The 72089-nt window shown below is 45.2% G+C and overlaps 1 protein-coding gene across 1 annotated transcript; it reads left to right on the forward strand.

The window, feature by feature from the left end:
* Nucleotides 1-19443: 19443 nt before the first annotated feature.
* Nucleotides 19444-59955, forward strand: slc38a3 (solute carrier family 38 member 3). Its single transcript, NM_001030377.1, is given in 16 exon segments — nt 19444-19660; nt 41969-42075; nt 44946-45024; nt 45173-45288; nt 49028-49101; nt 49798-49890; nt 49977-50058; nt 52586-52668; nt 54098-54156; nt 54397-54573; nt 54709-54788; nt 55228-55328; nt 56453-56577; nt 56901-57045; nt 57196-57299; nt 57412-59955. Coding segments are annotated over 15 exon segments (1506 nt in total). The 5' UTR covers nt 19444-19660; nt 41969-41992; the 3' UTR covers nt 57517-59955.
* Nucleotides 59956-72089: the final 12134 nt, after the last annotated feature.

Here is a 72089-nt window from a genome sequence, read left to right on the forward strand (position 1 = left end):
AAATCTTGATGAAACACAGATGATTCACACGTCAAAACTCAACAAGTTTTGTGGCCCTCCACCACTTTATCTAAAGCTTATGTGATTCTGTTACACCCAGGAAGTTAAATCCCCTCTAAAACACATACCCCATAAGAACATCAACCCTCACTGAGCAATGGCAAATGACATGCCCCACACATAAAGCAAAAAGCATATTATCAACTTCAAAATACCATAGAATATTAAATATACAGAATACAACACAGTGATTACATATATCCATGGCTACAATTTAAAGGCAAACAAATATGTAAAAAAAACTCCAAACATTACATAGAAAAGGTAAGACTTCTTCAATCTAAACATAGCAGAATACTTCTTATTTTAGATTAATGCCCCAATACAATAGTTTCAAGATGGTATATCCTATATACCTCTCTCTCAGATAATATTTTCTCTATATCTCCTCACCTAATATTGGTTCTGGTTTTATCCATAACCTGAAAAATGACTTCGGCTATATCCCCATGTTCCTCCGCATGTAAATGCTTTTCTATGGCAAATTTAAAGTCTAAACTGCTAAAAGGTGCTCCAAGTATTTAACCCTTGCATGGCGCGTGGTTTTGCCCACATATTGTGCCCCACACTGGCATGTGGCCACACACCCCACCCCTTTAGATAAACAATTAAAATGTTGTGGGATTTGATAATTCCTCCCCATGTGGATACTGCAAAATTCCTTGGAGACAAAGAGGATGCCACAAGCCTTACATCTACCATGTCCACATTTATAGGTGCCCTTGTACCATAACCAAGCCTTTATTCTGTTGCACTGAACTATAGAGATTCCTAGACACCCAAGATACTATATTCCTACCTTTGCAGAACACAACCACTGGTGTTATATCCAAAACCCCTGCCAAAAATTGATCCTATAACAAAACTCTCCATGTGTTCAAGTAATGCATTATAGAATAGGTGCCAGAGTTTCTGAAGAGACTGTTCATCCCCATCCCATATACTAATGCAATAATTTATATACCTATAAAAACACACAATATTAGATCTATGGGGGTTAGAATCTTCAAAGATATGGCACCATTCCCACCAACCCATGAAGAGGTTGGTATATTTGTGGTCAAAGGATGCCCCCATGGTCTTTCTCTTGAGCTGGAGACATCTATTTTATTGAGTATATACTAACATGTTGGTTATTTCACATGTACAAAACTGCTTGAAAAATCCAGTGTGGCAAGTAGTTTTTAAAGATTTATTCTGTAATTGGATAAAATGGCATTCATGTCATCAGCTGTTAATGAACTCCATTTGTGCAGGTACAATGCTGTGCCTTATGGATCTGTGCATGTGTTAGTGATTTAATGGTCAAAAAAGGTTGATGACCAATGAGTTGATTGCATTGCTTTCAATGTGTCGTTACTATACATATATATTTTGCTTTGTTTTTCTATTTCAAATAGCGTAGCCATCGCATCATGTAATTTTACTATAAATGCATCATAATACATGCAGGCTGTCACTTTTTATAGGTGTTTCTTCCAGCCACTCATTAGTTATAGTCTTGAATTTTGCAACTCTGCAGGCAAACACTATGGGTGTTAAGAATAATCCACTGCTATGGAACCATTTCATTCCTAAAATCTTCTTATCTTCCTTGTAAAGCCAGGCTCTTGTCAATCTAATCCATGGATTATAGAGTAATGTGGCACCCATTCGTGGCTGGAGGGTAACGGGGCACACAGCATGCCAGGGGGATATGTGTGGTAAGAGTGCAAAGAATTCCTGCTGATACTGCTTCGCCTACACCCATATTTATACACTGTGTTTACACCTGATGAAATGAAATATTCAGTATTTTTGAATGAATTAGATGACCATGACCACTGATATATCCACTGTAACATGATTCAATACATCAATAGAACTGTATTTGAACCAACACTGTTTCATATGGGTTATTTCCATCACAGTATAGCATACTTTCCATTTTTTTTTTATTACATGAACATTGGACAATACAAATTGCCCCAATATCCTAGATGTGCCAGACATGCCCAGGCAGTCAAGCAGTGCAGTCCATGTTTAGGCATGTATAGCCATCATAACTATTTGTATGCTGTGCTTAATTATGTTCACTATTCGCACAAGCATGGATGCTTGACTGACATTACCCTAAGGTTTAGTCTAGTAAACAATCCCCACCACCTAATAAAGCGAAGATCTCATAACATTTAGGAAACTTCATGGAGAAGTTCTTTGGTCACGAGTTTATATTAATAAATACAAATCTTCAAAACAAATTCTATGAAGGCATTGATAAAATGTGCAAAGTAATATTATTGTAATAGTAAATTTGCTAGTGGTGTTTGAAATGATTGAGGCCTTTGCGCTGACTTTCACAAGCGTGTAAGACAGTGCTGTCCAACTGGCGGCCCGCGGGCCGCATGCGGCCCTCGACCCCCCTCTGTGTGGCCCCCCCACCTGTCTGGCTGCTTTGATGGCTTACCTTTGTGTAAGCATTAAATGGTATCAGTTCAGTACTGAGATTAATTGGCCCCCTGCATGGTTATCACCTCAGATTCAGGCTATAATCCCTCTGTATTGTTTAAAAATGTAATCCCCTGTGTTGTTCACACCTTTTAATCTCTGCATTGTTCACCCTCTGCAGTGTTCACACCTCAGGCTCAGGCTATAATCACCCACATTGTTCACCTCTTCACACCTCAGGCATTTTATGTACTGCCTGGCCTATGCTGCCTGTGTATAGGCAGCATAGGGTAGGCAGAGTATGGCACATAGGCAGCATAGGGCAGGCAGAGTATGGCACACACAGGCAGGGTAGGGCAGGCAGAGTATGGCACACACAGGCAGCACTCTGCCTGTCCTATTTTGCCTGTGGGTGCCATACTCTGCCTGTCCTATGCTGCCTGTGTGTGCCATACTCTGCCTGCCCTACCCTGCCTGTGTGTGCCATACTCTACCTGCCCTATGCTGCCTGTGTGTGCCATACTCTGCCTGTCCTATGCTGCCTGTGGGAGGTGAACCTGGCAGGGGTTTGTTCTGGGAGTTTGTTAGCAGTTGGAAATAGCCATTAAATGGTCCCTAAGGTGTGTAATTATATGCTGGGGGTTGCTGTGCTATCCACAGAGGAGGTGGAGGCATATGGATTTAAGGGTATGTCTTAATATGACATATTATAATTCTTTAACATATGAATGATGGTTGATATCCCTGCAGCGACCATTGTGATAAAATGGGTGTGGTTTGAAGTGGGGGAGTGGCCAAAACTGGCTTCCATTAGCAGCCCTCCACCATGTATGCGAGAGAAATTCCGGCCCTCGGCACCGCAGAAGTTGGACAGCACTGGTGTAAGACATTGAGAGAAAAAAGTAAAACTTGATGATATAAATGACCTTAAATGAAAACTATTAAATGTAAAATGTTGTACTGTAAAAGTTTAATCTTCACTGACCACCTTTCAACATGCAGCTTTGTGTCTGGGTCATTTTAAAAGACAGCTGTAGTAAAATGGGAGTACATGCCAATATATTTGACTTGTCAACCAAAATCTGACTCCGACTTCTGCATGTAGAACAACAGATTGCTCAAAGGGGGACAGTGAAGAGTAACCAGTAATGGTACAAAATATTGAACTGATTATATTTAGAAAATATTCTTTTTCCATGAGATTAATCTCATATTACATATTCAATTTGTTCCCTTGTCTTTAAAATGACTTAATGGATCACAATTTATTTGTTAATAAATACATATATAAATGTATTTTTGTGCATTACAAGCTTCCTCTTGATTTTCTTCCCCACCCCGTTATATATACATATATATCAGCTGTAAAGGTGGCCATACATGGCATCTGATGGGCTTACTCAACCATTACCTGGTGGAATATCAGCCAGATGTTGATGAGCCAGGTTAAAAAATCCCATTAGGACAAGGAGCACATTGGCTAGTTATTATTGCATTCCATTAATGTGATATGATCATTTGGCCCTCAGGTGAAGTGGGCAAGCGTGGAAGGATGGTGGCCAAACAAGCAGATCTTTCAGTGTATAGCTAGCTTAAGTTAGTGGCACTTTGGTGGTTCATGTTTTTTGCTAGGGCTCCTTAGCTAATAACAAAGTTACAGATATATAAAAACAAAAATCTCACCATGCCTACCTATATAAGGTCTATAGCGTGTAATTGCTCTCCTGTCACTAAAGCAAAACCCCCAACAACCAACTTCTATCATATGACAGTAATCATAATAACCACTCAGACAACATAATTAGTTTTTGGAAAAAAGGGGGAGGTCATGTTTATTAAAAATTTTGACCGAATAAAATGCGGGCCCCAAATCATTCCCATTTAAGGGAGAACACAATTTGCACTGTTGCAAATGGGCAGGCCCACCACCAGTTGTCATAGTAGACATATATGGGCTTCTCCTGTAGGGATTCCTGCCTGGAAGCAGAACGAGTGCCAGTGAGCCCCTCAGTGGTTGCCCCTCCAAAAACACATTTGGGCTTCTCCTGTAGGGATAGCTCCAGCCTGGAAGCAGAACCAGTGCCAGTGAGCCCCTCAGTGGTTGCCCCTCCGTTAAAAATGGGCTTTGCTTGGTTTATCCCCAAGGCCAGAAAGCAGAATCTGTGCCAGGTGGATTCCCAGCGGTTGCCCCCACACAGTTCCAGGGCCTGCCAACCACCATATGGGGCCCGCATTGCTGCCTCTCTCCTGTGGCTAAGCAAGTATTTCATGCTTATATCAACCTAGAAAAACTTAGGGAGGGAGGGTGGGATAAAAAACACAAGTTAGTTATGATCTCTTTCTGTGTGCCACCACTTTACGTACCCTTGATACACCAAATCCCTCCCCCAGATTTTTCCCCGCCTCCTAAACAGCCTATTGTTAAAAAAACCTCCCAGGCTAGTCTGATTGGTTTAGTGCCTTTCCAGAGGCCTAATGTTTCCTAATCAACAAAGTTAACCTCCAAGACTAGTCTGATTGTTTCAGTGCTCCCCCAGGGGCCTATTGTTTTCTAATTAACAAAATTAACCACCAGACTAGTTTCCCTATTTTAGTGCCTTACCAGCACCCTATTCTTTTCTAATCAACAAAAAGCCCCCCACAGAGACTGGTTACTTCTGGCAGCTTACCCACACAGCCTTTATGGGGCTTCTTTTGCAGACACTGCACTCAGCCTCTTATTTCCCATCACCCATTGTGCATCAGTTAATAAACCCCCCCAGACTGATTTAATCCGGCCTATTACCCACACAGCCCTTATGGGTTTCTTTTGTATTCACTGCCTCTTCTTAGTTGGATGTTAAACAGTTTTTTCTAAAACATATTCTTTATAGGTTTTCCAACTTGTTGTAATAACCCTGAGAAAAGCAAAAGAACGACAAATGTAGGACTTCTTAACAAATGGAAAACTGTATTGCTTATTTTCAGTAAAGCAATTTGAAAAAAAACTAAACTAAAATCACTTAATAAATTTTTCATCCTAAATCTCGACACAAGCTTGGCTTTCAAGTGTATATAGAGGAAGATTCTTCTCAAATCTCATCCTAGTTGGCCTGCCCCCCCCCCCCCCAGCAACTATTCCAAGCCCCCCAGGCTTAAAATAATTTGACTTAGAAGACATGGACAACAGGTGACTTTTTTTTACCAGAAAATAGGACAACTAGGTTTAATAATGTGTGCTTTTATTTGGTTGCTCATTGCTAACTCATGTGTGCCACTATAGGTGTGCGATGTGTCTTCCCATTACCTATTTGATAATCATTTTATAACTGGATGATATACATTTCATTAAGAGGATATCAGAGCTTTGCTTTCCTTGTTGATTTTTTTTATTATTAGACCAATGAGTGCTATTAAAAAATACAATTCCAGGCACTGGTTCCCTACACCCCCTCCATAACTGCCGAGATCAAAATGCTGCATATGCAAATTCTCTATGTGCTTAGGCAAAAAAAAAAAAACTTAATTAAAAAATATTTAACCTCAAGGACCTTCTCCCCTGCCATGAAGGGTAAGAGGTAGCGGTGGGGCAACACTATTACTGGGACCACCTCTGCAACTATTTCAAGGAAAAACATGTTTACTTTCTCTTTATTCTACATGCTAAGAAACAATGGTTAATTTGTAACCACTGATACGGAGTATGAAGAGAAGTGAGAGCAAGTACAAGGGGCAGGTGAGGTATCTGAACTCTTCATTGGGAAATATGCATCAATATTTCAGAAAAATGGCCACTGAATTAATCAACTGAATGCCTTGTGATAAGTTGTTGAATGTGCTCTCTAGTCAGCCATCCTCTACGTCAGTGCTGTCTAACTTATTACATGTAGTAGGCCGATTTGAACACGTTCAAATGTCGATTAAATTAAAATTATGCCATACAATGGAGTCTATGGAGCCTTTAAGCACAAATCCTTTGGAAGGGCCACATCCGACCCATGGGCCCACAGCCCTGGTCAACCCTGCTCTAGGTCAATATTAAAACATAACCAAAAGGAGGAACATGATATACATATAATTTTCCAATATGTTAACATAGCTTGTGTAAGTATCCTTACACTAGTTCCCATTTCCTTGACTTCGCTGAGTTTTCATGGAATGAGGGGTTTCATTTGGTCTCAGTACTCAGAGAGAATGAGCTCAGAAATGAGCTTTCAGCGTGTACTGCTCTCTATGCTGTGCACTTCTGCCAATAATCTGGCTGACTGGCCTGTAGGCTGATGCAAGGAATAAATGTAATTTGGCTATACAGGTATGGGACCTGTTATTCAGAATGCTTGGGACCTGGGGGTTTTCTGAATAAGGGGTCTTTCTGTAATTTGGATCTCTATATCATAAGTTTACTAAATAATCATATACATATTAATTAAAACCAAAATGCTTCTTTTGCCTCCAAAATGGATAAATTAAATCTCAGTTGGGATCAAGTACAAGGTACTGTTTTATTATTACAGAGCTTTTTCCTGTGAAACCTAGTATGTACATTCTGATAAACCCAGGTTCACAGATAAAGGCAAGCACAGACCATCAGGGTTAAGAGCTCATTAATGAGTACTTGGGGCAGTGATCAGTGCTAAAACAGCATAGAGTAACTCTGCTCATCACATTTTGATCCCCCTGCCAACTGAAACTGCCATACTTTTTGCAGTTTGCCAGTTGCACCTGCCTTGAAGCAAAGGGAGCCTCATTAAGTTGATAAGCACCAAATGCATGCATCTTAACACATCAGGCACCAGAAGCTGCAGGTTTAAATATTGTGACACAGGCCACAATGTTGTAATGCTGGGTCATAACATTGCATTGTGGGTAAAGAAAAACTAGCAACACCATCTTTTTTTTTTGTACTTTAATTTCAGTAAATAAACCCTATTTAAGGGCCTCTTGGCCAACTTTACCCCCGATGGCAGGTGGTAAGCTTCATTTCAGCTTGGATTGTGTAAATAGACTGCTCATATGCAGTTTGCAACTCAACTGCCAATATAAGGAAAAACAAAGCCATCAGGGAACCCAAACATCAACAAGAAATAGAGAGTCAATTGACACTTCCACCACACAGTTCATGGTTCAAACCATGAACACCTCCCGGGACAGGGACTGCACTTGTGGTAGCGGTGTCTGCAGGCGGTACACAAAATTGACAGCCTAGGGCTATATAAGCCAGTTACACTGGGCTAGCTGCCATCACCTACATCTCTGAGCTTTTTAACAAAATAACATTGTGCCATTTGCACGGGGCCCCAAAAGCTGCAACCCTAGGCACCAAGACGCAGTATAAAAATATAACACTGTTGCCAGAAATAAGCTGGCCACCCCAAACCTTACCAGATGGATGGTAATGACATCACTCTGCCCAACAACCAGCTAAAAAGCAATGGCACTGACCAGAAAGCAGTATAGAAAACTTAGCAATGTAATAAATGGTCTTACTTGTCTAGTAACCCATAGCAACCAATCAGCAGGTTGAAAAAAAACATCTTGGTGGTTGCTGTGGGTCACTAGAAATAGGCAAACGATAGACCTTTTATTACATTACCCTCTAGGATTGGAAGATTAAGGGAAGCCAATGGTATGATTGGAGACTACCTTTGATTAGAAGGGCAACCTCATAGCAGCTGGGAAGTGGAGCCGAACTAAACAGCTACTGAAAGTGAGAAGGCAGGGCCTGGGTAGCCAATCACAGCACTTCCCACAGGGTAATATAAACTGCAGTTCCCTGTCAGGTCTGCTGAGGTGTTGATTGGTTGGCATGCAAGGTGCTGAAAGAAGCAGGCTCTTGGGCTCAGCGTGGGAAAGCAGCCAGCAGGAAGTGGAGCAGATGGGTAAAAGTAGCACAAAAGACAACCTTCCTTCTATTTTAGAACAGTATGATGTGAGGGAAAATACTTGTTCTTGACACTTTATGGCCCCTTTAAATATCTCAGACAGTAACAAAACCTTTTCCATTCCATAACATTGTTCCTTTCATTAACTAAGGTGACTCAGTCTGCATACCAAAATATTGTTATTTAAAGGAAACACTCTTTATTCTCCCTTTACATTGGCTTTTGTGTTCTCATAACCTTTCTTTTTTGTGTTTTTCCATGTAGGAGCTGCCACGCTACATTCCTTGACTGCTTCCTGCAATACATACCGGTATCATCATTACAGTCTTTCCTCTTTCTCTAAGGTTCTTCCATTCTCACTGTGTAACCATGTCTGCTGGCGCGTGGCACAGCTACTCCATTCTTATACAACTGATTCCAAATATTAATGTTTTGTCTTCTGAAATTGTTAAGTTTAGACACCAAAAAAATCTGCATAAAAAAGTAGAGTTCACGTAAACTGGCGCCACAAAATTCACAGCTTACAAAAATGAATGCTGAGGTTTGGATATTAATAAATTAATACTGAAAAATTTTCTACAACAAGCAGGATGAAGGTTTTATACAACAAAATGGCCTATGGAGTGATGAGTGTTGGGTCCTGCTATGGGTACTGATTACTTATGTGTGTAACACCAGCTATGGAGAGATAACTGAGGCACACTGTTTTCTAGCACACGCTGCTGCCTCACAGGGCATCTCCTTGCCTCAGATGGCACTTTACCAGAGGAAGCAAAAAAAGAGTCTAAATTCTGTTCGTTTCTGTCTAGCAATGTGCCCCCCTGCAGGTCCAGAGTGAGATGCAAAATAGGCCCTGGCATTTGACAGAGGCCCAAACAGAACCCAGCAGCAGGCCTGGACTGGCAAACTATGGACTCTGGCAAATGCCAGAGGGGCTGCTGTAAGATGCCATATAGACAGTCACTATTTATTGGACCCCCAAGTCCAACAGTCAGAGGCCCACAAAGGCAGAGAGGCATAGGCTCACAAATTTTACACCAGCACTGGTGTAATGTCAACTGAGCAACAAGTCCCACACAACCTTCTGGCCAGATCCTTGGTACTTGTGCTGCTGTAACAACTCTCACTTTAACCCCAACCTCTCTCTTATATATTCCTCTCACTTTATCCCCAACTTGTCCCTCATGTGTCCTTCTCACTTTAACCCCCACTTGTCCCTTATATATTCCTCTCACTTTAACCCCAACTTGTCCCTCGTGTGTCCCTCTCAGCTCTCAGACATAACTTCTTCCTAGTGTTTTCCTCTCTCTGTACCCCCGTCTTCTGCCCCATGTAACCCTCTCAGCTCTCTCTGTACCCCCGTCTTCTGCCCCATGTAACCCTCTCAGCTCTCTCTGTGCCCCCGTCTTCTGCCCCATGTAACCCTCTCAGCTCTCTCTGTACCCCCGTCTTCTGCCCCATGTAACCCTCTCAGCTCTCTCTGTACCCCCATCTTCTGCCCCATGTAACCCTCTCAGCTCTCTCTGTACCCCCGTCTTCTGCCCTATGTAACCCTCTCAGCTCTCTCTGTACCCGTCTTCTGCCCCATGTAACCCTCTCAGCTCTCTCTGTGCCCCCATCTTCTGCCCCATGTAACCCTCTCAGCTCTCCCAGTGCCCCCATCTTCTGCCCCATGTAACCCTCTCAGCTCTCTCTGTACCCCCGTTTTCTGCCCCATGTAACCCTCTCAGCTCTCTCTGTACCCCCGTCTTCTGCCCCATGTAACCCTCTCAGCTCTCTCTGTGCCCCCATCTTCTGCCCCATGTAACCCTCTCAGCTCTCTCTGTACCCCAGTCTTCTGCCCCATGTAACCCTCTCAGCTCTCTCTGTACCCCCGTCTTCTGCCCCATGTAACCCTCTCAGCTCTCCCTGTACCCCCATCTTCTGCCCCATGTAACCCTCTCAGCTCTCCCTGTACCCCCATCTTCTGCCCCATGTAACCCTCTCAGCTCTCTCTGTACCCCCATCTTCTGCCCCATGTAACCCTCTCAGCTCTCTCTGTACCCCCGTCTTCTGCCCCATGTAACCCTCTCAGCTCTCTCTGTACCCCCGTCTTCTGCCCCATGTAACCCTCTCAGCTCTCTCTGTGCCCCCATCTTCTGCCCCATGTAACCCTCTCAGCTCTCTCTGTACCCCAGTCTTCTGCCCCATGTAACCCTCTCAGCTCTCTCTGTACCCCCGTCTTCTGCCCCATGTATCCCTCTCAGCTCTCCCTGTACCCCCATCTTCTGCCCCATGTAACCCTCTCAGCTCTCCCTGTACCCCCATCTTCTGCCCCATGTAACCCTCTCAGCTCTCTCTGTGCCCCCATCTTCTGCCCCATGTAACCCTCTCAGCTCTCTCTGTACCCCCATCTTCTGCCCCATGTAACCCTCTCAGCTCTCCCTGTACCCCCATCTTCTGCCCCATGTAACCCTCTCAGCTCTCCCTGTGCCCCCGTCTTCTGCCCCATGTAACCCTCTCAGCTCTCTCTGTACCCCCGTCTTCTGCCCCATGTAACCCTCTCAGCTCTCTCTGTGCCCCCATCTTCTGCCCCATGTAACCCTCTCAGCTCTCCCTGTACCCCCATCTTCTGCCCCATGTAACCCTCTCAGCTCTCCCTGTACCCCCATCTTCTGCCCATGTAACCCTCTCAGCTCTCTCTGTACCCCCATCTTCTGCCCCATGTAACCCTCTCAGCTCTCTCTGTACCCCCCGTCTTCTGCCCCATGTAACCCTCTCAGCTCTCTCTGTACCCCCATCTTCTGCCCCATGTAACCCTCTCAGCTCTCTCTGTACCCCCGTCTTCTGCCCCATGTAACCCTCTCAGCTCTCTCTGTACCCCCATCTTCTGCCCCATGTAACCCTCTCAGCTCTCCCTGTGCCCCCATCTTCTGCCCCATGTAACCCTCTCAGCTCTCTCTGTGCCCCCATCTTCTGCCCCATGTAACCCTCTCAGCTCTCTCTGTACCCCAGTCTTCTGCCCCATGTAACCCTCTCAGCTCTCTCTGTACCCCCGTCTTCTGCCCCATGTAACCCTCTCAGCTCTCCCTGTACCCCCATCTTCTGCCCCATGTAACCCTCTCAGCTCTCCCTGTACCCCCATCTTCTGCCCCATGTAACCCTCTCAGCTCTCTCTGTACCCCCATCTTCTGCCCCATGTAACCCTCTCAGCTCTCTCTGTACCCCCGTCTTCTGCCCCATGTAACCCTCTCAGCTCTCTCTGTACCCCCGTCTTCTGCCCCATGTAACCCTCTCAGCTCTCTCTGTGCCCCCATCTTCTGCCCCATGTAACCCTCTCAGCTCTCTCTGTACCCCAGTCTTCTGCCCCATGTAACCCTCTCAGCTCTCTCTGTACCCCCGTCTTCTGCCCCATGTATCCCTCTCAGCTCTCCCTGTACCCCCATCTTCTGCCCCATGTAACCCTCTCAGCTCTCCCTGTACCCCCATCTTCTGCCCCATGTAACCCTCTCAGCTCTCTCTGTGCCCCCATCTTCTGCCCCATGTAACCCTCTCAGCTCTCTCTGTACCCCCATCTTCTGCCCCATGTAACCCTCTCAGCTCTCCCTGTACCCCCATCTTCTGCCCCATGTAACCCTCTCAGCTCTCCCTGTGCCCCCGTCTTCTGCCCCATGTAACCCTCTCAGCTCTCTCTGTACCCCCGTCTTCTGCCCCATGTAACCCTCTCAGCTCTCTCTGTGCCCCCATCTTCTGCCCCATGTAACCCTCTCAGCTCTCCCTGTACCCCCATCTTCTGCCCCATGTAACCCTCTCAGCTCTCCCTGTACCCCCATCTTCTGCCCCATGTAACCCTCTCAGCTCTCTCTGTACCCCCATCTTCTGCCCCATGTAACCCTCTCAGCTCTCTCTGTACCCCCGTCTTCTGCCCCATGTAACCCTCTCAGCTCTCTCTGTACCCCCATCTTCTGCCCCATGTAACCCTCTCAGCTCTCTCTGTACCCCCGTCTTCTGCCCCATGTAACCCTCTCAGCTCTCTCTGTACCCCCATCTTCTGCCCCATGTAACCCTCTCAGCTCTCCCTGTGCCCCCATCTTCTGCCCCATGTAACCCTCTCAGCTCTCCCTGTACCCCCATCTTCTGCCCCATGTAACCCTCTCAGCTCTCCCTGTACCCCCATCTTCTGCCCCATGTAACCCTCTCAGCTCTCTCTGTACCCCTGTCTTCTGCCCCATGTAACTCTCTCAGCTCTCTCTGTACCCCCATCTTATGCCTCATGTAACCCTCTCAGCTCTCTCTGTACCCCCGTCTTCTGCCCCATGTAACCCTCTCAGCTCTCCCTGTACCCCCATCTTCTGCCCCATGTAACCCTCTCAGCTCTCCCTGTACCCCCATCTTCTGCCCCATGTAACCCTCTCAGCTCTCTCTGTACCCCCATCTTCTGCCCCATGTAACCCTCTCAGCTCTCTCTGTACCCCCGTCTTCTGCCCCATGTAACCCTCTCAGCTCTCTCTGTACCCCCGTCTTCTGCCCCATGTAACCCTCTCAGCTCTCTCTGTGCCCCCATCTTCTGCCCCATGTAACCCTCTCAGCTCTCTCTGTACCCCAGTCTTCTGCCCCATGTAACCCTCTCAGCTCTCTCTGTACCCCCGTCTTCTGCCCCATGTATCCCTCTCAGCTCTCCCTGTACCCCCATCTTCTGCCCCATGTAACCCTCTCAGCTCTCCCTGTACCCCCATCTTCTGCCCCATGTAACCCTCTCAGCTCTCTCTGTGCCCCCATCTTCTGCCCCATGTAACCCTCTCAGCTCTCTCTGTACCCCCATCTTCTGCCCCATGTAACCCTCTCAGCTCTCCCTGTACCCCCATCTTCTGCCCCATGTAACCCTCTCAGCTCTCCCTGTGCCCCAGTCTTCTGCCCCATGTAACCCTCTCAGCTCTCTCTGTACCCCCGTCTTCTGCCCCATGTAACCCTCTCAGCTCTCTCTGTGCCCCCATCTTCTGCCCCATGTAACCCTCTCAGCTCTCCCTGTACCCCCATCTTCTGCCCCATGTAACCCTCTCAGCTCTCCCTGTACCCCCATCTTCTGCCCCATGTAACCCTCTCAGCTCTCTCTGTACCCCCATCTTCTGCCCCATGTAACCCTCTCAGCTCTCTCTGTACCCCCGTCTTCTGCCCCATGTAACCCTCTCAGCTCTCTCTGTACCCCCGTCTTCTGCCCCATGTAACCCTCTCAGCTCTCCCTGTACCCCCGTCTTCTGCCCCATGTAACCCTCTCAGCTCTCTCTGTACCCCCGTCTTCTGCCCCATGTAACCCTCTCAGCTCTCTCTGTGCCCCAGTCTTCTGCCCCATGTAACCCTCTCAGCTCTCTCTGTACCCCAGTCTTCTGCCCCATGTAACCCTCTCAGCTCTCTCTGTACCCCCGTCTTCTGCCCCATGTATCCCTCTCAGCTCTCCCTGTACCCCCATCTTCTGCCCCATGTAACCCTCTCAGCTCTCCCTGTACCCCCATCTTCTGCCCCATGTATCCCTCTCAGCTCTCCCTGTGCCCCCGTCTTCTGCCCCATGTAACCCTCTCAGCTCTCTCTGTGCCCCCATCTTCTGCCCCATGTAACCCTCTCAGCTCTCTCTGTACCCCCATCTTCTGCCCCATGTAACCCTCTCAGCTCTCCCTGTACCCCCATCTTCTGCCCCATGTAACCCTCTCAGCTCTCCCTGTGCCCCCGTCTTCTGCCCCATGTAACCCTCTCAGCTCTCTCTGTACCCCCGTCTTCTGCCCCATGTAACCCTCTCAGCTCTCTCTGTGCCCCCATCTTCTGCCCCATGTAACCCTCTCAGCTCTCCCTGTACCCCCATCTTCTGCCCCATGTAACCCTCTCAGCTCTCCCTGTACCCCCATCTTCTGCCCCATGTAACCCTCTCAGCTCTCTCTGTACCCCCATCTTCTGCCCCATGTAACCCTCTCAGCTCTCTCTGTACCCCCGTCTTCTGCCCCATGTAACCCTCTCAGCTCTCTCTGTACCCCCATCTTCTGCCCCATGTAACCCTCTAAGCTCTCTCTGTACCCCCGTCTTCTGCCCCATGTAACCCTCTCAGCTCTCTCTGTACCCCCGTCTTCTGCCCCATGTAACCCTCTCAGCTCTCTCTGTTCCCCCGTCTTCTGCCCCATGTAACCCTCTCAGCTTTCTCTGTGCCCCCGTCTTCTGCCCCATGTATCCCTCTCAGCTCTCCCTGTACCCCCATCTTCTGCCCCATGTAACCCTCTCAGCTCTCTCTGTACCCCCATCTTCTGCCCCATGTAACCCTCTCAGCTCTCTCTGTACCCCCGTCTTCTGCCCCATGTAACCCTCTCAGCTCTCTCTGTACCCCCGTCTTCTGCCCCATGTAACCCTCTCAGCTCTCTCTGTACCCCCGTCTTCTGCCCCATGTAACCCTCTCAGCTCTCTCTGTGCCCCCATCTTCTGCCCCATGTAACCCTCTCAGCTCTCTCTGTACCCCCGTCTTCTGCCCCATGTAACCCTCTCAGCTCTCTCTGTTCCCCCGTCTTCTGCCCCATGTAACCCTCTCAGCTCTCTCTGTACCCCCGTCTTCTGCCCCATGTAACCCTCTCAGCTCTCTCTGTTCCCCCGTCTTCTGCCCCATGTAACCCTCTCAGCTTTCTCTGTGCCCCCGTCTTCTGCCCCATGTATCCCTCTCAGCTCTCCCTGTACCCCCATCTTCTGCCCCATGTAACCCTCTCAGCTCTCTCTGTACCCCCATCTTCTGCCCCATGTAACCCTCTCAGCTCTCTCTGTACCCCCGTCTTCTGCCCCATGTAACCCTCTCAGCTCTCTCTGTACCCCCGTCTTCTGCCCCATGTAACCCTCTCAGCTCTCTCTGTACCCCCGTCTTCTGCCCCATGTAACCCTCTCAGCTCTCTCTGTGCCCCCATCTTCTGCCCCATGTAACCCTCTCAGCTCTCCCTGTACCCCCATCTTCTGCCCCATGTAACCCTCTCAGCTCTCCCTGTACCCCCATCTTCTGCCCCATGTAACCCTCTCAGCTCTCTCTGTGCCCCCATCTTCTGCCCCATGTAACCCTCTCAGCTCTCTCTGTGCCCCCATCTTCTGCCCCATGTAACCCTCTCAGCTCTCCCTGTACCCCCATCTTCTGCCCCATGTAACCCTCTCAGCTCTCCCTGTGCCCCCGTCTTCTGCCCCATGTAACCCTCTCAGCTCTCTCTGTACCCCCGTCTTCTGCCCCATGTAACCCTCTCAGCTCTCTCTGTGCCCCCATCTTCTGCCCCATGTAACCCTCTCAGCTCTCCCTGTACCCCCATCTTCTGCCCCATGTAACCCTCTCAGCTCTCCCTGTACCCCCATCTTCTGCCCCATGTAACCCTCTCAGCTCTCTCTGTACCCCCATCTTCTGCCCCATGTAACCCTCTCAGCTCTCTCTGTACCCCCATCTTCTGCCCCATGTAACCTTCTCAGCTCTCTCTGTACCCCCATCTTCTGCCCCATGTAACCCTCTCAGCTCTCTCTGTACCCCCGTCTTCTGCCCCATGTAACCCTCTCAGCTCTCTCTGTACCCCCGTCTTCTGCCCCATGTAACCCTCTCAGCTCTCTCTGTTCCCCCGTCTTCTGCCCCATGTAACCCTCTCAGCTTTCTCTGTGCCCCCGTCTTCTGCCCCATGTATCCCTCTCAGCTCTCCCTGTACCCCCATCTTCTGCCCCATGTAACCCTCTCAGCTCTCTCTGTACCCCCATCTTCTGCCCCATGTAACCCTCTCAGCTCTCTCTGTACCCCCGTCTTCTGCCCCATGTAACCCTCTCAGCTCTCTCTGTACCCCCGTCTTCTGCCCCATGTAACCCTCTCAGCTCTCTCTGTACCCCCGTCTTCTGCCCCATGTAATCCTCTCAGCTCTCTCTGTGCCCCCATCTTCTGCCCCATGTAACCCTCTCAGCTCTCTCTGTACCCCAGTCTTCTGCCCCATGTAACCCTCTCAGCTCTCTCTGTACCCCCGTCTTCTTCCCCATGTATCCCTCTCAGCTCTCCCTGTACCCCCATCTTCTGCCCCATGTAACCCTCTCAGCTCTCCCTGTACCCCCATCTTCTGCCCCATGTAACCCTCTCAGCTCTCTCTGTGCCCCCATCTTCTGCCCCATGTAACCCTCTCAGCTCTCCCTGTACCCCCATCTTCTGCCCCATGTAACCCTCTCAGCTCTCCCTGTACCCCCATCTTCTGCCCCATGTAACCCTCTCAGCTCTCCCTGTGCCCCCGTCTTCTGCCCCATGTAACCCTCTCAGCTCTCTCTGTACCCCCGTCTTCTGCCCCATGTAACCCTCTCAGCTCTCTCTGTGCCCCCATCTTCTGCCCCATGTAACCCTCTCAGCTCTCCCTGTACCCCCATCTTCTGCCCCATGTAACCCTCTCAGCTCTCCCTGTACCCCCATCTTCTGCCCCATGTAACCCTCTCAGCTCTCTCTGTACCCCCATCTTCTGCCCCATGTAACCCTCTCAGCTCTCTCTGTACCCCCGTCTTCTGCCCCATGTAACCCTCTCAGCTCTCTCTGTACCCCCATCTTCTGCCCCATGTAACCCTCTCAGCTCTCTCTGTACCCCCGTCTTCTGCCCCATGTAACCCTCTCAGCTCTCTCTGTACCCCCGTCTTCTGCCCCATGTAACCCTCTCAGCTCTCTCTGTGCCCCCATCTTCTGCCCCATGTAACCCTCTCAGCTCTCTCTGTACCCCAGTCTTCTGCCCCATGTAACCCTCTCAGCTCTCTCTGTACCCCCATCTTCTGCCCCATGTAACCCTCTCAGCTCTCCCTGTACCCCCATCTTCTGCCCCATGTAACCCTCTCAGCTCTCTCTGTACCCCCATCTTCTGCCCCATGTAACCCTCTCAGCTCTCCCTGTACCCCCATCTTCTGCCCCATGTAACCCTCTCAGCTCTCCCTGTACCCCCATCTTCTGCCCCATGTAACCCTCTCAGCTCTCCCTGTGCCCCCGTCTTCTGCCCCATGTAACCCTCTCAGCTCTCTCTGTACCCCCATCTTCTGCCCCATGTAACCCTCTCAGCTCTCCCTCTACCCCCATCTTCTGCCCCATGTAACCCTCTCAGCTCTCCCTGTGCCCCCGTCTTCTGCCCCATGTAACCCTCTCAGCTCTCTCTGTGCCCCCATCTTCTGCCCCATGTAACCCTCTCAGCTCTCCCTGTACCCCCATCTTCTGCCCCATGTAACCCTCTCAGCTCTCCCTGTACCCCCATCTTCTGCCCCATGTAACCCTCTCAGCTCTCTCTGTACCCCCATCTTCTGCCCCATGTAACCCTCTCAGCTCTCTCTGTACCCCCGTCTTCTGCCCCATGTAACCCTCTCAGCTCTCTCTGTACCCCCATCTTCTGCCCCATGTAACCCTCTCAGCTCTCTCTGTACCCCCATCTTCTGCCCCATGTAACCCTCTCAGCTCTCTCTGTACCCCCGTCTTCTGCCCCATGTAACCCTCTCAGCTCTCTCTGTTCCCCCGTCTTCTGCCTCATGTAACCCTCTCAGCTCTCTCTGTACCCCCATCTTCTGCCCCATGTAACCCTCTCAGCTCTCTCTGTACCCCCATCTTCTGCCCCATGTAACCCTCTCAGCTCTCTCTGTACCCCCATCTTCTGCCCCATGTAACCCTCTCAGCTCTCCCTGTACCCCCATCTTCTGCCCCATGTAACCCTCTCAGCTCTCCCTGTGCCCCCGTCTTCTGCCCCATGTAACCCTCTCAGCTCTCTCTGTGCCCCCATCTTCTGCCCCATGTAACCCTCTCAGCTCTCCCTGTACCCCCATCTTCTGCCCCATGTAACCCTCTCAGCTCTCCCTGTACCCCCATCTTCTGCCCCATGTAACCCTCTCAGCTCTCTCTGTACCCCCATCTTCTGCCCCATGTAACCCTCTCAGCTCTCTCTGTACCCCCGTCTTCTGCCCCATGTAACCCTCTCAGCTCTCTCTGTACCCCCGTCTTCTGCCCCATGTAACCCTCTCAGCTCTCTCTGTAACCCCATCTTCTGCCCCATGTAACCCTCTCAGCTCTCTCTGTACCCCCGTCTTCTGCCCCATGTAACCCTCTCAGCTCTCTCTGTTCCCCCGTCTTCTGCCTCATGTAACCCTCTCAGCTCTCTCTGTACCCCCGTCTTCTGCCCCATGTAACCCTCTCAGCTCTCTCTGTACCCCTGTCTTCTGCCCCATGTAACCCTCTCAGCTCTCTCTGTACCCCCGTCTTCTGCCCCATGTAACCCTCTCAGCTCTCTCTGTACCCCTGTCTTCTGCCCCATGTAACCCTCTCAGCTCTCTCTGTACCCCCATCTTCTGCCCCATGTAACCCTCTCAGCTCTCCCTGTACCCCCGTCTTCTGCCCCATGTATCCCTCTCAGCTCTCCCTGTACCCCCATCTTCTGCCCCATGTAACCCTCTCAGCTCTCCCTGTACCCCCATCTTCTGCCCCATGTAACCCTCTCAGCTCTCTCTGTACCCCCATCTTCTGCCCCATGTATCCCTCTCAGCTCTCTCTGTACCCCCGTCTTCTGCCCCATGTAACCCTCTCAGCTCTCTCTGTTCCCCCGTCTTCTGCCCCATGTAACCCTCTCAGCTCTCTCTGTACCCCCATCTTCTGCCTCATGTAACCCTCTCAGCTCTCTCTGTGCCCCCGTCTTCTGCCCCATGTATCCCTCTCAGCTCTCCCTGTACCCCCATCTTCTGCCCCATGTAACCCTCTCAGCTCTCCCTGTACCCCCATCTTCTGCCCCATGTAACCCTCTCAGCTCTCCCTGTACCCCCATCTTCTGCCCCATGTAACCCTCTCAGCTCTCTCTGTACCCCCATCTTCTGCCCCATGTAACCCTCTCAGCTCTCTCTGTACCCCTGTCTTCTGCCCCATGTAACTCTCTCAGCTCTCTCTGTACCCCCATCTTCTGCCCCATGTAACCCTCTCAGCTCTCTCTGTACCCCCATCTTATGCCTCATGTAACCCTCTTACTTTAGCCCCTTGTCCTGCGCTCCGACACTTCCCCCATCAGGGGCACCCATTACCGCTCCTCTGAGGGCGGGACCAGTAATAAGAGCCGCTTTTAAGAGCTCAGACCTAAAACCCCATAGAGTGAGAGAAAGGATAAAGCCAGAGGCAGGGAATGAAGAAAGGCAGCAAGTAGTGACACCCCGCATCCTGCCGGATCATTAGAGCCAGTGCCCGCCTTACTTACATATCTCTCCCTTAGCCAAGTGCCGACCCGCCTTCCCCCAGTGGCACCACCTGTCTCCCTGTGACCGCACCGTGCTGAGGGGCAGCTCCGCCTGAGGAACCAACACGGACTCACGTAAGTCCCGAACCGAGGGGGGTGCGAGGAATGATCCATGTGCTGCGTCCCTCTTCCCCAAGTTCCCCCAGTATCTTCCCCAAGTTCCCCCAGTATCTTCCCCTAGTGCTGCCTCCCGCTTCCCCAAGTGCTTCATGCCTCTTCCCCATTTGCTGCCTTCCGTATCCCCATTTGCTGCCTCCCGTATCCCCATGTGCTTCATTCCGCTTCCCCATGTGCTCGGGGTTTCTATACAAGCGCTAAGTGTGCGCCTCAAGGTGTTACACAATAAGAACAAGTTCCCTGTTGCTTCTTACTACCTAAGGTTCTTCCGGAGCAGTGATGCTAATACCCCGGAGTGTGTCTGGGCACAGGGCTAGCACTCTAGTAATGGGTTACTCTACCTGGGAGTACTGGGGCTGGTCTGATACCTTCATACCCGCCGGTATATGGCCGCCTCTGTGTCCCATTGCTGGGTCTGCCCCTCGAACCCGGATGGTACTCGGATATTCTGTGCTGTTACGGCTAGTGTGTCAGTGGGTGCAGGGGTAAGGGAGACTCACTGTCAGCCACTTCCTATACAGTATAAATAATAAACTTCTTATGGTACATGTAGTAAACTAGTTGCATTTTATATAATAAACTAGTTACTTACAGTGTATGTAGTAAACTAGTTACACCATATATAATAAACTAGTTAAGGTATATACAATAAAGTAGTTACTGTATATGTAATGCACTAGAAATGAGATACAGTATTTATAATACAGAATACATAGGAGGGATAATACATTAAGTATAATACAGGGTGCACAGTATGTATAATGTATGTTTATCAACCTAGATTTCCATAGAGAAGCGCAGACCCTTTAGATCAGATTGTATGGATCTGTCCCTTCACAGCTGTTTGGGCACTAAATTTTAGATCGTAAGCTTTATTGAGCAGGGCCTCTGTACTGGTTATCACTATTCTTGTATGTTATCTGTATGTTTGATGTATATACCCATCTGTTGTACAGTTGGAGCTTTATTCTATGTGTGTGTGCCACTGGCTAGTACCCCAAAGGGTCCTTGTTTTGGTTTAACTGGGGCTCATGTCATATGTCAGATCTTTCCTTTTGTCTGTGTGTTACTTTGCCTTGGGAACATATGGGATTAAATCTTTGAATTAGGATCATTGACCAATACAAGAGATTTTGTCAATTTGCACCGCTGATTTGGCCCATTTGTATGCACAATGCATTTTTAATTATACCGGCATCAAAACCTTTGGGATCTGTGGGTCCCAAAGCTCCCTGGGATTTAACCTAAATCGTCTGGCAGTGAGGATTTCCAGCAGCTGGCATACTCCAGCCGGCACTGTCTGGCAAAGGCTGCAAGGAGTTTACCAACAGGGTGTGATCTGCCGTACTCATAGCGATAAAATCCACGGTACATAATGGCTGGCTGGATAATCCTGACCTGTAAACATTACAAATGTATTGCATTTAAATTAAAGAGGCATTACACCTTAAAATGCATTCATAAATAACTTTAAAAGCATTTTAATAATGCAGATTGGATAGTAACTTAGAATTGCTTTGTTTTTCATTATGCAAAGACCATTTATTGGATGGAGTAGCCCTTTAAATCTGTAATTGATATGTAATTAACATAAGTCACTGCATCTTTATGGTTTTTATCTGCTAAGCTTATTTTATAAGTGAAAGTGGTGGGGAGGCAGGAAAAATATTTAATGACAGAAATAGTTGCCCGTCGGCTTTTCCTTTTCATGTCAGTCCATTTTTATTTGCTTCAGATTAAAAAAAATGAGGGGAAGTCATGTAAGGAATGCACAGGGCAATAGGCTCACAAATTAATCCCTCAGCGATTAGAAAAGTGGGGGCAGTGCCAAGGTTGTCATCTCCTTTAAAATCTATATTACTTTACTGCTAGTAGTAAAAAGATTCCACAAATTAATATACCAGATTTTAGTACATAATACAGTGTAAATACATGCATTGTACATACAGAATTGAATATATTTCTGGTTTAACTCAAAAGGCAGTCCTTTTAGTGGTGTCCCCAGCTGTCAGCGGATTTGGGAGTTGTAGTTCCGCTGGAGAGCTGCAGGATTGTCTTACTGCATTCCCTACCCAGATCAGGGATGAATGGGTGAGGTTCAATACAGATCCTTTACTTTCCAGCTACATAAGCTGATACCCCTCAAAGAGCAGAGAGGCAGTTGCCCCTATTTGTAGGTACATTGTGCTTAGTTTGATTCCTTTTCCTTCTTTTCCTTATGTAGTTATTAAATGCCTCATTATTGCCATGCTATATAATAAACTCTGATCCTAAGTTCTTTTAGGAGGCCAAAATATGAACTGACAAGGACCCTGCAAAGCTTTACATGTAATTACAATAAGTGGGTAGAGAAAGTAGGGTAACAAGCTGACAGTTAAGCCAGACATGCACTGTTAGATCTGGTCATTTGGCACGGTTGCCAAATGAGCAGATCTTTCCCCTGATATGCCCACCCAAGGTGGGCAATATCTGGCTAATCCGATCATTTGGCCCTATCACATTACAATGAGGGGAAAACAAGCAGTCAGAGCAATTCGGTCCTCAGTCTGGGAAACCCAACCTGCCCAAACAAAATCTGGCCGATAACAGTGCTGCCCAACCCGAGCCCATCAGTTATATGATTGGTCATAATTCACCGCCCCAGCAGAGCTTGTGACAGGAGCCAATAAAACCTGCTTGTATGTTATGGAGTATAGGGTAAACTCAAAGAGGCTACATGCAATCTCCTTGCAGATAGAGTTTAGGTTAGAATAGAACCCAGGCACTGTACAGCAGCTGTGCTTTCCACTGAGCTGCTATTATTGGACTACAATTCCCAGTATCCACCAACAGACTGTAGCTGCCAGACTTATTGGGAAGGGTAGAGCAACTATTGCTGAAGGGCCACAAAGTCCTACATAGATAAACAATGGAGCTCTGCATAGGATGTTTGGTCCCAGAGCAGTACTACTGATAAAGACTTGGCCAAGTCATTGAATTCCCATCAGTATATTTCTGTGCTGCTAGCGGGTTGCTATGGCATCTGTAATGGGTGCGCTGCTCTCATAAGATAAACACTATTAGGCCCTCATCTGCCTAACGTTAACGATTATATTTATCATCATTGTTTCATTTAACTTCCATTTGTCTGAATTTGTGTGCAGTGCTTTTAGGCTGTCCAGTCTTGGGCTGGGATATTACAGGTGTGCACCATTTGTGACACCATATTAATACATACAGTTAGTGCAGGATGACTTTCCTTTGCATTTATAGAAACATAAGGCAATGGTAAATCTCATTATAAATGTTTTTCATTGTGGAGCACCTGCGCCTAGTACTAGCTGTTCTTTTCTACTGCAGGAGTGGTGGGTACGTGGACTGGACTGACAGTGGGATTGGTTAACAATTAACAGGGTAAAATCCCAATATTTGATATAAACTGCCATGTTGCTTGACTTGCATATGGTAAAAAAAAAAAAACATTCTCCTAAGAACATTAGAGAATCAGTTTGTCAACTGTATTCCACATGGTTAGAAAGTGGAAAGAAATGAGAATTATGAATATGTTCTGGTTAGGAGGCTTACAATTTATTGGATTGACGGCCTACTGTAAAAACCCATACTACTATGGTCAGTATGATGAACTGGCTGTGGGTCAATTTGCTTTCCAGCGAGAATTGTTATGGGTCTCCCCTTAAAAGTTGGCCAGATATTAGGTGCTAATTGGGTTATTCCTTATTAAATCTGAAGATTTTCACCTTTGTTTGAAGCTAAAACAATAACTTGTTCAACTATTGTCTGGACAACGTCAGGCCACGAGACCAGCCCTCAGCAGATGCCATCTGTCTGCCCAATAGCACAAAGGCTGAAGGTTTGTATAAGTCAGTGCCAACTTGGTCATGCTGAGGACACCCTTATAGGAATAATGCTGATTACACTGTTGTCCAAACAGATGAATATTGTGCAGTCTTCGGGATAGTTTCTCAAATAATCAGAACTTAATGGAAGGCAATGAAAAATGGCAGCTTCTTTCACTTTACCATCTGATGAAACTTCATGTAACCACCAACCCACCAAGGGCATCAGCAGATGTAATTTTCCAGACAGACCACCTTTGATCTGTTATGAAATTCTTATTGCTGGATAATCTAAGCAATCCAAGTCATTGTTTATTTCTGACTGAAGTTGTTGTTTGCCTCATAATGAATGGCCTGTAGTAAACTCGTAGTAAAAACCTCTGTTTAGCTAACCAGAGTCCTTGCTTGCTGCACCTTGCGTACAAGAACTATAAATGGTTACTGATGACTTTAAGCATGTGACTTTTTGGGGGTTTTTTTGTTACGTTGCCAGTATATGATCATTTTTAAATCTAATCTCAATATTGTCTCACAGACAACAGGGAAGCTTAGGCCCTGATGTGAATGGTGTGTAATCTCTGTAAAGAACAGAAGTATATGTTGTTGCTAAACAGATAATAGATAAAAATAATAAAATCAATACTGGCACTCCACAATCAATATTTTCTTGCAGCTAGAGCACCCCTAAAATACAGGCTGACTTACTGAGCACAGAGAGCTAGGTTGTTCCCATGGAGGGTGAAACCTTTCACATCAGTTAGAGTTCTGAATGGGGGATGCCAGTACATTTAACCTTCTGTGCGAGTTGGCTAATTTTTTATGAGAATACATTGTTTTTCCCTTGTTAGTTGGAGGGTGCCTGTAGGAAGCAATTGACCAGGTCGGATTAAAGCAGAGAAGCAATCCTATACATACTAAAACAGTCATCATGTGTATGAGATTACCTTAAATACAAAATTATTATAGCGGAATTAACAGATCAGCACATGAAGTATAGATCTGTGCTTGTAAGTCTTTCTGATTAGGGAAGAGCCCATGTGACAGTAATTGTTATGTCATGGGGTTCCATAGATATCTGACCCTCCAGCCTGTCTAGCCAGTTGCCTTGTGACTCTGTGAAGTAGAAAGTGGATGGTGGTGACTGCACCTTTCTTGTGATATCTTGTTAGTTTGCTGCAATTTGTGGTCATTCAGTTCCAACTAGTTGGATCAGTGCTGTTGCCATGTCGTTGGTACTTGATAGCTTTAAGTTAGTGGGGCTGACCCCTTGGGGGGGGGGGGGGGGGCTGCTGCAGTGGTATGGGGTTAAGCTTTCATGCTAGTAAGGGGAAGATTTGGGGTCAATTCTTCTTTGCTCTCCTAGATACACCTGAAAGCCCAGCTTGAAGATCAGTTAGGATAACATATGGGTTAAAAAAATATTTGCTATCCTAGATATTCTTGGAACTATGGCTAAATGACTTATACACCTATGTTTACCTATATCTGTAACCTTTTTATGCAATAAAGGGGGCCTTGACCAGTGGTTGAGTCCAGGAACTGTATAACAGCGCTCACAGCGAAAGTGACATTGCATGCATGATTGTGTGTGACATCACTTCCGTCACATGTGACGTCACTTCCTTTGGAAATGAAGTCACTTCTGCTCACCACTTGTAATCTGGCAGCTGGGAGGTTTTTCATGTTTAAAAAAATGTTATCAAGCGTTGCACCCTAATGCTGTGCCCTAGGCACAGGCCCTCAGATGCACAGTGGTGGTTGGGCCTTCAAGGCGGGCTTGAACTGAAAAAGTCCAACAGCCATTTCTTTAGGTTGAGAAGTTTGGTGGAAGATTTTTCTGAGCATCTCAGACAGAGTTTAGGTATCAGAAAAACCCTCAGTATAAATGCTTGTGAATTAGCAACCCCCTTTCATGGTACTGCATATAGTATCTATACTGAATGCATGAAAGGCATTAATATCCGTGGTGGGTACAGTAATATTAATCCTATTGCAAGTTACAAAGTGGTTCTGTTAATTTTGCCGTACAAAGGGAGGCTTATGCTGAGGGCCTTTGAAATGTTTAATTTATTTTAAATCCAAATCCATAAGAATGGCTAAATCGGAACAGTATGTGACTCCTGCAGAGCTGTATAGGGCTCTAGTTGCTTCCTGGGGGGCTATAGTTTTTGTTGCATAGCACCAGTGCAAAAGTATATTACTTGTACATTCTATACTGGCATGGGATCTGTCAAATCATTATATATATATGAACAGCTGTCTGGGAGGGTTATGCACTGCCCCATGCCGAGCAATGGGAAGCATCTCCTGATATATTCTGAGAAATAAATACTAATGATCTCTCTGGTACTATAGGGATGTGTTCCTTTTAGAACCATAACATTGTTAATTATTATTTCAAGATCATTAGAACTGACCCTGACATGCAAAGGCAACAATTATGGTACCTTGGGCTCCAGCATAAATAGGGCTTTATTTTGTGTACGGGACCACCCTCTGTTTATATGCAGTTGGACACAAGTTAAATATACAGAAGAGAAGGCAATATGTTAAAACATAAATATGGCTCCAAGGGAAGTCCTGCGTTTCTGGCTGTGAAGGAATGATGGGCCTTAACTCCACGCACTGAGTGAAACACTCTTAAATAAATTAAATGATTTGCTTAGTGGGCTGAAGGTTAGCAGGCGATTACCTAATGCTCTAATGCTCATTATTATTGCCCACAAAAGGGATTAACTAGAGATAAGTGCCGATTAAGCTTTACTTCTCTACGAACATATGATTTGTGCCCAAGTCTGTACCTAGTACTGGACTGGCACCTGATGTAGGTGATCAGCCTGTAACAAAATATGACCCTACAGACCCTTTGTGACTGTAAATGTAAATGTGTAGTTTTAGGGCAGGAACGAGCCACCTGTGGTTCTTCATACATTCTTGACCTATGCCTTAAGCCAAGATGCTGGGAGTTTAGCCTAAAAAGCTGTGACCTCTTACGTGCCTACATTGTCACAGTGACGCCAAGTAAATAGAGAAAAGCAGACACTTGTTAAAGGACTGAGAAGGGGCTTTAACAAGTGTTGCCCCTTGTCCTGGATCCAGTTTCCTGGTAATTCATTGCTTATAAATGTTGCAGCGATTATGTCTGGGGTATCAGGGGGTGCTGCCCTTACCTTCCATCTGCAGATGCCATCTGCACACCACTATTTGCCCTATCGGGTATCTGTGGCTTCTGTCTCACCAAACAGGCAATGACTCTCATATAGGGGAAAGAGTCATCTGTGTGACACTAGACTTCAAGGTTGAACAGACAGATACCGTACAACATATACATGCATGGCCACTTTTCTATCTTTCTCTTCTGCATAGAAGGACTGTACATTCTTTGGCTGACCATTTAAGTTTTCATCAGGACAGATAATCCTTGATCTACAAGGGTGCAGTATTGTCCCCATTTACAAGCCCAGATAACCGGGCAGTATGGTCGAAATGACAAATAGAAGTGTTTTATAATATTAAGGCCTAAGGTGAACATGCTCTTCCCTTTTGGCATGAACCATCTAAGTTTTGTATATAACAATAAACGTGCCACAGTTTATAACCTTACAGGCTTCAAATGTTCCTTTGTTGCACACAGTAGCAATTTCTGATATGTATATTGCTGGTTACACATTAAACCATTTCACTCCATTTATTGCCCCACAGCCATATATAGGAATGTAGCAGATACGTATCAGGAATTCTATTTAGCCTTCTCTATCAGTGTGGGGACCAGAACTTGGCCCATCTCTTGTATAACAGTGCAGGACAGGAGAGAAAACTTATAACAGGAATGTCCAGCTTGTAGCCCTTAAAATGGGGAGTGATAATACATGATTAGCTGAAGAGGAGGTGCAGGTCTGACAGCAACACATTAGGCCTCCTTTACTAATAGCAGGCAGAAATGCAAATATCCCAGAAATCCAGTGTTATTGGACAAATGTTTGCTCCCACACTTAAGGTGGCCATACACATCCAGACTTCCGACAAACGTTCAGATATCATACATTTACATGCAAATATCTAAAACTAACATCGTAGAAAACTAACCCATAACAACCAATCAACAAGTAGCATTTACTGGTTAACTGTGTAAAAGGAAACATCTTATAGGTTGCTATGGGTTACTGCTCCCGGGCAAACCTAGTGCCTTTTATTATGGGGGGTGGGGTATGCCTTGCACCATGACTATTAGGGAAATGGCTAAAGAAATAGTGCTGGTAGACACTAAAGTGACAAAGTGTCACAGCGTCTGGCTATCAGAAACAAGCAGAGTTGGATGGAAATGTGTGTGAGGGCTACTGGGGCTGCATTCCCAGGGGCCCCCACACCCCTTCTGATGTCCTGTCACCTGCCTGCTCATTCACTGCCAGCCCTCCAAGCATATGTACCTTATACTTACTTTAAATGCAATTGGGGGAGGAGGGCCACGGGGGAGCAACAGGGGCAGGCAGGCAGGGATCAGGTCTGGGTCGGTGGGGACCACCGGGTTTTTCCCTATCCAGCCGGCTCAGTCCGACCCTGGAAATGAGGCTGATGGTTCTTAGTGACGTATAGACCAATCCCATTGCCCAGTTCCCTTTTGTACCTGCTGAAGATTCTGAAAGTGCTTTTCAGCTTCAGTGGAGCAGGACACCTGCTCTTTCTTAAGTTTAGTTCCAGCATTAGGCTGGTGTGGGCCTGCCAGCTGGCGTCGGGTCCGGCACCACTTCTCTGTACAGGTAGTTCTGCTGCACAGCTTTCTAATCCCATCACTCCCCAGCCTCATAGCAGGTGCACTGGTACAGAGCTCTCTCTGTGAAGACTGCGCCATTTGTGGAAAATTTTTATGTATTCCTATAGTCACTGAACTCCGCTCACCCCACGTAACTGGTTTATTAAGAACATGGGAGTTTCTCCAAGGCCGGCCTTTGTATTAGCAGTACCTGGTGCAAACCAGATCTTGTGCTGCCACATTTGTCATGTACTGTCAGACTGTGTAACCTGTGGCCCTTATGCTGTTGGTGTTGGACTGGGGGAGTTGGGCTTCAGTAACTGAAGGGCTACGGATTTACTAGAAATTATATAATAGGGGTCATTTACAACTGCAAGTCCTGTTGCATTCTCTAAGATTTCCCCAGTCAGTTGTGCATAAAAACCATTCATAACAGGTTTCTGTATAGTAGCCCATGCCACCATTGCCTCCACCTGCTCTGAATCTGGCGCCGATGTGCCTGGTGGCGCAGGGAAACCCAGGGGTAGCGCCAGTGCCAAACCAGGTTGTAGCTCCAGGGCTTAGTGCCCTGTTAATAGGGGCAGTGCTGATTTGGCAAAGGAATAGGGCACGCAAGCCACTCCCATCTGCACTTTTGCAGCCAATTTGTAATGAAGTGTTAGCACAATTGTTTTAATTTTGCCATATCAGCCCATATTGCCTTTGGGCACAACCTGGCAACTGCAACGATGCTGGAATGCTGCTAAAAACAGTGCATTATAGGTAAAAAATTGGCAATTGCATTGGAAAATTGCACTTTGTATACGGTGAGATCAGACCCCTTATGTGTTACTGCCACAAACCTGCCCTACTGCCACCATCTTGTCCCCACTATCCCTCCCTCATCCTTCCTATAACTGCTACTCTGCAGGGCTATGGACCGTTGGCCTGTATGAACCCAGCTGAACCCTAAGAGTATGGAGTTGGGTAACTTTTTTTTTGCCCCCACTATCCTTTACTTCTTCCTAAAACCAGACAGTTGGCCTGTATGAACCCAGTCAACCCAGCAGCTCTGATTGCTCCCAGAGGACATCTAAGAATTTGAAGTTGGGTAACTTTTGCACGCTCAGCATTCCTCAAGTGTGTTATTATTAATGCAAATATTGTGATACAATCTGTGCTTTCCCTGTGGAAAGGAGCTTCACTAGTGCGAGCAGCGGGATGTTGGGCACCCTGTGGTCTGAGCTTGGGCTCATTGCCATGAACTTTGCACGTGCTCACTGCACTGCCCAAAGTCGTGTCACCACTCTCTGCAACCTGGGACATGAATATTAATGTATCATGGGCGTTTTTGCAACACGGCAGGAGTTACCTGTGTTGAGGGGCACTTTTGTCCCATGTGGAAGAGTATTTTGTTATATTTTCTTATAGTTTGAAATGTGTGTGCAGCTGATTTGCTGCTGTGCTCTACAGAAGCCTGACATCAGGACGCATTGAGCAGCTTCCTTTTCTGCAGAACAGGAAGTGACACAGGGCAGAGTGGATCAGAACCGAAAACAGGCAGGGCTGTAATGATTTTAATTAATTTAAATGCAGTCAGTACTAAGAACAAGTATTGCAAATGTAAACTGATGTGGGAGCGAGGAGGCATCATCAGCATTGGGGGTTTAACTGGTGCAGGACAGAGTGGGCTCAACCAGCTTTGCATGTTTCTAGGAGATGAAATCAGCTGTATTATAGGGAATGGGGCTGTTGGTGATCATGATGTTCTTGCCATGCATGTGGGGCCTGTGATTCCCCTGTGATATACATGCTGCACCCCAATATATATATAAGGCAAGATTACTGGTCCCAGAGCCTCAGATAGGTATGCTTTTCTGGCTATTACGGAGCAGTACTGGGAAATGCCTGCACATCATTCTGGCCACATCATTTTTAGTGAATACACTCCTCTCTCCAGCCTGGCCTGATGAATAGAGTATAAATGATATTCTGTGTAGGGTTCCCATAATTTCTTATAGGCCTGGTCTCTGTTACGAAAACTATCACTTCTTAGTGGAAAAAGCCAAGTATTTCCATACACAGAGGCGGCATTATAGCATGAGAAGCATTAACTCCATCCGCCTTGATCCCTATGCACTGACATGTAGTACTGATAATAGGCATTTAATGCATTCGCCTGATTAGCTGTGGATACCTGGCCAAAGCTGGCTCAACATGCATGGGCTTAAAGGCACAGTATTGATAAAATACTTCTGCAGATGCTAATATTTCTAGTCTATGGAGCCCCTGAGCAAACTGTGAACTATAAAAGTAACTGGTAGGGCCACATTCAAACCATGCCACCCCCTTTAGAAAAATGGAACTGCTGTTGGTGCAGTTAAATAAATATTATTTTTTCATGCATGACCAGGGATATCTAGCCTTATTTATATTTAGAAATGCATACATCAAGGCTACATATATCTTTGAGCAGAACACTCCCCTATACTCCAATTACAATGCATCACTGCAAAGTTGGGAGTGGAAAGGGACGTTCCAACCTGTGTCCTATAAATACATAGTGGGGCCAGCACTGAGCAGAGAAGCCAGCATTCCGCTCCCCACCCACCTATAGCCATGATGGGGGTTAAGCTAGGTCACTGTGACTGTGTGTGTGCTGTGGGGGCAGGGACCCAGATTGTATCCTAAGGATATTGTGTGTCTGTGCACATGAACCTGTGTCATTGCAGGGAAATAGCAACATATATTTTCTTTTCTGCTTGTGTTTATATGTAAATACTCATTGCTAGTTGCTCTGTTAGATATGTTGCTGGGTTGCTTAACACCCAACAAACTGCCTGTAAGGGCAAGCCATACAGTCTGAAAGAACACCCCCAGCTAAGGTTGCCGCAGACTTGCTGAAGGTAGCATGTGTCGGTATGGGCAAATAAGTGGAATATTATATAAATATGAACATCAGGGATAGGAGCAAATGTATTAGATTGCAATGTGGACCTTGTGCTTACGGGTGGGCTGCATATATGGAACTCAGGAGGAGAGGCTGATCCTACCACTCAGAGAAGCTTTATGTTCCCCTTGCACTAACCCATTGGTAGGCTTTCTTATCCATATGACATTATTCTGCACCCAAGAGTAACATCTCTCTGTTATAAACATTTATTTCTTATAGATCTCATATTTCACTAAACTTTAAAGCAGAAGCCAGTAGCCACCCTCCATGCTCCAGGCTTTTGCCTGAATCAAAGGCTTCCATGCTAGCAACCGCCTAATGGAAAATTGCCCCATCAGTGAATGTGGTCTGTTGTGAGGAAGAATCCAAAGAATATTTCTAATATTTAAGCATTTTTTTTTTTTAAAAAAAGGCATGTTATATTACTTTTAAATACATGTTCTATTTATCCTACTGTGGCCATAAACTGGCTGATCCTGATCCTATGGTTGGTCTATGGGGTAAACAGATGGTTCCCATGAATACACAGTATAGCCACCTTTCTAGTGCTTTGCTGGTTAGGTCTGACACTCGGAACAACTGAAAGTAGAGGAAGAAAGAAGCCTTTGCATCATACACTGACATCAGAAAACAATATTCTCAAACCTTATCAACAAACTGACCTATATCTTTGTTAGATAGTCAGGATCATCTGGCCAACATATACTGAAAATTGTTGCATCGTTTTATGGTGACATCCAGGGCTGTGGAGTTGCTATATAAATCCTTCAACTCCTCAGTTTATGGTACCTCCAACCCTGACTCTGATTCCTCTGTTTTTAAATATACTAATGTATTTTCCACGCTGATTGAAAGAACACAACAAACAAGGTATTTCATTCCTGCAGCAGCTTAGCAATTTTAGGCTAATGTCCCACGGAGTGAGTTAGTCACCTGTATAGAACTCTAAAGGTGGCCATACACGCACCGATATTATCGTACGAAACCTCGTTTCGTACGATAATCGGTGCGTGTATGGCATGTCGGCGAGTCGACCGATATCGCAGGAAGCTGCCGATATCGGACGACTCGCCGATCGGACAAGTTTGAAAATTTTGATCGGGCGCCATAGAAGGCGCCTGACCAAAATTCTCCCTTCAGAGCTGAATCGGCAGAAGGAGGTAGAAATCCTATTGTTTCTACCTCCTTACCTGCCGATTCAGCCCTGAATGGTGTGTGGCGGATCTTACGATGTTTCGTGCGACCGATGGTCGTACGAAACATCGTCAGATCGCCACGTGTATGGCCACCTTAACTAACCGCTCCAAATGCCTTTCCACCAGTGACTCCTGTTGTTGGTGGTGGAAAGGCATTTGGAGCCTATGCTTTGCTTTAGCTTTCTGAAATCGCAAAAAGTTTCCTCCTGCATAGGTCTTTCCACGAGGACTCCTATTGTTGCCGAAGCAGTTAGTTGCCACAGTAGCAAAGATCTATTATGGGCAACTAACTCGCTCCATGGGACATTAGCCTTAAAGCTATATGAAGATTGTCTGCTTTTGGGAACAAACCAAAAAACTACTGGATAGGAAGCTGACACAAAACCCTATTGCCACCCAAGCCTGGCACTGCCAACATGAAGGAGGACACTGTTCAAATTTGGGTCTAAATCTATAACTAAGCCTAGATCATTGTGGCTTTTTATTTTATTTGTTAAAGAAACTACTAACATTCCTTAAACGTAAAGTTTAAAAAAAAGCAAAAAATCAATAGTTTACCTGGAAACAACTACGCACTGGGCTTTATCCTTACAGCAGAGAAGTACTTTATTATGAATATTATCTGTGAGATTGTAACATTTATTAGTGAGTTTAGGTCGGTACATTTTTACCGACTCCAACTTCAGGTTCCCAAAATTACTTCCGGCTCCACAGTTCTGGTAACATCTTTGGACAACTGTAACAACACTTAATACTTACAAAGAACCCAATACATATACAGCAATAACAAACAAAGGTTTTCTTGTAGGGGCTGATGTCAGCCCTTGGTGCCCTGCACGTGCTAGTGCACATTTTGGCTTCTCTTGTGTTTAGGTGACAACAGACAGGGCAGGCAGGGGTGTCAGGGTTCTCTTTTCTCACTGGAGTTACAGTAGAAGGTAAAGCAGTGGCAGGACACGGTGTTCCAGGTGGCGGGGAGTAGTCATGCGGAGCCAGTAGCAGCTCCGTGGCAGGGAGTTTTCCGGATACAAGAGGATTTTTATCTGATAACACGGCTTCCATGTACAAACAGGTTTGAGAGGAGGAGAAGGTCAGGGTGAGTTCAGGGGCGCAGGGCAATAACTGCTGCAATGCCAAACTACTGGCCAGAGGCTGGAACGTGCCGTTCTTTTGGCGAATGTGACATCACTATCAGTTTTGCTTTTATATGAAACTTTCCCAGCTCCTTTATCAGTATGATGCCAGGTCCAGCCACAGACTGAACAAATGCTGGCGCAACACTGTCTGTATGTACTCACAGAGATGCAACCGCAATATAAGACCACGTGGTTGTGAAATTAAACAATAAATACAAATAAGTCAGGGCACTCGACATTGGGAGCCTTGATTGCAACACAGGAAGTATTAAACAGGAACAAATGATAGGGTATTGGTAAGGGCACCACATTTGTGATGTAACCCGCTTCTCTTTGCATGCCCTTTGGTGCCAAGCTGCTTCTAAATGAATTCAATTCAACACTCGGCCTGTATCTAAGGGCTACGGATATGAAAAGTGACAAGTGAGCTCTGGGTGACTGGCAGTTGTATCATTACGGAAACCTTATATCTTGCTGGCGGAGGTGAAGCTGAAAAGAGAGGTATATATTACTTCCCCGCTCACAGAGTAAGGAATAAAAGTTACCAATAAAGCTCCGAACACAGAATGGCCAATAATTGCACAGATTACGACTAAATGACTGGATTGCCCAGGGGAAACCCAAACAGCTTGTCGGGCTAATGATGATTTGGGCACACATGCAGCCATCATCAAACAGAATTTTTATCCTGTTTGATCAGTATCTATATGATTCCAGGGGCACTGCTGGCCACGCATAAAGCCAGCTGATGCATCTTGTATGCAGGACATGGCGGTCATTGTACTTGTATTATTACATATATTTATAAAGTAGCAACATATTCCACAGTGCAGTACACAAGGGTACATAGTAACTAAGGAACAGACAGACCTATAACGTAGATAATAGCTTACAATCTATTGTACAGCTGTACTTGCCCCCCTTATTGCTAGGACCCTAAGGGCTGTGGCACACGGGGAGATTAGTCGCCCGCGACAAATCTCCCCGATATGACATCCCACCGGCGAGAATGTAAATTGCCAGTGGGATGGCATACGCGGCGCCGCGATCGCCCTCTCGAGGCAACTCCGGCGATTTCGGCAAATCGCCTGCGCCGTGTATGCCATCCCACCGGCGATTTACATTCTCGCTGGTGGGATGTCATATCGGGGAGATTAGTCACCCGCGACAAGAAGATTTGTTGTGCCACAGCCCTAAAAAGCAATGGTTGCAGCTATTGAGTAAAGCAGCCATGCACTTAAAGATCCGCTCGTTTGGCAAGGTCGCCAAAGAAGGTGATCTTTTCCCGATATGCCCACCTTGAGGTGGCCAATATCTGACTGATCGTTTGGCCCTAGGGCCAAAAGATCAGATCAAATTGACAGGGTGTAGGACTGCAGCAATGAGCCAATGCGCTCCTCATACCAATGGGATTGTTAAACATGCGTGATTGACATTACATTACATTAACATTTATTTATAAAGCGCCAACATATTCTGCAGCGCTGTACAATAAGTCATCTGGCCAATATTGGTTGGGCAGGCCTGTCTTTAGGCCCTATACACTGGCGATAAGCTGCCCACTCCATCTGCAGCTTTTATTGGCAAATGTAGGGCCACCTTAAATCACAGAGAGTCCAAAATGCCTGTTTATACAAGGCCCCGAGGGGTGATTGTTCCTGCTGAGTGGGACTATATGCATTCAGTAATCGTTAAGTTTAGAATGAATGGAATAGGAAGAAGATTAAGGACAATGGCACAGGGGTGTACTGACCACTAATTGGATAGTAAAGGCAGTGCTATATCACACTATAGTGGTACTGAGTATCACTGGGAAATCAGGTCATGTTGCTCTCATGTCACCAACCTTAGTGGTCATGTTATGTTCCCTACAAAGTGCCCAGAGAACTATTGGTAAGGAGTTTGCACATTCTCCCTGTAAGCTCTTTGAGCAGTGCCCCTTTCACCTGATGTATTTTGTATTGGTTGCTTTGTATGTAATTCAGTATGTTCAGTGTTTTTATTGTACAACGCTGTGGAATATGTTGGTGATTTATAAATAACAAAATGTTTATAATAATAATACTTGTTGGGTTTCCCCCCCACAAAAACTTACTGGCTCCTGATAAAACTGACTCCAGTGTGTGTGAATGTAATAGGCACGTTAGACTGTAAGCTCCACAGGGACAGGGACTCTGTATAGCACTGCTGGTGTTGTATAAATAAATATATATGTGCCTGTTCATACATTTAACCTTCTATGCAGGCTAAATATCAGAGCGCACTAAACAAAGATGCAGTGACCCCATAATTATAGGGTCAGAAACGATGTGCTTACAAAGGGGGTGCATGTTAGTCACGCTTGGTGGAGAGGAGTGGATAACGGGGGAGGCAGACAGAGGAGCTTTGTGAGTTCTGCCAAGCCTTTCAGTGGATTAAGTATGTGGGGGGGGGTGAGAAGCTCACCCCATTCTTTGTATCAGTTTAGGAACTGTTTAGGGCAGATTACATTTTCAGGAGGGAAGGCTGCAAATGAAGGCAACGGAAAGATTGTGTAAAAGTATTGAGTAAACATGGCTGGTAATTGCGGAAAGAGTTGTTTATGATTCTGGCAGTTAAAAAGAGTTGAGGCACCCACAATCCAGGAAAATTGTTGGGTTCTACAAAATTGGGTGCCGGGATTTGAATGGGTAAATGGCACACAAGGGGTGTTAATGTTTTGCCTGCGTCAAATGGGGTGTGTCTGTGTGCCAATGTTGGTAGCACCAAAAAAGCATTTTTAAATCCTTCACCATTAAATTAACTATTGCTACAGAATAGAGAATGCAATTCTGAGACAATTTGCAATTGGCCTTTTATCATTTGCGTTTTTTTTTTTTTTTAGTTTTTTTCAGCAGCTGTGCAGTTTGGAATGTCAGCAGCTATCTGATTGCTAGGGTACAATTTAACCTAGCAACCAGGCAGTGGCTTGAAAGAGAGAAAATGAATAGAAAAGGGCCTAAATTGAAAGATAAGTAACAAAAAGTAACAATAGCAATATATTTGTAGCCGCACAGAGCAATAGTTTTTTTGTTCCTGGGGTCAGTGTCAGAAGAGGAAGGCAAATAATTCAAAAACTACTGTATACAAAATGAAAAATGACGACCAATTAAAAATTTATTCAGGATAGGCCATTCTATAACAGACTAAAGTTGATCTACCCCTTCAAGGTGCAAGTCAGTTACTTGTGCAGGTGCAACACAAAAAGTTGCCAATTCCCTGTGTAAGGATTGCAGTTGGCAATAGTGTGGCCCTGTAATGTTCTCTTGCCCCATCAGCAAATTGTCATTGTATCATTAGCTACAAGAATACACATGATATCCAGTTTCCTCCAAGAAATAATAGCCTAATTTTGCTGGTAGGCAAGCCCATTGAATGACCATGCAAAAACAGGGATGATTTTGCAGAGTCACCAAGGCTTGGCCTGTCCTTTCGTGCGTAGGAAGAAAGTTCAATGACGATGCAATGACTTTCAAAAGGTCAGTGGCCAGTTTATCTGCACCAACCAAATGCAATCCATCCCTTGGTCAGGCCTCTCATCCTCCCAGTTTTGTACCGTATGTATATATATTTTTGTTGAATAGTGTTAATTGTTTACTCAGTGCTATTTGTCTGACTTGCTCCCTGGTTCATTATTTCAGTGTAGCATTTATATTTCAGATGTTACTGAATGTTACTCTTATAAGTATCTGTGAATTGGGGATGCCCTGGTCAACCAGTTGCCCCTCCACATGGCAGCCCAGCCATTTACCCCTTCTTACCCTGTCCCAGAATCTTTTTCTGATCAAACTCCTTGCCACTGTTGGAACAGGTAGTTAAAATGATCATTATGTACACATATCTCTGTGATGGAGTCCTGAGTTTTCTTTTGGCATGGGCTCTTTCTGCAAAGAGTTGGTGTGTTCTCTATGTGTCTGTGTGGGTTTCCTCACACAGTTACATGAAACATACAGGCAGGTTAATTTTCTCCTGGTGGAAGTGTCCTTGATTTTCCTGTCAGATTGAGAACCACATTGCTTTATAGATGAGGTCCGCAATGAGGAAATCAGCTTATTTATGTGCCCCTAGGGCCAAACAGTTGCATTGCCATAAAAGGGATGCGAGGACCACTGAGCTGATGTGGCCCTCGATCTGACTGGAAAATCAAGCCTGCCTGATTGACATCTGGATGATTTTTGGCCACATATTGGTCAGGGTGGCCTTTTGGAGGGCCCCATACATGGGAAGATAAGGTGCCAAATCTTTGTAAAAGCAGCTTAAATCTGCTTTTGTATGCCTACCTTTAGGTGGATGTGATAGGGACCTTAAATTGTAAGCTCTGTTGGACTAAAGTAAATGATAAACAATATTTGTTAATGGGTGTAAATATAGATATAAACATAATAATAAATGTCCAACCAATAACAAATCCTTACTATAGAACTGGGTGCCTGTCACTTGTCTTAAGGTGGCCATACACAGACAGATTTAAGTTGCCAATTCAGGTCCTTCAGACCGACAGGGCAGCTTATCTGCCTGTCTATAGGGCCGTCCAATGGGCCTCCCTGACCGATATCAGCCTGAAAATCTGTCCAAGGACGAAACAATTGCATTAGCATGCTATCGCCCAGCCAAGGTGGCCATATCCAGGGATAGATTTGCGCAGGGAAAAATTAGCAAATCATGCCATGTACCTTTAGGCCAAAAGAAAATGACACTGGACTCAAGAGGAATCCAACTCAGGTCTCTGAACTACATTTCAGCAACCGACCTACTGAGTTCAGACGCACTGGCAGAGCTTGTTCTCTTTGCACTTCCCCACATATTTGCCACAAGGTATACATTTTCACAGTTGGCTGTGAGAGGGATCAGTCTATAGATTATATAGATTAAAGTACACGCCTGAGGGCTGGGATACAGTACTACTATATTTTATTCTTTTGGTCAATACATTCTCATTACCTCTAAAATGTACATATACAGTGGCTTGCAAAAGTATTCGGCCCCCTTGAACTTTTCCACATTTTGTCACATTACAGCCACAAACATGAATCAATTTTATTGGAATTCCACGTGAAAGACCAATACAAAGTGGTGTACACGTGAGAAGTGGAACGAAAATCATACTTGATTCCATGATTCAATTATTCAGCCCCCTTTGGTCTGAGTGCAGTCAGTTGCCCATAGACATTGCCTGATGAGTGCTAATGACTAAATAGAGTGCACCTGTGTGTAATCTAATGTCAGTACAAATACAGCTGCTCTGTGACGGCCTCAGAGGTTCTCTAAGAGAATATTGGGAGCAACAACACCATGAAGTCCAAAGAACACACCAGACAGGTCAGGAATAAAGTTATTGAGAAATTTAAAGCAGGCTTAGGCTACAAAAAGATTTCCAAAGCCTTGAACATCCCACGGAGCACTATTCAAGCGATCATTCAGAAATGGAAGGAGTATGGCACAACTGTAAACCTACCAAGACAAGGCCGTCCACCTAAACTCACAGGCCGAACAAGGAGAGCGCTGATCAGAAATGCAGCCAAGAGGCCCATGGTGACTCTGGGGGAGCTGCAGGGATCTACAGCTCAGGTGGGGGAATCTGTCCATAGGACAACTATTAGTCGTGCACTGCACAAAGTTGGAACTTTTGGGCCAAAATGCAAAACGCTATGTGTGGCGGAAAACTAACACTGCACATCACTCTGAACACACCATCCCCACTGTCAAATATGGTGGTGGCAGCATCATGCTCTGGGGGTGCTTCTCTTCAGCAGGGACAGGGAAGCTGGTCAGAGTTGATGGGAAGATGGATGGAGCCAAATACAGGGCAATCTTGGAAGAAAACCTCTTGGAGTCTGCAAAAGACTTGAGACTGGGGCGGAGGTTCACCTTCCAGCAGGACAACGACCCTAAACATAAAGCCAGGGCAACAATGGAATGATTTAAAACAAAACATATCCATGTGTTAGAATGGCCCAGTCAAAGTCCAGATCTAAATCCAATCGAGAATCTGTGGCAAGATCTGAAAACTGCTGTTCACAAACGCTGTCCATCTAATCTGACTGAGCTGGAGCTGTTTTGCAAAGAAGAATGGGCAAGGATTTCAGTCTGTAGATGGGCAAAGCTGGTAGAGACATACCCTAAAAGCCTGGCAGCTGGAATTGCAGCAAAAGGTGGTTCTACAAAGTATTGACTCAGGGGGCTGAATAATTACGCACACCCCACTTTGCAGTTATTTATTTGTAAAAAATGTTTGGAATCATGTATGATTTTCCTTCCACTTCTCACGTGTACACCACTTTGTATTGGTCTTTCATGTGGAATTCCAATAAAATTGATTCATGTTTGTGACTGTAATGTGACAAAATGTGGAAAAGTTCAAGGGGGCCAAATACTTTTGCAAGCCACTGTAAGTGATAACGGCATATCGTGTTTCTTTCCATAAGAAAGCTGAATGAAAATATACTGAAAATAAGCCTACTACAGAACTGTGTTAAAGGAGAAAACCGTGTTGCGGTTAAAGGGAAAACATTCATTAAAACACACAAAAAACCACCTCAAGCGGGAATTGTCAGTGGCGGGGGAAATGCTAGATCATTGCTAGAGCAAAACAGAAGTAATTCAAAAGGGAGAACACAAAAAAGGAGAAGAAGGAGTAAAGACAGGAGAGAGCATGTGAAAATGGGAGATTTATAAAGGGAGGGCAATATAAGATCAGGTGTCAGTGGGTCGTAATCAGAATTGACAGGCAGAATTGTGAACTGGGCCTTATAAATATGACATTTTTGAGCGCAATTTAACCCTTATCAAGTACTATACAGGTATGGATCTATTATCCGGAAACTTGTATCCAGAAAGCTCCAATTTACAGGAAGGCCACCACCCATTTTATGCAAATAATTCAAATGGCAATTTGGCATTTTACTCCCGTTCTTTGCACTTTTCACCTTTCTTTATGTTTGTTAATGCAATAAGAATTTCCATTTTATAGCTGCAATGCTTTGCCTCCTCCAGACAGCATGACATGAAACACACAGGTAGATATGAGGTTTAATGAGAATTTTAAGGACATGTCATTGCCTGTATTGCTGATGTGGCCGCTTTGTTTATGAGATGACAATAGTACTGGGAACGTCAGTGTTGCCAGTGGATGAGAGTTCATGCTTCCCCACCTGACATGCTCACAGAATCACATAGGGCTATGCCTGTGCCAGGGATACTTTCCCAACTCACGGATGAACTGTACCACTCACAGCTATGTGATAACTATGGGAGCCAATGGAGGGGTAATTTGCTGCCTGCCCTCCAAAACTTTGGGGAATAGCCCTGTGTGCCACTGCCTATCAACAAGGACAATTATATTTTTTAAGAGTGTAAGAGGAAATGTTTTTAATTACTTAGATATCAATAACAGCCTACCAAGTCTACGGTCACCTTATACTGATGACAGCCAAACATCTGAGCATTACCCAGTGTAACACAGGCCTAATGAAGGGTCAAGACACTTCCAAACCCCTTTATCTGCTACCCATGCTAGATGTGCCTTACCCTGAACAGTGTGCCCAGGTGCTGCCAGTGGGAAAAGGTGGCCAAACACCCCCAGTTGAACCAAACAACAATAATCACTGTTTTACTGGCACAGATTATGTGTATATGTCATCAGTTTTCCTTTCAACCAACCATGAACGAGTGATGGAAGACAAAATAAAATACAGAGATTTTAGCCTGTAGTGCTGATTTAGCCATTTGGGTTACCAGGTGACAAAAGCACTGTAAAGTCTTATTGCCCCTGGGTGAGAGTTCCTGGCTACTTAATGGGTTTTTTTTTACAAAAGGTTAAAGTCTGCTTTGCCACCTTTAACCTACACACAAGCACACAGTGTGCACAATGGAATGTGGGATCAATATTCACCCACAAAGGCAACACATAGATACACATATCAGCACATACATGTAATACAACTGTAAGAAGGCAGGTATATATATATATCTATCTAGGATACCTCAGCTTTGGCAGAGCTACAAAGGTAACAGGAGGATGCTGGAGTTGTTAGTTCTGATACAGCTCAGATACCAAGAGTTGCACATGGATACCTCCTCCCCATTGCCTGTACTTGTGTCTCCCTTTCACCTCCTACTGTATCTCCTTAGCTCCATGCACCCCTCCCTTCTCCCACTCCCTCACTTTATCTTATTTATTTTCTGGGATTGGGACAAAAAGGTTGCATACGCGCAGGGGTTGGATACCAATGCCTACTCATTTCCAACAACATATTCAAATATGACACATACTGTATACACACATTCTTTTAGACTCTAATTGGCTAGATGTCGCTTGTCTCATTCCCTTGCTTGTTGCTTCATCTGGATATTAAATGTGTATGAATGAATGTTTCTATGCTTTTTTATTGTTTTACAGTGAGGGGAACCTGATCCCATAGCAATGGAATTCCCTAAACAGACGGAAATGGTAGATATGGGTCTGAATGGAAAAGGGAGTTTAGGAACAGAAACCCCAGAACCCAGGTAAAGACAAAGTGCTTTGACCCTGTTTTTTACCCCTAATTCCCATGTTTGCAATTCCATAATTTTTATATGGCCTAAATACTTTACAGTCCCAACTTGGTGCCATAAGTTTCTTTATGACTGACATTTCTTAATTCCCATATTTACACCCTCCCACTGCCCCATATATGTGCCACCCTACATTCCCTGCATCCTCCAACTGCCCCATATATGTGCCACCCTACATTCCCTGCATCCTCCAACTGCCCCATATATGTGCCACCCTACATTCCCTGCATCCTCCAACTGCCCCATATATGTGCCACCCTACAGTCCCTGAATCCTCCAACTGCCCCATATATGTGCCACCCTACATTCCCTGCATCCTCCAACTGCCCCATATATGTGCCACCCTACAGTCCCTGCATCCTCCAACTGCCCCATATATGTGCCACCCTACATTCCCTGCATCCTCCAACTGCCCCATATATGTGCCACCCTACAGTCCCTGCATCCTCCAACTGCCCCATATATGTGCCACCCTACATTCCCTGCATCCTCCAACTGCCCCATATATGTGCCACCCTACATTCCCTGCATCCTCCAACTGCCCCATATATGTGCCACCCTACATTCCCTGCATCCTCCAACTGCCCCATATATGTGCCACCCTACATTCCCTGCATCCTCCAACTGCCCCATATATGTGCCACCGTACATTCCCTGCATCCTCCAACTGCCCCATATATGTGCCACCCTACAGTCCCTGAATCCTCCAACTGCCCCATATATGTGCCACCCTACATTCCCTGCATCCTTCATCTGCCCCATATATGTGCCACCCTACATTCCCTGCATCCTTCAACTGCCCCATATATGTGCCACCCTACATTCCCTGCATCCTTCATCTGCCCCATATATGTGCCACCCTACATTCCCTGCATCCTTCAACTGCCCCATATATGTGCCACCCTACATTCCCTGCATCCTCCAACTGCCCCATATATATGCCACCCTACAGTCCCTGCATCCTCCAACTGCCCCATATATATGCCACCCTACATTCCCTGCATCCTCCAACTGCCCCATATATGTGCCACCCTACATTCCCTGCATCCTTCAACTGCCCCATATATGTGCCACCCTACATTCCCTGCATCCTCCAACTGCCCCATATATGTGCCACCCTACATTCCCTGCATCCTCCAACTGCCCCATATATATATGCCACCCTACATTCCCTGCATCCTTCAACTGCCCCATATATGTGCCACCCTACATTCCCTGCATCCTCCAACTGCCCCATATATGTGCCACCCTACATTCCCTGCATCCTCCAACTGCCCCATATATATATGCCACCCTACATTCCCTGCATCCTTCAACTGCCCCATATATGTGCCACCCTACATTCCCTGCATCCTCCAACTGCCCCATATATGTGCCACCGTACATTCCCTGCATCCTCCAACTGCCCCATATATGTGCCACCCTACAGTCCCTGCATCCTCCAACTGCCCCATATATGTGCCACTCTACAGTCCCTGCATCCTCCAACTGCCCCATATATGTGCCACCCTACAGTCCCTGCATCCTCCCACTGCCCCATATATGTGCCACCCTACAGTCCCTGCATCCTCCAACTGCCCCATATATGTGCCACCCTACATTCCCTGCATCCTCCAACTGCCCCATATATGTGCCACCCTACATTCCCTGCATCCTTCAACTGCCCCATATATGTGCCACCCTACATTCCCTGCATCCTTCAACTGCCCCATATATGTGCCACCCTACAGTCCCTGCATCCTCCAACTGCCCCATATATATGCCACCCTACATTCCCTGCATCCTTCAACTGCCCCATATATGTGCCACCCTACATTCCCTGCATCCTCCAACTGCCCCATATATATGCCACCCTACATTCCCTGCATCCTCCAACTGCCCCATATATGTGCCACCCTACATTCCCTGCATCCTTCAACTGCCCCATATATGTGCCACCCTACATTCCCTGCATCCTCCAACTGCCCCATATATATGCCACCCTACATTCCCTGCATCCTCCAACTGCCCCATATATATGCCACCCTACATTCCCTGCATCCTCCAACTGCCCCATATATGTGCCACCCTACATTCCCTGCATCCTCCAACTGCCCCATATATGTGCCACCCTACTTTCCCTGCATCCTCCAACTGCCCCATATATGTGCCACCCTACATTCCCTGCATCCTCCAACTGCCCCATATATGTGCCACCCTACATTCCCTGCATCCTCCAACTGCCCCATATATGTGCCACCCTACATTTCCTGCATCCTCCAACTGCCCCATATATGTGCCACCGTACATTCCCTGCATCCTCCAACTGCCCCATATATGTGCCACCCTACATTTCCTGCATCCTCCAACTGCCCCATATATGTGCCACCGTACATTCCCTGCATCCTCCAACTGCCCCATATATGTGCCACCCTACATTCCCTGCATCCTCCAACTGCCCCATATATGTGCCACCCTACATTCCCTGCATCCTCCAACTGCCCCATATATGTGCCACCGTACATTCCCTGCATCCTCCAACTGCCCCATATATGTGCCACCCTACATTCCCTGCATCCTCCAACTGCCCCATATATGTGCCACCCTACATTCCCTGCATCCTCCAACTGCCCCATATATGTGCCACCGTACGTTCCTATGTTTGGATCTTCCAGCTGAACGTGATCCGCTGCATTATCTTGCGAGTCGCTACATCCCATTATGTGTGGCCATTTATCCTCCCATTATGGAATTCTGCCCCCAGGTCCCCTATTGCTGCCTGCTGTGTGTTTTTTGTGCTGCCCAATTCCTTCTTGCTCTGCAATAATAATTATTTTCTGCAGTTTTATCGGAAATGACAATCAAGAGTTGGAGGAGTTCTTGCCGCACGCCGCTGGGAAAGAGAAGCCGCGATTTACAGATGTGAGTAAAAGTTTACGGCAGTCAGCAAAGCAGTATATGACATAATTTGCAAGAGGCCTACAATAAATATCCCCATGCTGACTAATGCTTTATTGGGTGAGGGATACCATAATGCACCCATAAACTTGTATTTTCCTTGTCTTTGCAGTTTGAGGGGAAGACATCCTTTGGAATGTCAGTGTTTAACCTCAGCAATGCAATCATGGGCAGTGGCATCCTGGGACTGGCATATGCTATGGCCAATACTGGCGTCATCCTCTTCCTGTGAGTACTGAGAAATTATGGATATGTGTCTAAAAGAGAATGAGGAAACGTGGGGTTAAAGAAAGTCTGTTCCTACTATAATGCCTCTAGATCTTTCATATTTACTGTATCATAGAATCACTGCTACTGGTCATTGCAAATCTCAAAACTCCGCTTCCTTGAAGCACTACAGCCATTTAATCTGTGATAGATGATGTAACAACACAGACCTCTTATTCTAAACTATACTGGCTCCTCAGCTGTCTCTCCCCAGAATAACCACTTACTCAGAGTACTGGCTGCTCTACTTAGTACTACTGTTGCCATTCATAAGCAGGGCACAAAGCACAAAAATAGTTGCACTACTCATGGACACACAGCGATCCCTTTCTCTCTTTGGCATCATCCAGAAGCCTCCCACTGCCTTATATCTTTGTAATACAATCAGCAGTGCAGCTACAGATAATGCAAACTATAATCCAGTGAAATAAAAGTAGCAAAGTTTGCATTAAGTGTAGTAAACCATATATATCAGCAGGTGGTATGTACTAGTCCCCAGAAAGTAAACAACTGATGGTTGCTATGGGCTACTAGACCTGGTACAACATTTGAGGCTTAATTTACATTACACCAGGAGAATCTTAATTAACAGTAACTCAACCACAGCATGTGTTGTTTTCGTCCATTCATAATCCACCCGCATGGGGCAATTCATATAAATGACTGCAAGTTGCATAAAAGACTGCTGTCTCCTATGCAAACAAAACCACATCTCTAGTTCCACATAATGCGGGGGTACCGCACGGCTCTGTACTTGGGTCCTTGTTGTTCTGCCTCTACACACTGTGTTTGGGAGATCACATCTGCTCATTTGGCTTTAAATATCTGTATGATAATGATATCCAAGTATAGTTTTTGACACCTTCATTAACAGTTGAAACTAAGACTCAATCTCTAACTGCCTCCTAGCAATCTCCAGCTGGATGTACCAACGTCTTCTCAAACTGAACCTTACAAAAACTAACTATCATCTTTCTACATAAGCCTGGTTCTACTGTCAACTCAGCATGTTGTTTGGGGGTGATCTTCCACTTCTCCTCTGACCATATTAGCACCACTGTCAAAACCTCTCAGCTTTTCTTACGCAGTTTTGCTAAAATTTGTCCCTTTCTTTCGCCAGCAGCAGCTAAAACACTCATTTATGTTCTCATCCTATCCCGACTAGACTACTGTAACCTGCTACTAACTGGCCTCCCATCTCTCCCCCTACAGTCTGTCTTAAATAACTGCTGTCAGAATTCTTCTCTCATCAAGGAGAATTCAGGCCCTTCTTCTGCTGAAGCCCTTATCATGGCTTCCCATAAAAGAAGAATAACTTAGAATCTCCTCTTGACTTTCAAAGCTTTTCATTCCTCTGCACCTCACTACATCTCTTCTCTTGTGTCTCCATACGTGAGAAATAAGGGTTATTGAAAATACTGTAGCTCTTAGTACAAAGTTGATCCAAGGACTGGTCCTCTTGCCATCTTGGGGTCTGGAAGGATTTTTTTCCCCTCTGAGGCAATTGGAGAGGCTTCAGAAGGGTTTTTTTGCCCTTTTTCCTTTCCTCTGGTTTTATAAAAGCATAAATGGTTGAACTTGATGGACCTGTGTCTGTTTTTTTTCAACCTAATTACTATGTTACTACGATGAGAGTCAGAAGTGCATGTCCCTTGTTATGTAGATTTTCTTATATTTCGTTTATCTGTTTTAACTTCTACCAGATCCTGAGCATCTTGGTGTAGAAAAAACAAGGTGTAACATTTAGTTCTTGCTACCTCTAACCATTTATTTAACCACAATATGGTTAGCCCTATATTACTCACTCCCCCAGATCTAGAATGCTTTATTTCTTTGGTTTCTGACACATTTCTCTGTTTTGCTCTGGAGTCTGAACCTGTAGTACACGTACATTAACCCACCACACTTTCCTGTTAGTGCCTGACCTAATTAACACCACTTAAATCCCATCAATGTGCTGATGAATTATGCTGCCTCTGTCCTGTAGAACCTTTAACCTTTGAACATGTGACATGGGGAGCAGTGTTTTAGGGTAAGGAGAGCATAATGGGGGTACACTACATTCCTCAGAAAGCATATTATACACATCATGTAATAAGCAGTTCATCGTTTCCTGTGTCCTGCCAGGCAAGGCAGGGGAACCTGAGCCAGCCAATAGCTAATGGCAATGATTGGGCGTATGTGGAGCATAGTGGCACCAAGCCATTGATATGGAAGGAGGTCATGGTAGTACTACTGAGAATGAAGGGTGACTATAGTTCAATATTCTTGTGCCGAGCAAGAGATGGAATATTGCTAATTTAGAGACTACCCTTAAGTATAGGCTTGTATTTCCATTCCGCTGGAAGAGACCGGTACTGGTTATTTATAATCAGGGGACTCTAACCTTTCTGATGACAGAGCTGAGTAAATTAGAAACAACTGGCCCAGTCAGGAACATTGGGAGAGAGTAGGTCAGGCATTAGTATGCATGAGAGGGCTGGCACTGCCAGCAAGCATTAGGGACATGTTGTGTGTTTCCAAGGGGGCTTGGCACGTCTCTCCAGTGCTAAAACGTTTCATTGCTGATTATGCAGGTTGCCTCACACTGTTGCTTATAAGCACAGAATGGGGCCTTGGCTCTAATGTCCCGGGGGTGAAACGTTCCCTGCTTCTCAGTGGCGAAGGGAAATTGGGCCACTAGAAATTCTGAAAAAGGCTGATATAGTGGGTGTAGGCATTTAGCCTAAATTGGCACACCTCTCAGTGTTTTAGATGAACTATAACAAGCATAGATAGTGCAGACTTGCCCCAGCCCAGTACACATAATACCCACCCAACTATTAGCTTTGATTGGATTAAAGTGTTTAGTATATTGTATACTATATGCAACAGGTTAGGTACCACTGGCATATTGGCACAGGAATAGAGCAGTGTGTATTGGCACCCTTTTGCATACATTCTTTATAATTGCACTAAGTAAACGCACCCTTTAGTTTTTTGGTTTCCTTTTATATTTACTATTCCAGCCGCAAACTCAGGGTTAGAGTTACTGTCAGTCTAGCAGAGGCACAGGGGGTCTCATTGTAATATTTAGCACATTTGTGGTTAAGAACATAAATTTGGGGGAATTTTCCCTTCAGTTCTTATACATACAGTGAGATTGTGATAGCAAGCGTGATACTTTCATATCCTGATAGAATGGTGGGAACCAGTAACTTGTTTTGTTTGCTAGGTCTCTTTATGTCTGTGAGTGGTTACACTTGGCTTGTAGAATGGGATTGGCTGGCCAGTGGGAGTGGGCACAGATAATTCTTTGTATACCTTATCCTCCCCTTAAATGCCAGCTGTCTGTTCCCAAGCCTCAGGGACAGCAAGGTGAAAATAACTGGGTTTGTCTGTGGCAGAAGCACAAATATACTGTGTAAATAGAATATGTACTTATGTGTGTGTTTATATATATATAATGTGTGTGTTGGTGTATGCATATTACAGGCAGTGTATATTAATTATGCAGTGTGCCCATGGCCCATTTGCACCATCATGTTACAATATGCATGGGAATTGCCCTGAGTGCAGAAATAAAAATGTGGGTGGGGGGGATCCCTTACACCAGGAATTTGAAACTTGCACTTGTGAAATACGACTGCGAATTCTGTGTCTGTTGGAAGTTACAGTTTTTATATCTGACATCTCTTCCATTCCCTCCCACCCCGCGCAGCTTACTCCTGACTGCTGTGGCACTGCTGTCCAGCTACTCCATCCACCTGCTGCTGAAATCATCGGGAATTGTGGGTAAGTGGGGCAAGGAGAATTGGGTATCACTCACAGGCTGTTCCCTTTACAAATTAGCACTTGTGGCGCAGCTCTTTCCTCTATGGATCTCCTTACAATAGCAGTGCCAGAGTTTTTCTGGGCCATGCCAATAAGCAATGATAATTTGATTTTGGTGCCTAAACTCCATTATAAAATGCAAAATAACAGATCAAGTCCATAATTGTTTGAGTTATTATTATTCACATCTGTCCCTGCCCTGGTGGAGCTTATGCTAGAAACAAACTTATAAGTGGCCAGTTACCCTCTCATCAAGGGAGTAAAGGGGAACTACAGTCAGTGGCAGAAGAGGAGTCCCTAGAGTAGAGGTCCCTCCTAGTTGTAGGGGACCCTAATAGCAGACCTGCCTTTAGGAAACCCACACAGATATGTGGAGAACATGAAAACTAGTGCCCTGTCTGAAAATACTGCAGTCCTGGCCACTGAACTGACATGCTTTCAATTAACAGGCATGTGATAATGGCACTGGTCTTGTAATGCCAGCAGTGGCCCTTTTGTCATGATTATGGTATATCAGAATAGTACCGCACTGACAGAGATTTTGTTTCAAGGAAGGACCTGCCAGTTCAGTACCCCTTTGCCCAGTGGTTTTGTATCTGTGCCAGTTTGACCTGGTTTCTGTGACCAGTGTTTTCACCTGGTTTCTGCCTCCTGTAGGTATTCGTGCCTATGAGCAGCTTGGATATAAGGCGTTTGGGACTCCAGGAAAGATGGCTGCTGCTATTGCTATAACTCTGCAGAATATTGGAGGTGAATACAGTCTCTTTTTGCTGTAATGCGCATCTTTTTTCTTCGGTGATATCTAACTAACTCATGCACTATTCTGTTCTCTGCAGCTATGTCTAGTTATCTGTACATTGTGAAATCAGAGCTTCCCCTGGTCATTCAGACCTTCCTCAATCTTCCTGAGAAAACCTCGTAAGTGGAGTCTGGAATTTTTTTCTACCCAAGTTTTATTTACTTATTATTATGTGAATTGAGATCTAAAAGCCCAGCTTGAAGGCCAAATAGGAAGATATTTGGAATTAACATTTATTTGCGGCTCTTGATATTCTTGAAAGGACGGCCGAATGACTGATATAATGTCTGTAACCTTGTCATGAATAAAGTGGGGCCTTGACCAAAGGTTGGAGAACCACAGCCCTAGATGCTAAGAAACCCAGTGATGTAGTTATGGAGGGTACATACCCAATGAGAAGGGGGGGGTCGCTAGAGTAGGCAGAGTTGCACTCAAAATTGCAGGTGCTCACATCCCGAGTTGGGGGGGCCTTAATATATATCGCAATGCTAGAGATCCTGGAAAAAGAGACATGGGATGTGAAGCCAATACCTACTCCCTAGAAAATTCACCCCCCACAATGCTCGAAACATGGAAACTCACAGATCATTATCTCCCAATCTGCACGTCTACTGAAATCTGCACGTTCTCCCACTCCAAATCCTGCACAGTGGCCAAGTGAGAGCTTTTATAGGCATCTCTCAGAAGCTGTAGGTCCCCTGGGCCCTGGGCTATTTGTCCTGGCACCATCCCTAGCCCAGTTCTGGGTATGTTTTAAAGCCTGTATGTTACTGGCTATCTCATAGAACACCCTCTGTCTGCTAGAGCCACCGAGAGCTGAAATGTATAATCTCCGACTGTATGCAAAGCTTTTCCCTTAACCCCCCAGCAAGGAGCCGGCACGTAAAGGCTGCCTTATTGGAAGTGACAGGGGTTCTGCCCTCATCTGCCCCCTGCGGCTTCTTCTCTACAGTTCCCCTCTGTCCTTTATTCTATTCATTTTCTCATTCCTTCCTCCCTCCCTCACCCACTCATTTCCATTGTAGGCTACTGGTACATCTGGTATTGAATTTTATTCATTTAAGGCAAAATGTCAGACTTGTAGGTCCTCAGCTGTTGCGAGCTGTTATGATTGCATTTTAACAGTGTTTGGGAGGGGGCAGGGCCGGCATCCCTTGCCTTCAGATGTTGCTGAACTACAACTGCTAGAATTCCACCTGGAGTGGAAGAGCAATGAGAGTTTTGCAGGAAATTCAGAGTTGCAGAAGGAGCCATTAAGCTTTGGGCCTTTAGTAAACCAGACTTCCATTTCTCCCACTTTTAGCCACTTTATTACACTTGCATAGGAAGAACCTAAATAGCTCCTTGGGTTGAAACACTACTTACACAAAGGTTCTCCAAAGATTTAAGGCATTCATATTTAATACAATCCTCCCATTCATTAGATCTTCTGCACACCATTTCCCACTGTGCATACCTCATGCCGCATGTTTCCATAAATAAGCCTCCTCTGTGGTCCAGCAAATAACCAGACCCCCCCTTTGTTTCACATGAAGGCTATAGATACTACTGTAATATGGTAGCTTCCTTAAAGGGATGGTTCACCTTCAACTTTTCAGTTAGTCATTTATTTATTTATTTATTTTTTAAAGTTACTGAATTACTTGCCCTCCTCTTCTGACTCTTTGCAGATCTCAAATGGGGGTCACTGACCCCGGCAGCTGAAAAACTATTGCTCTTTGAGGCTACAATGTCATTGTTATTGTAACTTTTTATTAGTAATCTTTCTATTTAGGCCCTCTCCTGTGTATATTCCTTTCTCTCTTTTAAACCACTGCCTATTAGCTAGGTTACATTGGACCCTAGCAACTAGACAATAGCTAAAATTACAAACTGCAAATAATTCAAAAACCACAAATAAAAAATGAAGACCAATTGCAAACTGTCACGGAATAGCTGAGTTTATATAAAGGTGAACTACCGTTGTTTTTAATAGCCTGATTTTTACTATATTACTTCTTATTTTGTGCTTTCTTTCTGCTGCCTTTTTGCCCCTTTCTTGTTTCCGCCACTCATTCCCTGCTTCTTGCCTCTCGTCTCTGCGCCAGTCTTTGTTATTGTTATTGTTGGGCGTGCGTGAGAGGCATGGGCAGGTCGGGTTACCTCACAATACGCACCCTGCTCTCTTGTTACCCCTTACACTTTCTGTTCGCTGTACAGCCCCTAGACTCCTATGTCTCCTTATTGAGATATAGCAGGGCCTCCCAGCCATGTATTCACTCGAAGCACCTAAAAATAACACAGTATGGGGAGAGGACAGCGAGCAGTGGAAAAATACAGCGAGCCTGCCAGGCACCTATGGGGGATGGTGGAAAAAATGTATCCTCTTACATCCCCAAGCAGAGCGTGTGCCTTCAGCCCAGTAATGAATACTGTATAGTCTCTTTCCATGTGTCCTACTAAGGCCCTGTTACATACAGGCCATGCCACTGTCTGCTTGTCTCTCCCTACAACATTGTCCTCTCATCGTGTCCTATCATGGCCATCTTTCAGAACTTATTGGGCCACCCTTAGCGTGTTTACCCTATCATAGGTACATCCAGACCATTATTGACACTCCCCCTCCTTCCTTTCTTGATCATTAATTGATATGTATTCATGTTCTAGAGACTGGTATATGAATGGCAACTATTTGGTAGTCATGGTCTCCATCGCTGTCATCCTACCCCTGGCACTGATGAAGCAGCTGGGTGAGTATGGAGGCAATCTCATTCCTTACATTGATGGGAAATGTGCTCCATTCAGCTTATTTAGTTTTACATTTTACATAATGTATAAAGGGAAAGAATATTGTACACAAACCATGTTCATTTTCAGACATATAGGCGGTAGGTGCCAGCAGAAGTATACTTTAGGACACTGATCCCAAGCCAATTGCTCACGAGCAACATGTTCCTCCCTGTGGCCTTAAAGCATGTCTTTATTTTTTCATTTCTGACTTGATTACAAGTTTTGGTTGCATCAAAATCATGTTTACTGCAAACAGAGCCTCATGTCGGCTGCCAGTCCACATACAGGCTAGCAAATAGCCAATCATAGCCCTAATTTGGAACCCATAGAAGTTTTTTCATACTGATGTTGCTCCCCAACTCTTTTTACAGATGAATGTTGCTCAGGTAAAAAGTGTTTGAGACCCCTGCTTTAAATTTCAGTATAGTGGCCTCCCTCCCCCCTCCAAAACAATGCTACCCTTATACCCCAGTTCAGCCTGCCTTCTCCTACTGCATGAAAAGGTACTGGCAAAGTAAAGGGTTCCAGCTCTCTGGCCCCTTGACTTACTCACCCTGGCCCCTCGGTAACCAGGTTTATGTGCCTTTGTAGTCTGGTCTTGGCCTCAACTGTGATTACACCTGGCTGCAAATCACCTGGTTCATTATGGGTATATCTCCCCCATGCGAAATGTAAATAGAGCCCAATGCAGTGTAATAAATATAGGCAGGAAATCTGGCAGGAAAACAATTCATTCATAATACAGGATGGAATTGTCCTCATGAATGAATTATATATTTGTATGGGGCCTACACAGGGCCCGGCATAGTATAAAGAGAATCCCAGGAGGAAGGAGAGAAACTTTAACTTTGTTAAGGGGGACAGGTCTCTGACATGGTGTGTAACCATCATGGTTTCCTTGCTGTAGTGCTTCCCAACCCTAACCCCCTCAGAAGACATGATTTTGCACTGATCAGATTTAAGGAGGTCAAACAGTTTGCAAGTTTGGATTTATGGCTCTGGATTATCGTTCTGTATCTGTGCTATTAAGCGCTATTAGGTGGTTCTGGATGCATAGTTGGCCATAAGAAGTCATTTGCATGTGTCCAACCATAATAACTAACAAAGGATTAACGCCGCTCACCTTTGACTTTAGCGTGGTGCTAGGGGTATTGCATGAGGCATGTAAATACCTTCTGTTTTTAGAAGACTCTCACTGCACATCTTGCACTCAGAAGGGTTCTTTGGCTCCTTGTAGGCCTACTCTCCCTAACTGTGATGGTTCTTTGCTATGGTGTCTAGGGGCCAGCAGAAGGAATTTTCCCAGATACCCCCTATTGGTAAATGTGAGCAAGAAAACATCCCTAGACAAAGCCATTTATAAAGTGATCTTCTGATTTCTCTCTGCAGGGTACCTGGGCTATGCCAGTGGCTTTTCTCTCAGCTGTATGGTGTTCTTTCTATGCTCGGTGAGTGTTGTGCATTAAGCAGCTCTAAACCCCATCATATTCCATTCGCCTGTGCCCAGGGTAGCACTTTCCTGCATCGTGTGTGTGTGCTCCCAAACACATCAGATTCCTTTTAGGTTCTTCTTCATTGCCATGGCCACCTCTTAAGCTGGGCAAGCTTTCCCTTTATTCATTTTCCATATAATTGTATTAACCCTTAACCTTTTCATTAGTGACCATTATCCTCTTTCTATTTTTCAGGTTATCTATAAAAAGTTCCAGATTCCTTGTCCTCTTGATTGGGACAATGTCAATGGCACAGTGTTAGGTAACCTAAGCCTGGCAGCAGTGGGCCACGCGTATCAGAATGGCCACGTTGAAATCGCAGAAGCTGAGGCAGGCCAGTGTGAACCCAAGATGTTCACATTAAACTCGCAGGTAAGAATAGAGATGCCCTAAGTGGGCACCACTGATGCCCACACAATATGCCCCCCACACACACACTAGCAAGTGTCACATACCCACGTGGCTGCAGGTTCACCCCTTCATGCTGTTGTTTTACTCTCTCTGTAGACGGCATATACAATCCCCATTATGGCCTTTGCCTTTGTGTGCCACCCAGAGGTTCTGCCCATATATACTGAGCTGAAAGAGTAAGTATACAGGAAAGAGAAGTTCCTGGGTGGGAGGGTCATGTGTTAATTCTGTTCATTGGCAGGGACGGCTCTATGTGACCTTTCAGGCAGTGAGCCATGGTACTGTGCAGCCTGTTGGAATGAGACCAGGAATTTGTCCTGTTTCTGTTGGCTGTTTGTAGGACAACAGTGAGAATATGAAATGTGGTCCAGTTCCATATAGTGTTATCTATACATTAAGGCTAACGGCACATGGGGCGTTTTGACCAAAAAATAGTAGCAGTCAATACGCCCTTTTGCGTGACTGTCATGAGGTTTGCTTGAGTGGTGACAGGTGGAGGGAGGTATCTGCCATATTTTCCACCAGATGGCAGTAGCGGTCAGAATGCCCCTTGTGCCATCAGCCTAAGCTTGTTTTTATGCAGTACTTCCTTTAATCCTACTTTTTTTTTTTCAGCCCCTCCAAGAAGAAGATGCAGCTTGTATCTAATATCTCCATTGCTGTCATGTACTGCATGTATTTCCTAGCTGCTCTCTTTGGATACCTCACCTTCTATAGTAGGTTATTGGTGCTGAATTTATTTTATATATATAATACACAAAAGCCATGAATATCCTGTAAATTATATCCTTATATTATAAATGGTGCTTTGTGATGTCATCAGTTATAATTGGTGCTCAGTAATATCATTTCTGTCACATGACTCATTGAAACTTGTGTATTGTAATAGATTACGTACCCCCAGTTATAAAATATGAGGATATTATAAATCACCTCAGAGTTTCATGACCTGTATAAAAGCACTTGGCCTTCTGCCTCCTCAGTGATGTATGATATCCTTATATTTTACAGTTGGGGATACATTATTCACTATTTATATTACACAAGAGCCATGAATATCCTATACATTATATTGGTGCTTAATTTCTGTCACATGACATACTGAAACTTATGTATTATAATAAATAATGTATTGCTGTTGAAAATATGAGGATATTAGAAGTCACGTCAGAGTTCTATGACCTGTATAAAAGCACAAAACCTTCGGCCAATAGGGGGTACGTTATTCACTTTATATTTAAATTTTAGTACTTGAGAGCCAAAGGAATTATAGGAAGGTGAGGAAAATGAAAAAAAAAATTGAACTATAAATACAAAACAGCAGTGTTACATATAATGGCTTTGATACCAGTAGTGCAGTTTTCAACACCAACCAATCGGATGTTATATTGGGTTCTGTTGGTAAGGGCTGATGGTGGCACAAAACTAGTGGCCACTGGATAAACTGACCATCCAATCAGGTAGAATAATGTATTCTAAGTTCTATGTAAATAGACACTCAAGGCACCATATAGATACATGAAATGAAATAAATGACAACTGACAATGTCTCTGAAAAGAGAATTGGAGGTTTTAGCATTTCTTTATCTTTTTTGCATTTTTTTAGCAGACAGGCATAATAAATACAGCCTTTCCCCACATTAGCACTGCAGATACAGTATGTGTAGGTTTTAGTTAGGTTGTAGGCAGCACAGTCACAGATTTGTTATTTGTTGGGGGGAGATGTCCATCAATGGGTTCTTTGCCCTGGGCCCACTAGTGCCTCAGTAGGCATCGCAAGCACTTCCCAGGGCCCCTTCCTCTCTTATCCTTACCCCTCTATACCTGATTCTTTTTGCAGATCATGTTGAATCCGAGCTCCTGCACACATACAGCTATGTGGATCCCTTCGATATCCTGATCCTGTGCGTGCGAGTGGCTGTGCTGACGGCCGTCACACTCACAGTCCCCATAGTGCTGTTTCCGGTAAGTAGGAAGAATCACTTTTATTTACAGGGGGAAAAAAAGGTGGTATTATATGGATTTCTATATAGATGGTAACTTTAAGATCCAGAACCAGGTGAGACGTTTGGAGCAGGAGGATATGTATTTATGTATATATAGAGATATTTCATGTGCTCCTTTTATCAGGCTGGACCAAAGATTAAGGACCCCGTAAAAGTGCCACCATTTAGCATGCCAGCTGATTTATGTATGATGGGTATAAAAGGAAATACCTAGTGGGCTGTTACAGCTATCTAACATACCCTTTGCAGAAAGCTTATCTCATTGCTCTTGGGCCCCTTTAGGTGAGACGCGCCATCCAGCACATGCTGTTCCAGGACAAGGAGTTTAGTTGGATCAGACACATCATCATTGCAGTGCTGCTGCTTACTGTGATTAATCTGCTGGTTATTTTTGCCCCAACTATACTTGGCATCTTTGGCATAATTGGTAAGTTAGTGTTTAATTGACATCTGTTGCTGTCATGGAGTATTATTTGCTGTGTTCCTCCCAATGCTCCATTTGTTACCATTTCCCCCCCCCCCCACGTGCCATTGGTATGTACCATAATAAACTGACCTCATTATTATCTTTTTCCAGGTGCTACATCGGCCCCATGCCTCATCTTCATTTTCCCAGCCGTCTTCTATATTCGAATTATGCCTAAAGACAGGGAACCTACAAAATCTACGCCCAAAATATTGGTAGGTAAAGAAATGCTGCATTGCATGTGTTAAGCCTGTTCTTCCATGTATAAATTTCATTCTCTACCCTCCCCCCATTTAAACTCACCACTCTCTTTTTGGTCTTCCACAGGCCGCGTGCTTTGCTGTCCTGGGTATCCTGTTTATGATCATGAGCCTGAGCTTTATCATCACTGACTGGGCAACTGGAAGCAGTAAAAGCGGTGGAAGCCACTAACCCTAGAAACATCACTATTTACTCCCCCCATTCCTTCCCCAACATGGGACTTCACCCTACTTGGTGATTTCACTGCTGGCACATCATAGCCGTGCTTGCCATGTGAGGACAGACTGTTTTTTTAATGCTCCCCTGGAAGGATTTGATTTCTTTAGGATGGGGAAGTGTGACTTTTTACCCCATTCTCATGCTAGGACACATTGTGGTGGCATTAAGGTGTCTGCTATTAACTCTAGATGGCAAAATACAGAGCTACATGCCCCCTGCTACTAAGAGAGGGACTTCCTTTCTTCCTGAGTCATCCTGTAGTATTAGGGGACATCCTCCATGGGTAGCAGGCACCTCCATTGGTATCATTTGAACTGAACAAGCCTATAACACATTTCATCTGGACAAAGATGCAGGACAAAGGGGAAATAAATCTGTGTCTTGTGTGTTTGTAGCATATGTTGGATTAACATGGTGCTTGAAGAACCGAGCACTTTATTTCCTTGCTGTTAAGAGGAAACTACAGCACGAGCCAGTATCACGTATCTGTATGCAGTCTCACAATACCATCTCCGTCTTTACACTCACAGAGTAACGTGTAAATAGGCGTTTCAAACTGAATACTCTGCATAAGTATTGGATTTAAGAGAGGAAATGTTAAAGGAACAAGGGGATTCTATAGTAGGAGGTGATCAGGAGCGTGGGAAGTAAAGAGCAGTTCAGTGGGATGGAGCAGCTGAGGGAGCAACAGATTTGGTCTAAAGAGTGGTGTGAGAGGACAGTGGCAGATATCCTGGTGGGAGCAATGAGTTACATATTAGTCATAGGCAAGACCAGGGGGGTCCTTGGGATAATATTCATTCCCAAGGTTTGGAGGCTGCAGGGCTGGTAACGTCTATTTTACCAGTGGGTAGGTCACAAAGAAGCTCTCTGTGAATAATATATAGGTAGTGTGTGTGGCATTGGGATTCTCTGGCACGTGTGCCCATCAGAAAACCAAGGGGATCTCAGGGGTTGCTGTCTATAGGATGGTAAATGGACAAGTCATACTGCATGTATTATGTAGCTCCCAATGTACCATTATGCAGAAAGAGGAGCCCAGCCCAATATTGGCCCCTTGTGTTGTCCCCTTATTGGACAGTTATTTCTTGCAGAAATGACAAAAAGTGCAAAGCTGGAGCTGGGCAGCCATAAAAGCCCCTGGCTGGATAGAACAAAAACTCCAGATATCCAACCAAGTCACGTCTGAAGTTGGTAAAAGCCACCTAGAGGCTTTGTTGCTCTCTGTGCGCCCCTCTAAGCTCTGCTCTGTCTCGCTGGGACACTCTCACACCTCTCAAATGGAATTCAGCTCACTTGGAAAGTATTTCCTAGCTAATTAATATTCCGCACAATAATGGCTGAGTGTGAGGGGAGATGAAGCAGGAGGCTGGGTGACAGCAGGGAGGAAAGAGCCTTTGAGACCAGAGGGCAACGTGCAAAACAAAGAGGCAAAATCCCGTAGGAAAAAACATCCTGTCACTGGCTAATTGCCCTTCGCTAGCCAGGATCAAGGGGCACCAGCAGGACTAAAGGAATCATTGGCCCCAAGAAAAGATCCTATAAATGATAAAGATGACTGTATAGAAATAAAAGTGTTGGATGGGCAGAGAGAGGGAATCCTTTACAAATCTCCGCAGCTCATTAATTAAAGCTGCCCATCTGACATGGGCGAGACAGGCAACATATTGACTTTCTGTTGACTCGGGCGACATTGGACACCGTTAATCTTAACATAAATCGAGCAGCCTGTTATATATGTAGGGCAGTTATTTGGCCGGGAAAGGAAGCGTGTATAAAGGGAAAATAAGCAATGCCCATCTTTCTTTCATTTCCTTATATTGACAGTAAGGATCAAGGGGAAATGTTACTGTAACCATCTCTGCATATTTGCATTCTCCAGGGCCATATTGGCTACTGCACCAGCTAGGGAATACTAAACAGGCAGCAATAGAACAGCGCCACCACCTGATCATAACCAATGCTGCTTCCATGCTGTTCTTACATAAACAAGACCTATTGCCTATAGCAAACAAAAACCTGTTGAACAATAAACTCTGCATTTATGTATTACAGCCTATTTAGGGGAAAGATACATTCAAATGTTGCCTATTTTCCCTTTGAGCCCACTCACCGTGCTCAAACACCCTCTAGCAAAAGATCCCCTTGTGAACTCAATGTGTTTAAATCACTAAATTATTGTCATATTTGTACTTTTGTAACAATAAATAGAAGGTTGGAACGCGCAGCCCTTTCCATGCTGAAGAATGGAACCGGGCATTTATGTGTTAGGTAGATTTCTAGAACATAATCTGTTTTTAAATTATGTTAAAATAGTTGTTTTATTGGGAAACATGAACTGTTTGATGAAATTAATCTTTGTAAGAGGTAATTAAAAAAAAATCACCAAAACATCATTTGTGGATTTATTTGATTTCTTGAAAAATTTAATGTAAAATTGCTCAGACTGCATTTCTATTCACTTTTTATATTTATATTATTTTTTTTTCAATTTCAAAGCTATTTAAGTTTTTATTAACTGCCAATATAATGAATTTCATAACACCAGAGCCATCTGCTGGTCAGTTTGTGTAACTGTATAGTCAGAGAGATATAGCACAGAGAAGTGTTGAGATGTTGCTCTGCTCAGGAACTAGATCAGTAGCCTCAGATGCCCTTTCCCATCTCCTTCCTGAGCAAAGCAACATCACAACACTTCTCTGTTTTCTTTCTGAAGATATATCTCTCTGACTATACAGTTACACAAACTGACCAGCAGGTGGCTCTGGTGTTACGAAATTCATTATATTGGCCGTTAATAAAGACTTATTTACACGCACCGATAATATCATACGAAACCTCGTTTCGTACAATATTCGGTGCGTGTATGGCAAGTCGGTGAGTCGACCGATATCGCAGGAAGCTGCTGATATCGGTCGACTCGCCGATCGGCCAGGTCAAAAGGCCATAGAAGGCGCCTGAGCAAAATCTGCCGTCAGGGCTGAATCGGCAGAAGGAGGTAGAAATCCTATTGTTTCTACCTCCTTATCTGCCGTTTCAGCCCTGAAGGTTAGTGGCGGGTCTGAGGAAAGATCGCAGATCGCCATCTGTGTGGCCACCTTAAAATAGCTCTGAAACTGAAAAAATAAATTAAAAATGTAAATTGCAAAAGTGCTTATTAAAACACTGTGAGCAATTTTACATATTTTTGTTAAGGTGTACTTACCCTTTAATGCTATTTCTATAGGCTGAGATCCACATATTTGTGCACTTGCCTACATGGAATGTTATAAAACACATGTTGAATAGAATGTACTGTACTGTATATTTCCTACCTCCTGAATCATAAAAAGCCAGTAAGTTTTACATGTTTAGAACATAATCCCTAATGTGGGGGCTCATACAGGCAATCTACCAGACAAGGAATTAGAGATAAATAGCCTGATACCACTGAGCTGAAATAGCCAGCACTGGGCTGTGGGCATCAGTGGGGAACATTGAGATGTACAGAACTAGGGAGCGCCAATGGGTGCAAGGAGCAATGGGCAGGGTCAGACTGGGGGGGTGCAGGGCCCACTGGGGCTACTGCCCCCCCTAAGGTGCCCCTGCCAGCTGCACCCCCCAACCTTCTGCAGGGGCTTCCTCCCCTGAGTGCACATAAGTAAAAACTCATCGGGGGAGCAGCAACAGGCATTGGGTCTGGGCTGCCGGGGCCCACCAGGTTTTTGTCCCGACGGCCCAGTCCGATCCTGGCATTTGGGCTCTGTATATACCACCTGCCTATGGCAAAGGGCTACGTGGCCCCCATAGTGCTGCACACAGCTATGGCTATGCCCAAGTACTCTGTAACTGAGAACCAAGGGGCTGAGATTTTGCTACTTAGTCTTTAAGTACTTGTGTGGGGCTTTAAGAAATGAGCCCTTATTTCATTTAAAACACTGCGGGTCATATATACAGTATGTGCAGCGCATATTTTTTTTCGCAAATGGTTCTTTGCTAAATGGTTCAAAACGAAATGGTTCAAAACGAAAATAGCACCGATTTTCTCTTTGTGAATATTAATTATACACGCAGAGTGTGCACAAAAATATTCACAATGTGCGAATATGCCATAGTTGAAATGCGCGCTGCACAGATTATATAAATGACCCCCTCTGTGTGTTGGAAACTTTTGTTCAATAATAAAATGCAACACAATAGTTCATGCACCCAGACATTGTTCTTAAATATATATAATTAATGAGGAAAAGAGAAATGAATTTGAACCTTCGCCTTTGGGATATCTCCCATAACAAACACTGAGCCCACATTTTCAGCTGATACCTATAAAGCTTTGGTAGGCAGCCTCAGGCCTTTTGTTTTTATTAGAGATAATTCGATTGTTGCTCGCCAGCATTTATTGCAACCTATAAAGTGCATCGTCTGGGCCCTATGACTTCTACATCTTACGTGCCCTTTTCTTCTTTTCTGCTTGATTTTTGGACTTTAAGTTAATCCTTATAGGTCAGGATTTTACCTTTCAGCATTTATTTTCTAAAATTTCATTATGAACTTTAATAATAGTAATATGATTTTAAAGGGGAACTAAAGCTCAGCAAAGATACAGGCTAGGCCTTAAGTTTCTGCTAATGCACCGCACATACTCTGGGCTGCAGTCAGTTAACTGAGATTAAGGCCTGACTCACGATACAGTATATAGGCAATATACAATTTATTGTACAAGGCTGATTGGTAATTAAGATTAATATTCTGCATTGGAAATAACCAGCCTTGTAGCATCAGTTTTTTATGTATATTTATATGAGTGTATAGATATATATGTGAGTGTATAGATAGGTCTGTATAGAAAGATAGAAAGATAGACAGATAGATAGATAGATAGATTAGATAGATAGATAGATAGATAGATAGATAGATAGATTAGATAGATGATAGATAGATAGATGTAGATAGATAGATAGATAGATAGATGATGGATAGACAGATAAATATACAAACACAGAATCATTTTGAGGGGTTTGCAAATGTTCTGATGATTTTTTGGGATCCCTAAACTTAGCTTTTTTAACATCAGCCAAGGGCCCACTGAGCACGTGCAGTGCCGCTGACACTCAATAGATGGCCTAGCAAAATCAGAAGATGGGGAGCTACTGCAGACAGCTTTAAAAACATGGGTCATTTCTATTACAGTAAAATATGGATTTAATATGCCTCAATATTTGGTCTTAGGCACTACTCCTTGTTTTTCATGAAATTAACCATGGTTTTCCCACACCCTCTTAAAACATGTCAAATACATGCACTGGTTTCTTTTGTGTAGAAAAGAATAAAGTTTTGTGACCATGGCCCGCTTAGGTCCTGGGGCTGAAGTGCGGTTTCAGCCTCAATGCCTCTGGTACCCAGGCCTGGGCTGGCAATCTGTGCGTTCTGGCAAATGCCAGAGGGGCTGCTGTAAGATGCCATAGACACTCACTATTTATTGGGCTGGGGGGGGGGGCTGTTTGGGGCTCGGTGTATTTTGAGTCCTAGTCCAGCCCTGCAGGGCTCTATGGCACTGAATACCTATGAGCAATGCCTGACACTGGCCACTGAAGACTCCTCATTTACCTCTCATCTATATAACGAAGACCAGTATGGCAGCTCCTAGTTCTACAAAAACTTAATATACATGTGAATAGGGATCCTTTGGAAGAATAGCTGTGTATTACTGGAAAATTAAAGATAAAAAGTGACTGCAGATCCTAACGTGTGCTGTTGCTATGTTATTGGGAAGGTGAATTTGATTTGCTGGTGTTTAGTTTTTTATCTTGTGTGGTTTGTCTCTTTTCTTCTATCTTCTTGAAATGAGACTCTATTATATAGGAGATTACTCAGGTTTTCCATTGCTGGAATATTTGTCATGCCTTTCAGTGTTGCCTGTGTTTCTATACTTAGGCCCAGCAGTGGAACAGCCAGGTCTGAGCCCAGTCTGGGTGACATGAAGATGACTCTGTGCAGACTACACAGATAGAATGGGTCCCATTGCAATACTCTATGTGACGTTTCGGAAACTCATTATTCACACAATCCATTCGGTAAACAGCTCCTGTACAAGTGAGTCTTATACCTGGGAGTATAACGTCTGTGACAATAAACCCTGCTCCCATTTACCCACAATCCCCTGCTGAGGCCTCTGCCTTGAGTTAACGTTTAGTTTAATGCAGAGAGTAATAGTCTAAGACAATTTGCAGTTGGTCTTCATTTTTCTTTGTGTTTTTTAAATGATTTTACTGTTTGTTCAGCAACTCTTCAGTGTGCAATTTCAGCAGTTATCTGGTTGCTAGGGTTCATATTACCTCAGCAACCAGGCAGTGTTTTGAATGAAAGACTGTTATATGCATAGGACAGGACCCAAAGAAAATGAAGTAATAAAAAAAAACAATAACAATAAAATGGTAGCCTCGCAGAGCAATAGTTTTTTGGTTGCCGGGGTCAGTGACCCCTATTTGAAAGTCGAAAAAAAATCAGAAGAGGGAAATTAATAAAAAATGATTACAAAAATAAATAATGAAGACCAACTGAAAAGTTGCTTAACATACTAAAGGTTATATAACAGTAAACCACGTCTTTAAAGGATAAGTTATCTCAGGTTTCTAATGCCCCTCCTAACCAGAAGAACATTACATGGTTTTCCCTTCTGACAACTTCCTTCTCAACAGCAACATAATGCATTTATATCAACAGTACTTTTAACCCTTAATATCTTGAAATTAAAATTTCAACTTATTTTAAAAGGTTTACTTATTCTTTAATAAAATTGGTTTTATATGCAAGTGACTGTGGGGAAAATTGCAAGCTGCCTACTGCGCTTGAGGAAATAAATGAGATCTTATGCCTTATCTTGGTATTTCCGTACTCAGCAACTCACATAAATACATATATATATACATATAAATAAAGCTGGAGAGTGAGGCAAGAGTTCTTTCTGATTTAAATGGATTTTCTTTTGGCGCCACCTAGTGGGAAACACAGGGTAAAGCATAATGAGGTAATGTGTTGGGTGAGCAGAAGGATGACTGACAGGCCGGCAGCCAGTACACTGTAACATTTCAGCTCCAAAACTTCCCAAGAATGGATGCATTTTCCTTTCATACCAGTTACCAACTAAACCAGACTCTTCCCCTGTTCCACCGGAACTCACATGCACTGCAACAGCCTGAAATCCATCCATCAAACTGCTTCCCAGCCCCAGGGGTCGGCCAACATGTTACTGTTTGCAGTAGTTTCTTTCACTGACTCCATAAACACCATTCCCCCCATTCAGTCCTTCTATTATCGCCAGATAAAACCCAGCATAGATACCCAATTTAGTTTCTCTCTTCTAATCTTTGTTTTAGAAGCAGATTGTCAGCCTGTGTTTATCCGGATACAGCCCTGTGCTTGCATTAGCGTTCTGTGCCCGGGGGCAACTTATTGTTCCAAACTGAGCATTGCTGGATTTCTGAGTGACAATAATTTGGGGGGAATGATGCCAGTGAGTGTATCAGTTTGGATAAACAAGTCAGTCCTTCCTCCATAACACATTAAAGAGACCTGCATGAAAGTCCTAGCGAGATACTGTCACCCCTTGTTTAGATAATCTTTGCTCTACTTTTCTAGACCCAGAGATCAGTGAGGGGTGTGTCGCAAGCCTGGCTCCAAGCACAACATTCAGTATTTCAGTGAGGGAACTGGGATGGCACTGTGCCACTCTGTAAGCTGCCTGCTCATTTGATGAGTAGGGGATTCAAACCACTGCAGGGGGCACTGTGTGTGCTACAGGGGGCACGGTGTGTGCTACAGGGGGCACTGTGTGTGCTACAGGGGGCACGGTGTGTGCTACAGGGGGCATTGTGTGTGCTACAGGGGGGGAAACTGTGTGTGCTACAGGGGGGAAACTGTGTGCTACAGGGGGCACTGTGTGTGCTACAGGGGGGAAACTGTGTGTGCTACAGGGGGCACTGTGTGTGCTACAGGGGGCACTGTGTGGGCTACAGGGGGCACTGTGTGTGCTACAGGGGTCACGGTGTGTGCTACAGGGGTCACGGTGTGTGCTACAGGGGGCACTGTGTGGGCTACAGGGGGCACTGTGTGGGCTACAGGGGGCACTGTGTGTGCTACAGGGGGCACTGTGTGTGCTACAGGGGTCACGGTGTGTGCTACAGGGGGCACTGTGTGGGCTACAGGGGGCACTGTGTGTGCTACAGGGGTCACGGTGTGCTACAGGGGGCACTGTGTGTGCTACAGGGGGCACTGTGTGCTACAGGGGGGAAACTGTGTGTGCTACAGGGGGCACTGTATGTGCTACAGGGGGCACTGTGTGTGCTACAGGGGCATGGTGTGTGCTACAGGGGGCACTGTGTGTGCTACAGGGGTCATGGTGTGTGCTACAGGGGGCACTGTGTGTGCTACAGGGGGCACTGTGTGTGCTACAGGGGGCACTGTGTGCTACAGGGGGGAAACTGTGTGTGCTACAGGGGGCACTGTGTGTGCTACAGGGGGCACTGTGTGTGCTACAGGGGCATGGTGTGTGCTACAGGGGGCACTGTGTGTGCTACAGGGGTCATGGTGTGTGCTACAGGGGGCACTGTGTGTGCTACAGGGGGCACTGTGTGTGCTACAGGGATCACGGTGTGCTACAGGGGGCACTGTGTGTGCTACAGGGGGCACTGTGTGTGTACAGGGGGGAAACTGTGTGTGCTACAGGGGGCATTGTGTGTGCTACAGGGGGGAAACTGTGTGTGCTACAAGGGGCATTGTGTGTGCTACAGGGGGGAAACTGTGTGTGCTACAAGGGGCATTGTGTGTGCTACGGGGGGAAACTGTGTGTGCTACAGGGGGCACTGTGTGTGCTACAGGGGGCACTGTGTGTGCTACAGGGAGGAATCTGTGTGTGCTACAGGGGGCACTGTGTGTGCTACAGGGAGGAATCTGTGTGTGCTACAGGAGGCACTGTATGTGCTACAGGGGGGAAACTGTGTGTGAGGCAGGGGGCACTGTGTGTGCTACAGGGGTCATGGTGTGTGCTACAGGGGGCACTGTGTGTGCTACAGGGGGCACTGTGTGTGCTACAGGGAGGAATCTGTGTGTGCTACAGGAGGCACTGTGTGTGCTACAGGGGGCACTGTGTGTGCTACAGGGAGGAATCTGTGTGTGCTACAGGAGGCACTGTGTGTGCTACAGGGGGCACTGTGTGTGCTACAGGAGGCACTGTGTGTGCTACAGGGGGCACTGTGTGTGCTACAGGGAGGAATCTGTGTGTGCTACAGGGGGCACTGTATGTGCTACAGGGGGGAAACTGTGTGTGCTACAGGGAGGAATCTGTGTGTGCTACAGGAGGCACTGTGTGTGCTACAGGGGGCACTGTGTGTGCTACAGGAGGCACTGTGTGTGCTACAGGGGGCACTGTGTGTGCTACAGGGAGGAATCTGTGTGTGCTACAGGGAGGAATCTGTGTGTGCTACAGGGAGGAATCTGTGTGTGCTACAGGGGGCACTGTATGTGCTACAGGGGGGAAACTGTGTGTGCTACAGGGGGCACTGTGTGTGAGGAAGGGGGCACTGTGTGTGCTACAGGGGGCACTGTGTGTGCTACAGGGGGCACTGTGTGTGAGGAAAGGAGCACTGTGTGTGCAATAAGTTAGGCAAACAGCATGGCAGCTGTTACAAAAGTTCAAGCAAAGAGCAGATGGGAAGATTGGGGAGAGGAAAAAAATACTGCAAAGAAATACCCTGAAAAATTAAGGAAGACCAACGCAAGAAAGGTCATATATTTAGGGAGGAAGAAGCTCAGAGAGCAGGAAGAATATATGGATCAGGAAAAGGTATTTAACAAAAGCCTCTTTCTGTGGAAAAAATTCTGTCATTCTATCCAGGAAGCGAGCTGTGTATATAGCGGGGCAGAACTGAGCAGGAGATAGGGGAATGGTGGGAATATAATTGGCCATTATTTGCGGCAAAGGGATATAGTAGAGGCTTAAGAAGGGCTAAAACAACAGGGAAAAAAGAAGTAGTAATTGGTTATGGCAAAGGGAAAACATGAGGCAGCAAAGCTTCGAAACGTAAAGCTGGGGATAAGGTGATTTGTTGGGGTGACTCTGGGTAAATAGGAACAGAGTGTCAGCCTTGTAGTCTACAGGCAGGGAATCTACTGACAGGGCTGCTATCGGGGGGGGGGGGGTAAGAGGGAATTGTAGTCAGTGCCCCATGCAGAGGGGACCCCCATTCTACTTGTTGACCTACCTGGGGCCTATGGGTTAATAATTGCACAATAGAGTAGCAGGGTTGGAGCAGGAAGGCCACTTTACTCACAGGTCATGTGGATTTGGACCAACTCCCTCCCTACACAAGCAGGTGCTGTGGGCCAAACTAGTTAAATTTAGTTACTTAGTTCAGTTAGGTTCAAATAAGGATCAAAGAAGACCAAAGTCCATCAAGTTTAACTCCAAGTGCAAATGTACACACATACAGTATATCCCTTAGTTTCTACAGAACCAAAGTCACTTTTGAAGCACCCACACAAAACCTGATCTGGGAACGGGCACTTATATAGCACTGTCACCCACTGTAGCCTACACTAATATCCTCCTATTTGTGTTTGCAAGTTACCCTCCCATTTAGATTGTAAGCTCTACGGGGCAGGGACCTCCATCATCTTGTCACTTAGCTCTGTGGAACCTTGTTGGACCCCCTGTTTGTAATTAATTTATTGTCCTGCTGTACAGCGCTGCGTACATAAGTAGCACTATATACATTAAAATATACATACATATATACATACTGATTTATCTATACACTCACATATATAACTATATATACCAATACCTATACTAACTGTATAGTTATTCTGCTTGTTCAAGAACTCATCCAGGCCCCTCTTAAAGGCATTAACAGAATCTGCCATTACCACATCACTAGGAAGGGCATTCCCCAACCTCACTGCCCTCACCGTGAAAAACCACCTACACTGCTTCAAATGGAAGCTCCTTTCCTCTAATCTAAAGGGGGGGCCTCTGGTGCGTTGATTGTTTTTATGGGAAAAAAGTACATCCCCCAACTGCCTATAATCCCCTCTAATGTACTTGTACAGAGTAATCATGTCCCCTCGCAAGCGCCTCTTTTCCAGAGAAAACAACCCCAACCTCGACAGTCTCACCTCATAGCTTAAATCTTCCATCCCCTTTACCAGTTTAGTTGCAGTCTCTGCACTTTCTCCAGCTCATTAATATCCTTCTTAATGACTGGAGCCCAAAACTGCACTGCATACTCAAGGTGAGGCCTTACCAGGGACCTATAAAGGGGCAAAATTATGTTCTCATCCCTCAATTTAATGAGCATAGTCTCTTACATCTGCTAAGGGCACATCTCTCGCAGATTGGGATTTAAAACTTTAGTGTGATGATTAAATACAGAATGGGCTTATACTCTTTAGTACTGAGCAGACTGTAGGCATTGTGCTGCCCTGGATTCCCTAACAAGATGTATTAAGAAAGCAGCTTCTACAGAGGGGCCCGGAAAATGCAGGTGACGATGACATGGGGGGGGGGGGGGGGGGGGTGTGGATGTGCAACTGGTACAGAAGGTAGATAAAACTGAAAAATGATGGTTGATGGGTAGGATAGGAAAATAAAAGCAGGATAAATTCATATATTTATATGCTTAGAATGTGCCAATGTCACACAAAGGAGAAAAAGTGTGCCATCACTTAAAGGACAATGAAAGGTTAATATAAATTAAAAGTAAGTCTAAAGGCATTCTTTTTAAGTACTTACTGCATATCTAAATTCCCAGATCCCTGCTTGCTTCTCTGAGATATGGTGCTGGCAGCCTACAGCAGTGTGAAGCCTACAGTGACATCTCTGAAATCTCTCTCCCCTTCCTGTAGGTGCCAGCGGCAGCCTTCCTATTCTCTGAGCATGTGTGTAACTTGATCCTGTCTCCTGTTCTGAGCTACACATGCCCACCAGCCAATCAGAAGCGGATCTGGCAGAGGGGAGGGGGGAGGGAATGAAACACATGTGCAGTATGAAGCAAGGAGGGAAAGGAAGGGAGAATAACTTTTTAGAGATGGCTGCCTGTTCTAGAAAATGTGAAGTAAGTGTGACTGAGTAAATATTTGATTAGGTGAGCCAAAAGTGTGGCGTTTTTACTAAACAATAGGAGGACTATTGGGCAGTATGCTTTTTACATTTTGACTTGCATTCTCCTGTAAGGCTTTGATATCCCAATAAAAACCTATGCTAGCTGCAAAAGTATGTATGTAACTTACCAGTTAGAATGTCCATGTGGGTATGTATATATGGGCCAAGCCATCAGGCCAGTAAGGACTTGAATAGGTGAACATAGAGGTTACATAACAAAATTTGATCTAAAAAAGCCCAATGATTCGCTACTAGCCAAACATTTCTTTGAGGCGAAGCACCATTTCTCCCAACTAAGGTGGAGAGTTTTGCAGTCGGAGCACTCCCCCGAGGGGGCGATAGAGTAAAGCTGTTGTTACAAAGAGAAAATAAATGAATAAGGTTATTAGATACAGTACAGCCAAAAGGGTTCGATGAACAACTTAATTGTAAATGTTTCTGTAAGAAGGTTCCAATGCTGCTGTTTTGTACAGGTTACAGAAATGGAAAATGAAAGGGCCGAAGTAAGTGTAGCACTTCTACTGAGATTTTATCAAGCAAGATATCAGAAGTGACATGTTTTATCAACTTCTGAGTAAGACAGGCAGGTATGTGATTGTCTAGTTGTGTCTGGCAGTGTCTCAGTTTGAACTAATCTCCCAACAGGTAGATGGCTTTTTTTGTCTTTCTCGTGGTGAACAGAACTTTCTCTAAACATATTCAAGGGCCCACATACTGAACTATTCAAGCCTAATGGTGTAGCACATTAAGGGCCTGATTCACTAAAGTGCGATTTAACGTGCGCTATTTATAGCGTGCGTTAAAAATTTTACCGCGTCTTAATTTTGGCGATTTTTCGCACGATTCACTATAAGCATACTCGTGCTTTTTTACGCGCGATATTGCATGCGTTATTTAACTCGCGAAGACTATTTCAATGCGGTATTTGCTGGTACATGTGCTAAATTACGCCCGCGAATAGTCGCCGCATATGAATGGTAGCTTAGAAATAGTGTATAAAAATTGTCGCCGCATATAAATGATGTATATAAATATTAGCCACATATAAATGGTATCATATAAATAGTAGCTGCTTATAAATAGTAGCCACTAGTGATGAGCGAATGTGTTCTGGTTATCTTTAGTGAAAATTAGCAAATCTTTCGAAAGATCCACGAAACGGCAAAAAAATTGTTGCTGTGACTATTATTTTTTGACGCTTGTATAAATTTTTGTATGTGCGGTGAATTTTTGCGTGGCAAATTTTTTCAGGCGTTTTGCCATTGGCGGATTGTTTTGCGAAACGCATGAAAAAATCCGCCGCAAAAAAATTCAACGCACGTCCAAAAATTCGCTGCGAATCCATGCCTGGCGAAACATTTCATCACTTGTAGCCAAATATAAATAGTCGCGCAAATGAACGCACGCCATGTTAGCCATACACGCCAATACTTGCAGAAAATTACTGTATTAAAAATGAACATTTCGCTGCAAACTGGCGGCTGCGTCACTCTAGGGGAAACACAGACTTGAATAAATAACACTGTAAGTCCATATTTTATTGCAAAAAATCATTTACTGTACTTTTGTATAATTTTTCGCCTGCCTGTAGTAGGTGTTAATTTTTGCATAGCCGAATGCGATATTTAGCGCGCAAAAGTTATAGTGAATCATGCGATCGTATTCTTTTCAGCAGGGAAATGAACGTATGCGGTAAAACTAGCGCGAGAAATACTGCATGCGAAAATGCGACTTATTGCATGCGGTAATGCTGTAGTGAATCGCGCGCTAATTGTCGCGTCTTTTTTACCGCAAAAAAGCGTGCGATAAACTTAAGTGAATCAGGCCCTAAGTGGCTAATTAAGTCGCATATTGCATGCGTTAAATTTTGCGCTACCACATGCATTAACGCATTGCGTTAATTTGCGCGCAGAAATAATACTAACGCATGATTCACAAACACAGACGCGCTAAATATCGCATTAGTCTGTGCGAAAATTAACACCTACTTGAGGCAGGCGGTAATTATAGAAAAGTACAGTTCATGAGCTTTTGGCAATAAAATATGGACTTTGCAGTGGGATTTATTCAAGTCTGTGTTGGCCCTAGAGTGATGCAGCCGCCAGTTTGCAGGGAAATGGGCATTTTCTTAAAAGTAGTTTTATTAAAGTAATGGTGTGTATGGCTAATATGGCGGGCATTTTTCCGCTCGCGGCGACTATTTGTGCGCGATGCGTTGATTAGCGCGCGTTGCGTCAAATACCGCACAAGTCTTCGCCGGCTTAAATAACGCAAACAGCATCGCGTCTAAATTAACGCAAGTATGCTTTTAGTGAATCGTGCGCTAAGACACGAAAATTAGACGCAATAAAATTTTTAACGCATGCTATAAATATCGCTCGAAATATCG

This window comes from Xenopus tropicalis, chromosome 4 (assembly GCF_000004195.4).
Source record: "Xenopus tropicalis strain Nigerian chromosome 4, UCB_Xtro_10.0, whole genome shotgun sequence".
In the NCBI taxonomy this organism is placed as follows: Eukaryota; Metazoa; Chordata; class Amphibia; order Anura; family Pipidae; genus Xenopus; species Xenopus tropicalis.